The following is a 60,948-nucleotide window of genomic DNA, read 5'->3' on the forward strand; positions in this document are numbered from 1 at the left end:
TTCGTGTTCGTTACTTTGATAATTTGATACGTGGGTGGACCAGTGCTTGGGTGATGCCCTTCCTTGGACAAGCCTCCCACTTATGATTAACCCCTCTCGCAAGCATCCGTAACTATGAAAGAAGAATTAAGATAAATTTAACCATAGCATGAAACATATGGATCCAAATCAGCCCCTTACGAAGCAACACATAAACTAGGGTTTAAGTTTCTGTCACTCTAGCAACCCATCATCTACTTATTACCTTCCAATGCCTCCCCTAGGCCCAAACAATGATGAAGTGTCATGTAATCGACGTTCACATAACACCACTAGAGGAAAGACAACATACATCTCATCAAAATATCGAAAGAATATCAAATTCACATGATTACTTATAACAAGACTTCTCCCATGTCCTCAGGAACAACCGTAACTACTCACAAAGCATATTCATGTTCATAATCAGAGGAGTATTACTTATCATTAAGGATCTGAACATATAATCTTCCACTGAATAAACCAAATAGCATCAACTACAAGGAGTAATCAACACTACTAGCAACCCACAGGTAACAATCTAAGGTTTTGAGACAAAGATCAGATACAAGAGATGAACTAGGGTTTGAGAGGAGATGATACTGGTGAAGATGTTGATGGAGATTGACCCCCTCTCGATGAGAGTATCGTTGGTGATGATGATGGCTTCGATTTGCCCCTCCTGGAGGGGAGTTTCCCCGGAAGAATAGCTCCGCCGAAGCCCTAGATTGGTTCTGCCCAGGTTACGCCTCGAGACGGCGGCACTTCGTCCTGAAAGCTTCTTTCTGATTTTTTTCAGGTCAAAACACACCATATAGCAGAAGATGGGCGTCGAGGACCTGTCAGGGGGACCACAAGGACGGGGGGCGCCCATGGGGTAGGGCGCACCCTCCACCCTTGTGGCTGGCTGGTGGCCCCCCTCTGGTGCTTTCTTCGCCCAATATTTTTTATATATTTCAAAATATTCTCTGCGAAGTTTCATGACTTTTGGAGTTGTGCAGAATAGGTCTCTAATATTTGTTCCTTTTCCACTCAAGAATTCCAACTGTCGGCATTCTCCCTCTTCATGTAAACCTTATAAAATAAGAGAGAAAAGGCATAAATATTGTGATATAATGTGTAGTAAGAACCCATAATGCAATAAATATCAATATAAAAACATGATGCGAAATGGACGTATCATCCCCCAAACCTGCTAGCAACTCCAACTTCTGCATCACCCTTGACTTGAAAGACTCCATGGAGCCGAGTACGAACTCCGTCTGCGCGCTTGCCTTGGGGGGCACAGTGATCGTGGTCTACCGCCGCCTAGATCGGCGAGTACTGGAGCGCTGCTTCCCCGCCTCTGCTCGCGCTCTGTCCTCTGCAACTGATCTTCCTCACCGCCCTTGCAGTGTCGATCCGGTCACACACACGAAATTTTACACCCAGCGGAAGGACCCTAGGAAACCGTGTACGTACCTGGATCTGCCACTGAATGAACACCGCCGCCACCAGAAGTGCCGCCTGCATCGCAGATGAGACCCAACCACCCACCACCTCCACGAGCTCTGCCGGCGCGTCGGGATTTTACAGGAGAACCCAACCGCAGCGCTGACGAGCCCGATTCGCCTCCTTGCCCTCGATCCCCCGAATCTGATAGCAAATGTGATAACCTAACTTGATAAGGATCACTAATCACAGGATAATTCACTCTGAGTTGGGGAAAGGGGATAGAATGAGCGAGCTATCAATTACAACTTCGTTACCGAACTGGAGAACGAGTCGTGCTATAAGTATCAACTCCAATGAGATAGGCCAACGGCCCACTAGCCCTATTCCTATTACAAGGCCCACAACCCAATAACCTTTATTCGAATCTTGCACCCCTTTAAACTACCCACAATGGGTGTAACATAGATGGTAACATCGTATATCTTTAGGCAAAACAGATGATGTGACGAGTAATTAATGATGAAAGAGAGACATGTAGTAACATAGCTAGTTACTGTAACATCGCACATACCAAAATAATATGAGTCTACAACCTAATAATAAATAAAGTGTTGCATGATACCACACATATGTTACTCTCCACTATAAAGATAGTAACATAGACTAGTAACATATGCATATTACTACTCTAAGTTACTTCCCATCGTGACTAGTCTTACTTCCTTGCCTCGCCACCCGGATGATCTTGGTCGCTGACACGATGTTGTTTCGGCATGCACAACGAAGGTGCTAGAAGCCATGGTGAATTGAATCTTGAAACCAAAACCGGCGCCAGCTTGACAGCACCCAAAGAAAGTAGAAACACGGCGGACACGTAAGAGGTAGTACCAGGCACCTTTTGTCCATTGTTTTCCCCAAACATACCACGGGAATCTCTAATCGTTCGGAAGTAGTGCAAGTGATAAGATGCCGTCCACTCAACCATCGGCAAGTTCGGCCAGCAGAAAAGCACACTTTCCGCCGGCCATTAGCGCGCGCAGCTTAGTCCGGTGCGCAGAGAAACGCACGACGGCTTCCTTCCGCTTCCGAATCAAGCCGCTCGTGCTTTCTTTTTTCTTTCTCGCGACGAACACGCTACTCGTACGTACCTCCGTTGAGCTGCGCCGCTGCGCCAGCGGGCTCACGTGTGCCGCGCATGGACGCATCAGAAAAGCAGCTGCAGTTACTTGTCCACGTTTGACGTACACGCGACACGTTACACGTATATAAATAAATGCCGGCGAAAAAACAAACTAGAAGACATGCTGTGGGCGCATGAGCAGGATGAGCTGCTGGACTGCTTCTCCCAGCTCGCCGTCCCTGGCGGCGAGGAGCGACAGGCCGGCTTCCGGCGGCGGAGGGGGGCATTGCATAGGGGAACGCCGGCGGCCGAGGAGGAGAGTGCTCCGGTGCGGTGTCTGCCGCGCAACGAGCGGAGGAGTCCTTCTGCTGCCGGTGACAGCAGAGGAGGATGCAGGTGAGTGTACATGCACGCATGCTTGATTTGCTGCCTGCTCGACTCACAGGAGCTCTCCTCTCGCCGTCGAATTCGAATCGGACCTTTGCGATGTGTCCGACCGTGTGCTCTGCCGACTAGAGAAGAGAACATTCCCTTTTGGCCGTCGGAGGCCGTGTGTGGGTCCGAGTTGACGTGACACTCGCGCTCCGTCACGGCGATCGTTTGATCACACAAACAGAGAACATCGAAAAGTACTCCGGCGTTTAAGCGATTTGCAAGGCCTTTCAATAACTCGTTGCAGATGCACCGACAACCCGATGGACATAAAGAATTGCCCTCGCGGTCGCGGGGCATAGGTTGGTGAACACATGCATGCACATGTGTTGTGCGCAACCACCATGAGAAAATCTTGAATTATAATATAAAGAAGCGCGCGTTGGGCCTAACTACCAAGGATTCACATTCGGAGGGTGGAGGCAGTACAAACATTTCTTGCGACGCACGTTTTTAGTACTCTCCGATCCTTTTTACTCTGCATATTAGAATTTTCTGAAGTCAAACTTCACAAAGTTTGACCGTATTTATATAAAAAAATATCAATATCTGCCATGCTAAAGTTATACAATATGAAACTTTAAGTCATGACACATCTATTGATATTAATTTCAGATTGTGAATATTGGTATTTTTTTTCTATAAAGTTGGTCAAACGTTACGAGCCTTGACTTCAGTCAAATCTTATATGCGAACTAAAAAGGACCGGAGGGAGTATAACCAGAACCAAACTTCTCTTTTAGAATTTTAAACTTTTTTGGCACTCCTTCTGTAAAATACTTAAAGCCAGACTTTAAAAAGTTTGACCAAGTTCGTACAGAATATACCGACATCTGCAACACCAAATTAGCTCCATTTTACATTCACGATGTTGTAGATATTGGCGGCTTTCTTTATGAATTGGTCAAGCTTAGAGACGTATTTCTTCCAACAAACATAGAACCTCACGTATTTTGGGACGGGTTAGAAAATGTCTAACATGTTCATGTATGATTAGAAAATCACATCATTTTGTTTCTAACAATGTTTGACCTCATATAACAAATAAAAGATATTTAGTGATTAACAAATCGGAAAATTAAGTGGTATAGATTTGGAATGAAAACGGGGGAAACCGAAAAGCCTGGCACGTACATGCAGGGAAGTTCTGTAGAACCCTGTTGGGTGGCATTTTTTCTGTCTAAACCGTGTCCGGTCTGGGCGGACAAATGGGGAAGTTGTAGGGGATTTCCTTACCTCAGTGCCTTAGTGAAACACTAGATGTGCAATTGTGCAAATGTAGCATGTTAAATAAGTATACTGGTGGAAGTTAAAGGATTGTGTAAACTTGGGCATTCTCCAGGCCAAGCTTTGTAAAAGCCCAACCTCAAAATCTCAAGCCCGAGCCCGGACCGACCTGGCCTCAGACACATCAATAATGCCTTTTTTATTAACTAATGATTTTTAGGATATTTAAAATATATATTATGTCTGTATTTTAATAAAATAATGATTTATGTCTTGTTTGGGCTTATTTTTGGGATTTCAGGCCGGCTTTGGGCAGAAAAGTTGAGCCCGAGCCCGGCCCAGATGTCGGGCTTTCGCGCCGGACTGTCCATGCCCGGGTCTAGGGTTGTGAAATACTCCACTACGCATACAAGGTCTAAAAGAAAACTCAAGTTGTGTTCTCTCCCAACGCATACTTGGTTGAAACCTGTTAGTGCTTTAAACATGAATTTGCACCGCGAAAATGCACATGCCATAGAGATAGGGGTGTAGGCAGGCACCAAGCTGCCGGGGCATGGCCTGGGGCGTAGCGAGCAAACGCTTCGTTGCATGTAGCAACAGTGATGCACTCTAGCTACAATAGCCATTGCAGCTTTAAGAGTGGCCTAGGGCGTAGGCAGATCCTGACTATGACATTGGTGACGACGGCTTAACATTTGCAAACACATGTATAAGACATGAGCCCTTTAAAACAAGTTTTGTGAATATAATATTCTCAAGTTTTCTAAAAAATACCAAAATAATACTCCCTCTGTAAACTAATACTCCCTCCATTCCTAAATATAGGGTGTATAGTTTTTGGCACGGAAATTAAAGAACACACGTGGAGGTAAAAACTATACAAGTTTTGAGCGAGATTACACCTAACTAATTGGCATGAGAAAATAGAGGAGGTTGCCTAATATAAGAAAATGTAATCACATCCCTAAAAAAATTATCCAAACGAGTGGTGCAATGCAATACACCTTATATTTTGGGTTTTTTATCAAAAATCTATACACCTTATTATATCAAGAAACGGATGGAGTACTATAAGAATGTTTAGATAACTAAAATAGTAATCTAAACGCTCTTATATTAGTTTATGGAGGGAGTAATAATCAAATGCATATGTATGGAGGGAAAACTTTTGTTTGTTTGGTTGGTTGTGTGAAGGCCAACCAAGTTAACTTATGGCGGTGCCAATGGTATTGTTCGAAATTGAAAGAGCTGAGCCTAACCACACCGATTAGTTCGTTTTTTTTAGGAAAACCTCACTGGTTAGTTGCCGAAAGCGAGCAGTAATGAGAGCACGCCCGCCCGCACGCACCCGCAAGAAATGCCAGGCTGTCGCCCGTAACAAACCTCGCGGGCGCGCGCCGTCCCGTTCCCCGATCTCGACGCCCACGCTCTCCACCCTCTTTCCGTTAGCTGACTGCCGGCCCCCTCCGCGGGCGCCACGTGCCCCGACGCCGTCAGCGCAGAGGCACATTCCGTCGCGCATCCCGGCGATGCGGTGACGGAGACCGCGGCGCGACCCCTATAAGAAAACGGAGCCGCATCGCCTCACACCGCCACCTCTCCCTTCCAGTCATCTGACATCTGCTCCCGTCCTCTCCTCTTCTCTTCCCCCCGAAGCAGCAGCGTCCCTCCTCTCCGCCCGGATCGCGATGGCCGCCGCCGACTCCAAGATCGACAACCTCCGCGACGCCGTCGCCAAGCTCGGCGAGATCAGGTGCCCCGCCCGACCCCTTCCCTCGCCCGGATCTAGCAGTGGCCAGTAGGCGCCGACTCCGCTCCCGCTCAACTGTTTCTCTGTTCTGTTTTGTCGGTGTCGCAGCGAGAACGAGAAGGCCGGCTTCATCAGCCTCGTCTCGCGCTACCTCAGGTAATAATGCGAATCCCCCCCGCCTCCATGGTTACGCTTGCCTCCGACGATCTGCTACTTGCGTGCCTGCGTGGGGTGGTTTCTGACGGCTGTGCTGGGTGGTATGTCTGCAGCGGCGAGGCGGAGCAGATCGAGTGGAGCAAGATCCAGACCCCCACCGATGAGGTGGTGGTGCCCTACGACACCCTCGCGCCCCCTCCCGAAGGTACCATCTCATCTCAGATGCTTCTTCGCGTGCTCGATTCGGATTCGATTCGAATCTTCACTCACTGTGTGTCTCTGTTTGTGTGTGTGTGCTGCAGATCTCGACGCCATGAAGGCTCTGCTCGACAAGCTCGTGGTGCTCAAGCTCAACGGAGGCCTCGGCACCACCATGGGCTGCACCGGCCCCAAGTGAGCACCCCACCCCACCCATCCTCTTCGCAGCTCCCGATCAGTTGATTTAGCTTGCATACGTGTGGATCGTGCTACTTTCAGTTAGATTCGTTTGAACACTGTAGTCTCGCAGCAAACTACATGCCATGCTCGTATCTTCGTGTGTGCGATCCTGCTTGTGCTGGCCACGGGTTACTGTTGTTGTTAGTTTTCCGGCTGGGCCGTGGTTTTAGCACACCTTTTCTCACATTCAAATGTTTGCTCAATTGCGATGCCATGTCATGTTGGTTTCTTCATGTGTGCAATCCTGATTATGGCCGTGACGAGTCACTATTGTTTGTTAGTTTTCTGGTTTGGCCTCCAAATGTTTGGTCAAATGCAATGCTGTAACTTTATCATCAGTTACTATGGGCTTGTGGCCTGCTATGGTTACCCATATTTATGTTAATCTTGTTTCCACATGTCACTTTTAGATCCACCTGCTATTATACTTATTCCAGTTCTGTTTGTGGAGTTTTTCTCCAAAGTTCATGATCTGGAAGTGCATGACATGTATAATATTCTTCTTGTCGCTTTCAAGGCTCCGTATGTTTATGTTCCTTCTCTTGATTCGCTGTGGCTGTAATACATATAGGTCGACCTGTCTGCTTCCAAGTGCATTAATGAATTAGTCATAGAATTGCCATTGCCTACTCATTTCATTCTTGTTGTGATACCTTTATTACTCTAATGTAGTCCAGTTGTCATGTCATGTTGTGGTTGCCCTTATTTTGCTATTGCCTACTCCAAATGTTTGGGCAGTTAATATGGGCTTGTGGCGTAGTATGGTTGCCTGTATTTCTGTTAAGTTTATTTGCACCTGTCACTTTTAGATCCACTTGCTATTATACTTATTATAGTTCTGTCTGTGGAATCCTCCAAAGTTCATGATTTGGAAGGACATGAACAATATTAATACGGGCAACTTTCTATACTCCCTATTAATACTTGTTAATATTCTCCATGTCACCTTCTATACTCTGTACGTTCTGTTCTTTCTCTTGATTAGCTGTGGCTCCAGTACTTATATGTGAAGTCGGCTGCTTCCAAGCATATCAGTGAAATTAGTCATAAAATTGCTATTGACTGTACTCATTGTTCATTCTTGTTGTGACATCTTTATTACTCTGACGTAGTCCAGTTAAACCAGTACCAGTTTCATGGAGAAATGAAATTGTGAGTGGGAGCTCCTTTGATCCAAAAAAATAGTTCGATTAATCTGGTTCTCTGATCAATGTTATCAAACATTAAGGCTATCAGTTCTCTTTATCTTTCCATTTACGTATACTTGCAGCAATTTGACATATGTGACTGCTGCCAGCCTGCACTGCTGAATATGACCATCCACTTATTTTCTAGACTCTGTTGGCCAGTGAAACATTGATCATTTGAACATGGCGTTGTGGTAGACTATGAATAGAACATGATTTACTTAGGTATTTATTTAGGTGTATGTTTGATACAGCATGCCAATATTTATTTAGGTGTATGTTTGATACAGCATGCCAATATTGGAAATATATTGGAAATATTGGAAATATATTGGAAATATTGGAAATATAGGTGTATGTTCCACTTCATTTTAAATATAGGGACCTTCAGCACGTAATAACATAGCTCACTGCATGCAGGTCTGTCATTGAAGTTCGCAATGGGTTTACATTTCTTGACCTTATTGTGATTCAGATTGAGGTATTCTTAGTTTCTACTGATATTCTCTGTGCACCGACTTGATGTAATGTGTAATTGTTTGTGCCTTACAAGTTTCACCTGTATGCAGTCCCTGAACAAGAAGTATGGATGCAGTGTTCCTTTGCTTCTAATGAACTCTTTCAACACTCATGACGACACACAGAAGGTTGATATCCCACTTCCCCTATTTATTTCCTGTTGAAAAGATGACTTTCTAAATTTGGACCAACATACTTGCATAATGACCTGCTTGTAGATTGTTGAGAAGTACTCCAACTCCAACATTGAAATTCACACTTTCAACCAGGTATGAAATTAGTACTTTCATCTGTTTATTCAACTATATCAGATTTTACCCCACTACTTGCGGCGTCAATTAACAGACACATGTTTCTCTCAGAGCCAATACCCTCGCATTGTTACTGAAGACTTCTTGCCACTTCCAAGCAAAGGGCAGACAGGGAAGGATGGCTGGTTAGTTTTCTCTAACTATTCTTGTCTTATTCTTGGAATACCAATGGATGATCATTTCATTTTATGATATTTCAAATATTAGCTTTGCCTTTATGCTTTATTGATTCAACTTTGTCGGACTTGACTGTCCAAATAATTTTTTGAAGTCTAATATTGTGGTTTTTGAATGTGAAGGTACCCCCCAGGCCACGGTGATGTGTTCCCCTCTTTGAACAACAGTGGAAAACTCGATACCTTACTGTCACAGGTGAGCACAAATGGCTTAACCTTCTATGTAGGCGAACGGATTACTTTGACAGGTTGATTGGTTGCATACTACTCCCTCCGTCCCATAATGTAAGACATTTTTTGACACTTATATTATGGGACGGAGGGAGTACAACCTTATCCAGATTTTGTTTTTTGACATGGATTAGTTTGCCTTTGTGATCCACATCTTCATAGCGTGTTTTGTTTTGAAGTTTACAAAAAATCTATGTAGTGTATGTTTCTTATACAACAACAACAACAATAACATAGCCTTTAGTCCCAAACAAGTTGCATACTACAAACTTCTTATAATTTAAATAAATAAAAAACCACCTACAATTTGCACATCATCTGTAGGGACTTACTTAACTTTGCTTACAGAATCCAAACACCTTCATATATTATTGTGCTTACTATTTTGCCAATCTTCTCTCAGGGAAAGGAGTATGTCTTCGTGGCGAACTCAGACAACTTGGGTGCTATAGTTGACATCAGTATCCAAATATGATCAGATTTATTAATTTCCAATCTGATTCTTTTCACCTTTTTAGTGTTACTTTGTGCCATAAATGGAATCCTTAACCATCACAGAGATACTAAACCACCTGATCACTAACCAGAATGAGTACTGCATGGAAGTTACTCCAAAAACATTGGCTGATGTCAAAGGTGGTACCCTCATCTCATACGAAGGAAGAGTCCAGGTACACTAATACTTTCCTCCTGGCTTGCCTATTACTAGCTCTTAATTATCTTTGCTGATAAGCAAACATTGAAAGTAATGGCTGCAGTGTAATTTGCAAGTTGCAACATTAACTTTGAACCTACATGACATGAATGAATCACTCATAATTTCTCTCTATTACATGCAGCTCTTGGAGATTGCCCAAGTCCCTGATGAGCATGTAAGTACCATCTCCGTGAACTGTGTTGTTCCAAGTCATGAGAGTATTATGAGGCTAAATAGCTGATGAATACTTTCCCTTTGTGTATTTGTTCAGGTGAATGAATTCAAGTCGATTGAGAAGTTCAAGATATTTAACACCAACAACCTGTAAGAATCTAAGCCATGTCTTCATTTGATTAAGAACTCTCTGTTCCTTCCTAACAGCTTCTGGCATCAGGTGGGTGAACTTGAAGGCGATCAAGAGGCTTGTAGATGCTGAAGCACTTAAGATGGAAATCATTCCGAACCCTAAGGTACATCCGTCATCCTTAGCGTGAATCTCAGTTCCATTCTGTTCATTTGCTTTTTATCTAAGCAGCTAGTTCTTGCAGGAAGTTGATGGCGTGAAAGTCCTGCAGCTAGAAACCGCAGCTGGAGCAGCGATCAGGGTATAGGCAAACATATCTCAAAATGTTGTGTTGGGCTGCCCACTTTTTGTTCTTGATGTACTCAAATGCTTTTCTTTCCTTCTAGTTCTTTGAGAAAGCAATCGGCATCAACGTTCCCCGCTCAAGGTTTCTGCCCGTGAAGGCTACATCTGATTTGTTGCTTGTGCAGGTATATCTGAAATCCCTTCCATGTTTTCTGGTTTGGTGCCATGATGAGACAACTGCTGACCTCATTTTTTTTGTCCCAGTCTGATCTCTATACCTTGGTTGATGGCTACGTCATCCGCAACCCAGCCAGAGTGAAGCCATCGAACCCTTCAATTGAGCTTGGTCCTGAGTTCAAAAAGGTAAGCCATCTTAATCATAAGAATTTTGTCAATTAGTTGATAAAGAAATTGTGTTGAAGAAACACGTGAATGGTGAAAGAAGCTGAAATGTGGTTGTGACTTGCATTTTTTTTCCCGACAAATTGTAGGTTGCCAACTTCCTTGCCCGTTTCAAGTCGATCCCCAGCATCGTTGAGCTCGACAGCTTGAAGGTCTCTGGTGATGTCTCGTTTGGCTCTGGAGTCGTACTCAAGGTAAACTTCTAGGAGTAGTTAACATTCTCCTTTTTGCTGCAGTTAATTATTGTGTACGAATGGACCTAATGCTAATCAAATCTGCTCATCCCATCTGCAGGGCAACGTGACCATCGCTGCCAAGGCTGGAGTCAAGTTGGAGATCCCAGACGGAGCTGTGCTCGAGAACAAGGTAAGCCTTCATTTCACATCCCAACACCTACCCAATCTGAAACTGTGTGGGCTATGTCATGATTGTTATGCATGGTGTCTGACTGACACGTGGCCTTAACTGGCGTCTCCAGGACATCAACGGCCCTGAGGATCTTTGAGCGACGCCCGCCGCCATCGCCAGTCGCATTCCCAGAAACCTTCCGGTCCTCCTTCGCTGAGTTAACCGTCCTGTAATTTTCGTGTGCATTCTGCTGGGGTGTTGTCCTGGGATAGCCCCTTTACATAATAATTGTAATCCCCTCTGTGATGTTCATCTACACTTGTTCTTCCTGGGTGTGCCAGGGACGTAAAATTTCTTTTGGTTATATGATGCCCATAGTTTTCACATGCCTAAATTTGTTTCTTCTTTCGCCCTGCTGGGCTGTAAGAGTTGCTTTTTGCTAGAGTATTTTGTGTCTCCTTTGGCAGTTGTGCCATGCGTAATCCACACTTGGTTGTGGCCATTTTAGATCACAAAGATACCGTCTATTGACAATCTTTCTCGTGGAACCTGAATTGTTTGCTTCCATGCTCCCATTGTGCAAAAAATAAAAAATAAAAAAATAGTGGCAACTTTGTCATGAACTGAAAAGGGATCGTGCTTGGCAACTTTGCATGTGCTTATTCCTTTTCCCAGTTGCCTTGACAAGTATTTTCAGACTGATTGTTGGTTGGTATAGGTGTCGATCATGGTTGCAAAAGAACATGGGCATGAATAAGCCTGCACGGCAATCCAACACTTGCATTGTTCGCATGATATCATGATTCAAAAATCAAATTTAAGCGCCCAAAAAAATGGTAAATGTTCACAAGGCGTCTACAATCCTTAGTAAAGAGTACAAATCCAAATTTGAAACACATAGATAATCTGAAAGATACTCCCTCCTTTTCGGATCTCAAATTTGAAATCTCATCAACCAATGCAGACGATGAGTGGAGGAATGTACCTCATACTTTACAAAACTACCTCGAATAATTTGATGCATTAATCTGGATTAATTGCAGTGCATGCATGCTTGACCACTACTCCCTCCTTCAAATGGATTACAATATACGGATGTATGTAGACATATTTTAAAGTGTAGATTCACTCATTTTGCTCCGTATGTAGTCCATAGTAAAATCTCTATGAAGACTTATATTTAGGAACGGAGGGAGTAGATGAGTAGGAACACTACATGCATTGGTGAGTTCATTTTCAATTCTTTCATGAAAAGATTTAATGCACCTTGGAATCTCAAAAGAAGATGGAGATGAGCCCTTTAAATCTGAAAAACAAAAAAACTGAGATAAACCCTATAAATCGGAAAGGAGGGAGTAGTAGATATATGTCCTGTGAACATTCAGAATTTTCTGAAACATCCAAATTTGTTTTTTCATGGCATGGTACATGGTATCACAGTATATTTCCCACACATTGTAACTGAAGAGTTTGCAGGTACAGTCGGAAAAACAATTACAGAATTTAGTTTCAAATTGCCATGGCACTCACGACACAAATCTTTTGGGTAAGCTGACAAAAATCTAAATGCACCATCTATTGAATCACTCAAGACATCCTTTGGAAAGGAAAAGGAAAAAGGGCTGAAAAGGGACTTCGAGAAACACAAGCATTTACAATTCCAGCAGCAGCTTAAACAATCTACCACAACTGTGGCCAGATGCCATGCGATGACCCAAGGATCCCACCCATGCCCAGCTCTATCGACGACCAATGTGATTGCTGTGTCGATGTCTCGCGGCTGGTGTTTAACAAGAGCAATCTCATTATGTACCGCGACGGGTCTTGAACCTTCCCAAACTCACACGGCTAAATGGTTGTCGATATCAAAGCTACGGAGATCTGAAGGGCCGGCCCCGATCCTGCAAATTGAAGTAGGACAAGTTATGTAACTTATGTTACAACATGATTTTCAAAAGAAAGAAAAAGATACCATGTCATAGTAATTAAGTACAATAACTGCAAGAATCTATTAACAGTTCATTGTGCAAAAAGTGCTGCCCGCATGATATTATGGAAAGCTGGAAGGTGGATTATGCATTCAAGTTCAGAGATCATGACAGTGAGAATTAACAGGTCAAGGGGTATTGATCTTGATAACGACCACAGGCTGCAATTATGTGAGTTGTACCTCTTGTTTATAGTGCAATAATGGAATTTGATGTTCCCAGCCTTGACATCTTCAATATACTGCAAAAGTGTGTACAGATGTAAGAAGCTTATGATGTCAAAAGTGCATAACTGGATGTACAGATGTAAGAAGCTTATGATTTGCCAGAAAACACAATGCTTGAACTGGAGGAGAGGGGGCGTACCATTCTCAAAGTGACGATGATTGAAGAAAATGCTAGAGAATCGAATGGTATATCATCCAGAGCAAAAAGTGCACATTCTAGCGACTCGGATCCAGGTGAGAAACTGGGGGTCTTCATTCTTGCTCGGAAAATAATGTAACTCTACTGCATGCCATCATAATACACAAGAAGAATCCACTTAGTGTATGAAGTTAAGCATGAACTGTCCGATTAGGCTACTTTTCACTCACTTGGCCAATAAGCGGAATATCCAACTGAGCAAAAGGTGAAACTATCTCTACATCTGCACAAGCTTCTTCCAACGTTTCCCTTGAGGCTCCTTCTGCTGCAGACTCCCCGACTTCCAAATAACCAGCAGGAAGAGTCCTGTTGATGTAACCTTGATTAGAATGATAGACCAGCCCCAAAATGACAATGTCCTTAGAGAAAAAGGAAATGCTTTGCAAATGCAAATCAAAGAATGTGGCAGAAAGCAATTGGAAATAATAAGTACTAGTGCATTAGAGGGAGAAAATAAGAGGTCTGTTAAACAGGAAAGGAGCAATCCTGGACCGAGGAAAAAATAACAACAAAACAAACACCATTGCTGTACTCCCTCCGTTCACTATTATAAGATGTTTTTACTTTTTTTCTGAATCGGATGTATATAGACACATTTTAGTGTACTTGTTCACTCATTTCAGTCTGTATGTAGTCCATATTAAAATATCCAAAACATCTTATAATAGTGAACGGATATAAAGATCTATGCAGTTTCATACCACAAATAGTACGAAACAGTTGAGTACATACTTCCTATAGATGTAAAATTGATTTTGATACAACATATGCAGGAAGAAAAATATGCTTGATAATAACAGTATAACATAGTACACACATGCAACTCACCAGTACATTACAGACAACACCGAAAAGCCTGATTACAGCCAATAAAATGGATTCGTCATAAGCAGCTTACCAAAGGCCATAAGCCGGTTCAATCTTTCTTCTGCAAAGGAGGACCTTGTTATCGTGCTCCACAAGGCAACCGACAACCTATAAAGATGACCCAGATTAATGACAAAACAAATGGCCAAAAGCTAACACACCTACAAATGTTATTTGCCATATGAATTTTCATAGTTGAGCAATGACAGATATCAGGTCTGTGCAGTGGAACTCAGAAGCAGTTGGCATTCGAAGCAAGCAAATCACACTATCTCGGTTCAAAATGCATATGCACATATTGTCTGAACTCTGAAGATGATTCATACTCTGATCTTCAGTTCATACCATTTTGGGGTTTTCGTAGTGCACTCTCCCACAAGAAGAACAGACAGCCCTCATCTTCTCATCCCCGTCTGGTACGGCCAATTTCGTCGGACTTCCACAAGCTGGGCAGAAAGGGATCCTCGACTTGGGCACCTGCATAAGGGACGGTTAGCGGTGGTTAGGCGTGTATTCGGCCAGCAACATGCGTTTAGACCAGCTAGAGGGCTAGAGCAACGAGTATTATTATCTGATGAAATCAAAGCTATCATCCACTAATTTCGATCCTGAATCGACGCCACATCCGCCACACGCACGCTAGATAATTGTGCTAGGGAGACAGAGCACCCTGGTTGCAACCAGTAGAGGATGCCTCGTGGCTCACAGTTGCTAAGGCAAAGCATCCCTTCCCATCCACCAGTTGCTAAGTCAACGCACTAGGTGGTTCCATCCATCGACGGCAATTATTCTACGGCCCCAGAATCTCAGCTCGCGACGCCGGCAGCCGGGCGCCTAATCGGCGGCACGGTCAGATATCATACGGATGGACACGTGAGGAGGAGGAGGAGGGGAGGACGCAGGCTCACCGCGGGGGCCGGCGGTGGCGATGGGGCGGAGGGGGAGCTGGCGCCGGCGCCGGAGTGGTTGGAGGCCGACATCCGGAGCGGGCGGAGGCGGGCGGCGGCGGCGGTGCGGGGAAGGGGCTGCGCGCGGCGGGCGAGGAGGCGGGCGGCGTGGGGGAGGAGGAGGTGGTGGGATCTGAGGAGGAGCATGGCGGTCGGGGCGGGCGGGTTTAGTAGGGGGGGAGGTTGGTTGGTGGCGTGGGGTGCGGATGGGAGGAGGACGGCGACTCGGGGAAGGGGAGGCTGCGCGGTGAGGTCGGCCGCGGAACACGTCGGCTCGGTCGGCCGGGCGGTGGTGGTTCGGCTGGGTGGCCGGTGGCTATTGGGCGACGCGGCGGGACGGGGTGGGTCGCCACCGGTGAGCGGTGACGGGGCCGGCGCGCTCGATAAACAATTGGGAAAAATGGCGTGGCGGGTTTATCCTCGGTGTCTTTTTGTCCTCGTGAAAGACATTTTTCAAGGGGGGATGCATGCGTTTCTTCTTTTCTTGTTCCAACCGGATCGCCTCATTTTCCCATTATTACTTACTTTGCGCAGCAGCGAAGTTCATGATACAGAGTGATGAAAAGGAAGAAAGGAAAAAGGCAAAAGCGAGTCAATACAATCCTACTAGAATGTGACACGCGTCTTTGCCGTGAAGTTCTTCAGTTGTAAATCGACGAGTACATAGGAGCATCTCCAACGGCCGCATAAAAATTCCGCGCCCAATAAAAGTTTTAGTGCGTCACTTTAGCATTTTTAATGCGCTGGGACCAAAATCGCTTTAGCAGACGCCCAAAAACGCGTGTCCAAAAAGCAGACAGTGTAAATTATGAAGCGCGCGCAACCCGGAGACCAAAATATGCTGCGCACGATGATGTTTTTCTGGAGCTGTTCGGCGCCCCAAAAGAATAAAATTTTAGTGCGCGGAGCTTTTTTTGGACGCTTGTTGGAGATGCTCTAATTGACGAAGGTTTTTGCGCCCTCAACTTGCCCGCCCGTTTGCGGAAATTACACGAGCGGGCGGCGGGCTCGCGGGGCGAGCCAATTTTTTGGTAGCGATCCAAACAACCACCAAATTCTATGGGCTAGCCAATATTTTGGTACCATCGACATTGGCTTGTGTTGTTTCTTTTTATCGATATATGGTCATAGTTGGTGCAAACGGTATGGTCTTCGAGGTGAAGAGAGGTACTGGGTGGCAGGGGCGGAGCTAGGTTGGGGCCAAACCGAGTCTTGGCCCTCCCAGCCCAGAAAAAAACTAGGGAATTATGACAGAAAATGTGTGCCTGAAAAGACAAGTGTTGTGTATAATTTCTTAGTGTGGCCCATTCAGCAAGCAGCCTGGTTACTGTATACTGTAATTTTGTTGCACGCCGTAGCGTTGGTGTCTACTTTCACATGAGCTCTGCATGGACACCATTATTATCTACGAGTAGGCTTATTAACCCTCAGGCAACAAAGCACACTCTTAGGAATGACCACACAAACGAACCTCGAAAGCCCGGGCCACCACAACCCATCATTTTTAGAAAATTTAGCAACTTGGTATGTTCTCGAAGGCCCTTCCCTTATCTGTGCATCATTTATGATAGTCTCTTCACGGACCTACATCGGTTGTGATTAGAGATGAAAAAGGTAATTTTGTTGTGGCTCAGTGCAGTTTCATCCCTGTTGCTGCAGATGTAATGACCATTGAAGTGTTAGCAATACAGAATGGTTTGAATTTTGCTAATCTCATGGGCTCAGCCCCAGCTAATGCTTCGGTGCCTTAAAGCATCTATCTTTGTATCTATGACATGTGGGCCCAATAGATGACTGACCCATATGTCAATGATCCAAAGGCAGGTGCCTTTAAGGCACCGAAGCTGTGTCCTGCTACTGGATAGGTCATGTTTAAACAATGTTTTTGTTCTGCTAATAAAGCAACACATGTGCTAGCTAATTATAATTTTTGTAATAAGACTTTGCTTGATTGGGTAGATGAGCCCTCAGCTTGCTTAGCCAACAAGCTCGTGGACCTAGGGAAGGCCTTGATGCGGGGTGTCGAACATGAAGGTTCCGAGAGTGAAAAATGATGGTTTATGCAAATATTTTTTCTTCGAAGGAGGTGAAGTGTGCCATTAAACTCACAAGGATGGATTCCACTCTAGGGCTTGATGGATTTTCGGTTTTGTTCTGCAGTAAGTTATGAGGAGTTCTGAAACATTCAGGGCTCTTCGGTTACATAGGGAGACTCAGGGCATCTTCAAAGGCTTTCCTCCCGCATCCGTCTGCGGACACAGATGCGGGAGGTCTCTATCCAACGCTAGCCGAATACATTTTGACAACAACTCAAACTAACCAGACGAATTTTGATCAAACATGACCGAATTTCATATAAACACGACTAGATTTCATATAGACATGACATATTTTATTTAAACTTGACGAATTTCAACTATACATGACGGATTTAATTACATTTACATCAACTAAGCGGAGCTTGTCCGACTAGGTCTAAATGGTCGCCAGCGCCCGTTCCCCGTGTCCGACCATGAACCAAGAGAACTGAACCTTCGCCTTTTCCAGCTCCGCCTCGGCGCTCTCCAGCTCTACCTCCGTAACCTCCGCCTTCGGAGGCCCGGGAAGTGAAGTGTCCGCCTCCACATCGCCGCTAACCGACTAATCGGCCGAAGATGCTCAACCCACCAAGCTTGGCGTCGACGGGAGGGGAGGAGCGGTGGCCTTCCTGGGACCAGAGCGACGACAACCTGTCACACACTACTCTTCCTCGTTGTTGCCGGCACCCGTGGACGTGCCGGCTTCTTCGTGGTGGCGGCGAGGCGCGGCCTCGGCATTGTCCTCCTCCTCCTCGCCGGTCTCGCCGAACACCACCTTGCTCGCGTCGTCGTCGCACTCCTTGTCGGCGGCGGCCATCTCCGCCACCCGCTGCCGGTACTGCCAGCGGGTGAGGCGGGTCTCGCGTGCGGAGCAGTAGGACTCGAGCAGCACCTCCTGCTCCGCCATGTCCGCGTCCGGCGCGACTGCTTTGCCGGCGGAGATCTGCTCTTCCGCCTGTAAATGCTATTGGAGGAGGTGGTTGTTGTAGGCGGCGTTGGCCCGCGCGCTCCCAAAACTGCTCCTCTCGCACCATGTCCATGTAACGGGCACGTGCCTCGCCGATGGTCATGATGCAATTCACTGGCGAGGATGGCATGAAGGAGGAGGATGGTGGCGCGGAGGAGGAGGGTGGCGCCGGTTCGTCGTCGACAACGCCCTTCATTGGGACGTCGTCGTCCTCCGGCTGCTTGTCGGCAGCAATGGCGGCCATATCCTTCTTGTCTAACATCAGCTCGTCCCAAAGAGATTTGGCGAGGGAGGGATCCATGGTGGGAGTGGTGCGGACAGGGATCTGAGGTGCATGACTGCGGCTATGGCTGAGGCATCGGTTTTTATAGCAATGGTGGGCGGCAGAGGGACGGACGGGTGGCGCTAGAGGAGACGCCTCGGCAATCGTGTGCCATGTCTGCATTGATGGCACACGATTGTTCGTCTACGTTCGTGTGTCTTTGGTTTGGATCCTTCCGATCTACGTTATTTTTCATCGGCGGTGGTTGCTGTTCTGGGGTGCTGGTCCTATAGGGCCTTAGCACGACGACTTTCCGACTGTCTACTACAACAAAGTTTGCCCGACTCCGGTGATGGAGGGGCGATGACGGCGGCGCGCCTTCGACTCGCTTCGGTGCTTGTAGTCGTCGCTAGGTGGTCTACGGATCTGGATGTAAATTTTATTATTTCTATTGTTTGTTGTACTACCATGATTGAAGATGAATAGATTGGAAGTTTTTCCCGAAAAAAAAGAAGCTAGCAGGGATCGGTCCGGACTCGTGCAAACCTCCCCACGTTGGTCTTCGGTTTGCGAAAGAAAACGCGTCCGGACCGCGCCGCCAACCGAGACCGAGTTGGATGGCTTCCGCGGTTCGGACAGTTGTGGATGGTTTAAGGATCGGTGTTTGTCAAGTTTTGCCCGTGGCTATCAATGATCTTGTGGAGCATACGTAGACCCACAATAGAAACCAAAGAGCTAATGATTGAGTTGTGCACTTAAAATAAATTTTATGTAAATGCTATTTATGTTCGGTACCAACATTTGTTATTCACGTGCGACATTGGCTTGTATGATCGACGTGCATGGATTTGAGAGTCCAGACTTCAGATATGTGGATGCCGGGAGCAAAATATAAAGGCAGTCCGGGCGTGTCCGCAGACGTATATGTGGCCGGATTTGTCAAGTCGGATTGTAGATGCTCTGAAAAGATGGTGTTGTTAGGCATGGCGAGCAGACATATATCACATAATTTAAATCGAAAAGCTAGTCATCATTCATCCATGTCACGTAACTTAAATCAATAAGCTAGTCGCCATTCATCCATATCACATAACGTACACTGAACAAAATACATACATACATGGTCCTAAGAGGGCAGTTCACAATCTCAGATCAAGTGCCACGGCAGGGATCCCAAAAGATAGCCAGTTCACAGCCTCCTATTAGCGGCATTCATGTCAATGCCAAGCAATGTTGGTGACGATATGGATGAGTCAGCTCTAGTTTTTAAACTACTGGGATATGTCACCATGCTCAGCGTTTCCTCTTAAGGCCGCACCGCTGGAGGAGGTACCCGATGCCGTCCCCCAAGGTCGCTTTCCTATCCTCCTTGTTGTTCCACAGCACAGGCACGGTGGTTCGGCCGCTAGGGTTATACTCATTGATATCACGCAGAGCACCGACCACCAACGCGTACGCGTCTTCGCCACACTTTTCTTTCAGTTTTCCCAGCTTCTCATCGTCCTCGAGAAGAATTAGCTTACACCAATGCGTGCACGATTAGGTTAGATAAACGAGAAATACTAAGTCCATTCTGAAAATGGGAGATGTTAACAAACAACTTCAAAACTTACAAGGACCTTGTGGCTGGGCTGACAGGCAAATTATTCATACATATAGGAATTGCATATCGTGCAAGTGTTGTCTGAACCTTAAACTCTACTACGTACCACAGTACAACAAAACATGGCGAACAAAAACTGTTTATGCGTTCTCAAAAGAAAAGAAAAAACTGTTTATGCTTGTTACAAGACGAAGACACGTATGCTTACGACAAGTTCAGGAAAAAAAAAACTCTTGTCGAGCTTTGAGCTCAAACTACCGATGTATTATGCCAAATTTCAACAGCTAAGAGACGGAGAAGTGTCTAACTTAGCCAAGCAAGAAGGAACTGAGAATGAACACTTGATGAAACAAACTTGCCATAGCTGAGTCCGAGCAGAGCAGGGAATACCATTTGCTCTCGCTAATTTAGCTGACTTAAGGAATATCATAAACATTTTTTTATAAAAGGAATATCACAACCTTGCTATTACCATGCTACAAAGTGGCAAGTTTTTTATCAGTGAAAAGTTTGGTTGCATCACACACAGCCCCATGAGCAAATGCTAGATGTACTCTGTTCTAAGGGCTGACGAATTGCAGATAACTTAACTGGTATACAACTGACCTGACCGTCAGCTTCAGAGAAAAGTGACAAAAGGAAGAAAGCAAGTGGCGAGTAAATACAAACCGCCATTTATTAAATTAGATGCTATGCACCTCAATTGAGAGCAGCTAACATTAACATAAGGTTCTGCCCTGGGAACTTTACAGTGTTGCTTCCCGGCATTGAAGTAGCCAAAATCTATGCATATGCCTGGACTCTCGACGAGGTACTAAATGAAACTTAGCTAACCTGCTACTGTAAGCATAGAAACACATGGCTAAATTTTCAGATTCCTTCATCAAGCATCCACCGAATAATTGAAAGCTCAAGATTACAGGTTATTAGAGAACAATAAATGTGAAGATTATTACCTTCTGTTTGCCTTTGCCGTCATCAGGGACAACTTTAAAAGGGTGCCACTGTGGATTTTTAATCTCATCCTCCCACTCTGAACAAAGAATGGTAGCCTCAATTTCTGACATCTTATGTTTGCAAGCATTGGCAAATGAACGTGAATCAAGATCACCCATTCTTTTAATGCCGACATTTGTCCGGCAACTTGTAACATCCCCCAAGCCCTGCGGCGTATGCAACAGTTAGCTCTAAGATGCAATTCAAATAAAATACTGGGGAGGTGTAAGTGTTCAATCAATGAGGTAAGGTTACCTTTATTAGCTTCTTCCAAGCATCTTGCAACTCATCATTGCTCTTCAGGTCCTTCGTAACCAGAATCCCATGGATTGATTCCATGTATTCTATTTTATCATCCTTCTCTTGTAGCTCCTTATTAAGTTCATCTATTTTCCTCTTTGATTCAGAGTCTTTCTGCTTCATCACTTCCAACTGTCCCTTCAGCTGCTTTATTTCAAACTCAAGGTTCCCTGTGGCATCCGGTTTCTGCTGGAAATGCAGTATCGAGTAACAGATGTGACTTTATATTCACATATAATTTGCATCCCTAGCTGGAGTAGGAGTGATATGCTATCATTTATAAAGTCACAGCCTGACCTTATTCCTTTCTAGTTACTGACCATGTTGTTTGGTGTTTTATGAACACGCGCAGATTCGAAAACCTTTTGAACTGGTGATTTAAATGGTTTCACTAAGGGCTGACAGTTGGACTAAGTAAGCTAGCATGAATTCGCAGAACTCGAGGAATCTGAATTTAAAACTAGCCTAGTAGAACTCTATTACGAGTAGTAGTATAAATATACGAGGAACAGGGGATTCATGACAAAAATTGAAAGAGATTTCCAAGTTTTTTTTTAATGGGAGACATTAGGCACGTACCATTTTCTTCTCCTTGTCAAGATTCTTCCTTGTGCTAAGCAGCAGAGCAAGCTTCTGCATCTCAGATTGCATCTTGGACTCCAGTTGTGCAATAGTTTTCAGACCACCATGGCTTCGCAGGAACTCCCCAGTGAGCCCTGCAGTCCTCCAATCATCAGCCAGGGCAACCCATCCGAATATCTCCCCTGGCAGTGGTCGGAAGGTGTGCGCCTCCCAGCCCCGTTTGCCACGCCCTTGTGCCTCGAAGTGGTTCTCAAAGTCCAAGGCTTTGCCGAGACAAGCATAGTCTTGTCCAAACAACACAATGGCAATCCCAGTGTGGTGGCCGAATTGGTCGCCCAGAGGGATGACCATGTGCGGGCAGAAGCGCAAGAGCCGCTCCTTCAGGATCCCACCTCGCCGCATCCCCCCATCTTTCCACCCACCCATCCACTCAGTAGGCACATTGAGCAGCACGCCCATCCAGGGCCACACGAACTGCTCGTCTCCAACATTTGAGCCTGCTCCAGTTGCGTGAATCCTACCAAAATGGAAAAAGGAAAATTTACAGCCGCCGCATTCCTGTCCTATGGAGCGAAATTGAAAAGAAAGGGGCTGGCATCACACGTACCGTTCAGGTTCAGGTGCCTCGTCAGAATCCATGGGCAAGGCACAAGAGGCTGGTGTGATGATTTATTTATTTCGTAGCTTCAACAAAGTCAGTCGGTAGTGTATGCTCTGTGCTTCATTTTCAAGAATCTCAGTTAGTTGACTAGGCATGTATAAATAGATCAGAAACTAAAAATGGTGGTGCACACTTGGTAGAAATTCATTAACATTATTGTGCTCACTATGGAACAAAGTGCATAGTGGTGTGTCATGTATTGCACAAATACTGAGTGAGTGAGATGGGAGGTGTGATGGCCAAAAACCGAGAAAAAAAGTCACAGACAGGGCGAATACCAGTTCCAAGAAAACAGTTTACACAAAACCAATAGGCATAGTGGCAGATTAAATCATCCTCCAAATTCAGTTTGGCATTACTTTCTACTCCTCCATAACAAAACAAAAAGGGTACGAGACATGATGAGGGGACAAGGAGATGAGGGTATCAATACCAATTCAACAGGTCTGGGCAATATGTGCTTGGAGGTAAACTTTTCATCTCTAATAGTAAAAGAGAAGTTCTCCTGTAAAGTTTCAGCAGAGCAAATAGGCACAGAAAAAATCGACAAGGACGAAGAGATCAATATCTAATATTTTATATTTATTTGATACCTATGTGCAATCTGTACTTGGAGACATATTTTTCCTATTAATTTCGTGAACCAACCAGTCTCACCATGCAGATTCTAGTTCCAGAATGGACCAACTTATTTCATGCGGGATAAAGCCAAGAAAACGGGCCTTATCAGAACGTCGACACCAATACATTTGACACAAATAGAACCAAGTATTCCCTTGGAATCCTTCAATAGCAAGGTCAAATCCCTGGGACTCTGCTCTAGACTAGCGAGAGAGATTTTCACCAAAATTCCACAGGGTCGCGCTGTGTTTAGGGCCTGAATCCAACAAAAACAAATCAAAACAAGAAACTCTCCGCCCGAGCGGCAGAGAACCATAGGGATCCGAAATGCATTGCAGATGAAGGGACAAGGGGCCTAGGGAAAAGGAAAGATTTTTTTTAACAAAAAATGGGGAAAAGGAAAGATTAGGAAACCCTAGAAGGAAGTGGCAGATGGAATGCAGGATGTGGATGGGATTCGGGGGAGAAGGGTTGATTACCGGCGGCGGCGAGGCGATGCGATGCGCGGCGGGCCGCGTTCGATCGTCTTCACTTCCCCTGTGCTGCTGGCTGCTGCTCGTGGTTTCTTCTTCTTCCTTGAAGCAGAGGGAGAAGTAGAAGGGGAGGGCTTGCCTGGGTTGGGTCAAGGTCAACACATGGCTGTGGAAAAGAAAAGAATTCGCCGTCTACCTCAGGGCCCATCGAGTCAAAATTCCAGTGGCATTCACGACTCATACACCCCTAAGAAAAATCATGACTCGTACAAATTGCCCTAAAATGACTGATACAAATAATTTGAAATATCATTTTTCATGAAAACAATTCCTCTTTTTTTTGCGGGTGAAAAACAATTCCCCTTGAATCAGATATCACAAGTACTTTTATGTACATTGCATCAATCAATTATGTAACTCTTGTATACATGCACACTTTCCCATTGCATAGTGACCCAAACAATTGTTCAGGCTGGCCTCGGACACCGCAGTATAGGTAAAATATATGTCCATCTGAAATTTAAAATTTAAAAATTATATTATTACAGTACAATCTCTTTGGGACCTCTGTCGGAGTACTTTGTTCATTGAAGGCGTGGATCTTGAGTTGTAGAGTAGAGCAACGACGCGGAGGACGAGAGAAGGGGGAGTTCCATTCTTGGCTATGGCACACCATCCAGGGCTAGATGAATTAACCATCCATGCTGCGCGCCGCAACATGCTACACATTGTTGGTGCTTTGTGGTAGGTCTATATATAGGGTAACGATATTCTAAGCGTGAGTGTAGAATATCTTATTCTACACCCCCTAGTAATGCTATGTACAAAATCTAGTAAAACGGTGTATAAAATGTAGTAATTCGAATTTTTTTTATCATCTAAGTTTGTAAATTACTATATTGTTACGAAAATTACTATATTTTACATGGTGTGTTACTGTATTTTATATGTACCGTTACTGGGGTGTAGGATAAGCTATTCTACACTCACGCTTAGTTTAGAGTTACTATATATTCTGATCACAACCTGACATGCCCCGCTAGTAATACATTGAACTTCCCTGTGAACTAGGTTGAACTTCCGCCAACATTGCCCAAATGGGTCTTGCCATATACCGTTGGAAAGCTATGGACATCAGTATCATGACCCAACTTAATTTTTTGGCAAAATATAAGCGGTTTAAGAGCAGTTTTGAAAACCGTTTTTTCTTCGCACAAAAAACGTGAATCGTATTTTCGATCGCATTTCTAAACCGTTTATCGGAATGAGGCATATAATATGGCGTTGGAAAGCTGCTGCAAAACCACTCCTTCCACATGTTGAAATTTTTCTCTAATTTCCTATGGTTAAAGAGTAATTTGAAAAAACGTAAAATTTCGTAAACCGAACAGCTGAGTTCGTTTTTTCGATGTTATTTCTAAACGGCTAATCCAATGGAGGCATATGATACGGCGTTGGAAACCTTATGAAAATGCGCTACTTTTTCATCTTGAAAGTTTTTTTTTCTAATTTTGAATGGTTTAAGAGTAATTTAGAAAATGGTCTAAGTCCTTGTATTATATATATATATATATATATATATATATATTCTAATCACGGGATCAGAATAATATTCTGATCACAACATGACATGCCCCGCTAGTAATACGTTGAACTTCCCTGTGAACTAGGTTGAACTTCCGCCAACATTGCCCAAATGGGTCTTGCCATATACCGTTGGAAAGCTATGGACATCAGTATCATGACCCAACTTAATTTTTTGGCAAAATATAAGCGGTTTAAGAGCAGTTTTGAAAACCGTTTTTTCTTCGCACAAAAAACGTGAATCGTATTTTCGATCGCATTTCTAAACCGTTTATCGGAATGAGGCATATAATATGGCGTTGGAAAGCTGCTGCAAAACCGCTCCTTGCACATGTTGAAATTTTTCTCTAATTTCCTATGGTTAAAGAGTAATTTGAAAAAACGTAAAATTTCGTAAACCGAACAGCTGAGTTCGTTTTTTTGATGTTATTTCTAAACGGCTAATCCAATGGAGGCATATGATACGGCGTTGGAAACCTTATGAAAATGCGCTACTTTTTCATCTTGAAAGTTTTTTTTTCTAATTTTGAATGGTTTAAGAGTAATTTAGAAAATGGTCTAAGTCCTACCGAGTTCATATTTTCGAGCTAATTTTTTAATCGTTCTTCCAAATGTAGCAAATGATATGGCGTTGGAAAGCTTGAAAATGTGCGAAACTTTTTGGTATGTATTGTTTCACCCAATTCTTTACGGTTTTAAGTCAGTTTCGAAAATGGAGAAAAACGTATTTTCGCCGTAATTTCTACAAACTTTATCGGAATGGGGCAAATAATATACCGCTGAAAAGCTACAGAAAATGCGAAACTTTTTCGTGTTGATGGTTTTCTCTTATTCTTAGCCGTTTTCAAGTAATTTCAAAAACGGCGGGATCATGCGTTCTGCCTATATCGCAAAACAAATTCTTCGAAAATGCACCGCGTGAGGAACCTGAACTTCTCGGCGCGTGTACCTGAACTTCACTCTGTTTTTTCACGTGCTTTTCTTGCTCGTAGATCTTCATCCACTGCTCGTAGCTCTCCATCCACTCACTGGAATTGAGCAAGTGATATACCGATGGAAAGCTATTGTAAACACGCAACTTTCCCGTGTTGATCGTTTTTTCATAGTCGCTACAGTTTTAAAAGTTTTTCATCTCAAATTCATTCACTATAGTAGTTGAACTTCGTTCTGTTTTCACGTTGAACTTCTGTGACGTATTTTCCTTTGTAATTTTCTCATCCATTTCGTCAGTGCTGCACAAATGATATTTCTTTTGTTCAAACCTCTCTCACAATTTTTTTTAACTTTCTTTGATCGAGGACTTGAACTTACACAGATGATATTCCTGTGGTTTTGAAGTAAATTAAAGAAATGAAGAGATCATGATTTCTGCCCTTCATTGCAAATGGAAACGCACTACGTGAAGTTGTTGGACTTCACGGGCATGTCTGTTTGAACCTCACTCTGTTTTTGATATGCTGTTTTTTGCACAGTGTGAAGTAGTTGAACTTCTGGGGCATGTCTGTTTGAACTTCACTCTGTTTCACTTTATTGTTTTTTTCATATATGAAATACACACCATGTAGTACGTGAACTTCTGTTTATTATCACTTTGAACTTCTCTCTGGTTTGAGAGAATTATTTTAAAACACGAAAAACAACATATTTTTTTATGTATTTTGGACATCTAAATACACGGTGAACCTGTCTCACAAGAATTTTTTGAACTTTTCCTCACCGAGCACTTGAACTTTTAGCAACCATTTTTTTTGTTTATGAGTTGTTTTTAAAAGTGCAAAAAATGGCATTATGTTTTTTATTTTTTGAACATATAAATCCTAAGTTTTATTAAACTCCGAACTTCTCTGTTATTTCAGTTTGAACTTCACCTTTTTATATTTTTGAGTAAAGAATTGTATTCGATTTTTATACAGAAAAATCAAACATGGAAATACAAGACGAATCTCTCTCGCAAGAATTTTTGAACTTCCTCGGACAGAGCGTTTGAACTTCTTTCAACAAACCTTTTAAGCTTTTATTTTTTATACTTTTATTCTCACCTGAAATGCATTTCTCGCAGTACCTGAACTTCTTGTTGTTTTCACCATGAACTTCTGTCACATTTTTGTGCATACGTCGAATTACACCCAATAGAAGGTCGTACGTCATTTTTTGCCATTTTTCAAACATGTAATTGGAGGTCAGACGTCCCGCAATATAAATTCTAAACCGTGCACGAGGTGCACATGAACTTCTTGCAACAAATATGACTTTTTATATTCTTCGGACTTCTATGTTATTTGAAATTGAACTTCTTAGACTTATTCTTAGAAAAAAATATTTTTTCAAATAAGCATCAAACTTTTTTTTAAATTGAACCTCATACTTTTAATTTTCCTATAAATGGAAAGAATATGAGTTTTCTGTAAACATCAAACTACTCCTCTTTTTTAAATTGAACTTCGTCATTTTTATACTTTAGTAACAAGCAAAATCTGAGTTTTTATATATAAATAGCGAACTTCTCTATTTTTGTAATTTGGACTTCTAGGTTTGTTTCTTTTAGTTATAGGAATATCCTAGTTTTGTAATAAGTATTGAACCGGATCGTTATTTAAATATGAACTTGTAGAGTTTTTTTATTTAGAAATGGTGAAAATCCTTTTTAACGATTTTTGAACTTCTCTATTTTTAGAATTTGAACTTCTTGTTTTTTATGTAGAAAGGGTGAAATATCCACTTCAAAGTGCCATGTCATCTTTTGAAATTATGTGTTATTTTTTTGAACTTATTATGATGTTCCCGTCACCATATTTGGGTTTTCTATTTTTTATACATTGAACTACTGTGTGATTAATTTTGAATGTATTGTTTTCATTCTTTAATAATGACCAAAATTAGAGTTTTCTATAATCATCAAAATGCTCTATATTTTTAATAAACATCAAGCCGCTCCATTTTTTAAATTTGAACTTCTATGGTCTTTTAACGGTGAAAATCCCTTTTTCATATAAAATTGTTTGAGATGCTTTTGTTATTTTATTTTAACCTTATTTGGCTTGTTGAAACTGAAAAATATGATGTTTTTAATATACATCGACATGCTCTCTTTTCAAAATTTGAAGTTCCACAATTAGAGAAAGAAAATAAATAAATGTGGATAGCCATATAAACAAACAGCTAGTGAATACACAATTTCAAAAATTAGAACGCAATGCTTCTGTGCATCTTCATATTTACTCATACCAAATGGGAGGGGTCATACACAGAATGAGAAAACAATAGAAAAATATGTACATCTCATATTTTTATTCACAAAACTCAACTTGTTCAGGATAAGAAATCATCATAATTTCTCCAGCAACGTTGATTTATTTTTACAAAGTCTTAAAAGCACTAGCAAATCTCACCATACATTGTTAAGTTAAAAAGGAAACTCTCTTTAAAATACAAACTGACATGTGCTACTTTGTACAGAACTCTATCCCTTTCTACATAATGATTGAGTTAAGCATCATGAAAGGAGAAAATAAAAATCTTCAAGGCAACCAATCCCTTTCTTCACCAGACTTCTTTCCATTTTTAATTAGAACTTCAGCAATCGGTGACTCCATTTGCAATTTTTTGGGAGTACAATCTGATGAGGATTAGAGTCATTTATAGAGAGAAGCAACACCACATGATAGACAAACAAAATTGTGACAACATACGATTAATAGAATTTGTAGCAACAACAGAATGGGCGGAAGTAACTTTGTCAACATAATTCCTTCCATTGTGAGATCGATTGAACTGCTACGAATCTTTCAGCCATCTCTGCTTTTCTCTTCAAAAAACATAGTCAAATTGATGTGGCTGGATAAGGTTGACCTGAACTGAAGCAACCGGAGGTGGTGGCAGCGCGAGGATCATCAGTCATCACAGCGATTTGGTGGCCTTCCTCATCCACGAGGAACACCTGGACGACCCTGATCCAGATCCTCGTTGGGGAAGGGACGGAGGATGAGCGTCGGGGAGGACCGGTGCGGCATGGGGGTGGTGGAGCAGCACCGACCAACAGTGGTCGGTGGCATGGCGGGGCGGCGCTGCCGCTGGTCCATCTGGACAAACAGATTGAAGAAGGAAGCAGAAGATGAGCATGAGTACATGGGATTCAGAGGGGGTTGAGGCGCTGAACCTCCTGGTGCTACATCGTTGAACGGACGGATTTGGCAGCGGCGAACGACCTGAGTGCTGGGGGTGGGATGATGCAAGGGCTCCAGTGGAGATGACCGACCAAGGAAGGCACAGTTGCTCGCAGCCATCGTGTTGGCTGCTGCGGTGGTGGGCCCACACCGGGAGGAGGCTGCGTGGTGGCAGGGGAAGCCTCGCCACCGCCAAGAACAAATAGAGCGACGCATGACGGACCTCCGCCGTGCCGGATCCTGCCGCCAGCCTTCTTCCGTGTCACTGTGACGGACCTCCGCCGTGGAACCGCGCTCCGCCCTCCCCCACCCCCCATCTCCACCACTTCAGTAGATATCTCCGATCTCCCGTCAATGTCGCGGCGGCGGTTGGACGTGGGGTTGGTTGCGGCAGTGGGGGAAGAAGCATGAAGCAGAGGTGAGCTGCAGAGGCAGGAACTGATGGAGGGGATCCCGACTGCAGCAGCAGGATCTGGCGACTGGGGCCGTGGCCGGCGACCGCGCGGGTAGGATTGGAGCGCCTCGTGGCCGGCGACCGCGAGGGCGAGGCGGCGGCTCCGGTGCCCGCGAGCGCATGAGAGAGGAGGCGGTTTCTCCGGCGGCCAGCGGGCATGCGGGCGTGGTGGCGGCTCCGGTTGCTTGGTGGGGGTGGGGAGAAGTTCATGGCGTGGGGATGAAACCGGTCGGAGGGGTCTGATGGGCCGGCCAGGTTTCCCCTTTTGCGTTTTTGGAAGTTCGGGAACACCTCACCGGGCCCTATATAGATGCACCGTGACCCAAATAGTTATTCCAATCCCAGGATTAGAATAGTGTTGCCCTATATATATATACATAAACACTATTCTGATCATGGGATCAGAATAATATTCTGATCACAACCTGACCTGCCCCGCTAGTAGTACGTTGAACTTCCCTGTGAACTAGGTTGAACTTCCGCCAACATTGCCCAAATGGGTCTTGCGATATACCGTTGAAAAGCTATGGACACCAATATCATGACCCAACTTAAATTTTTGGCAAAATATAAGTGGTTTAAGAGCAGTTTTGAAAACCATTTTTTCTTCACACAAAAAACGTGAATCGTATTTTCGATCGCATTTCTAAACCGTTTATCGGAATGAGGCATATAATATGGCGTTGGAAAGCTGCTGCAAAACCGCTCCTTCCACATGTTCAAAGTTTTCTCTAATTCCCTATGGTTAAAGAGTAATTTGAAAAAACGTAAAGTTTCATAAACCGAACAGCTGAGTTTGTTTTTTCGATGTCATTTCTAAACGGCTAATCCAATGGAGGCATATGATACGGCGTTGGAAACCTTATGAAAATGCGCTACTTTTTCATCTTGAGAGTTTTTTTTTCTAATTTTGAATGGTTTAAGAGTAATTTAGAAAATGGTCCAAGTCCTACCGAGTTCGTATTTTCGAGCTAATTTTTTAACCGTACGTCCGAATGCAGCAAATGATATGGCGTTGGAAAGCTTGAACAAATGCGAAACTTTTTGGTATGTATTGTTTCTCCCAATTCTTTACGGTTTTAAGTGAGTTTCGAAAATGGTGAAAAACATATTTTCGCCATAATTTCTACAAACTTTATCGGAATGGGGCAAATAATATACCGCTGAAAAGCTACGGAAAATGCTAAACTTTTTCATTTTGATGGTTTTCTATGATTCCTAGCCGTTTTCAAGTAATTTCGAAAATGACGGGATCATGTGTTCTGCCTTTATCGTGAAACAGATTCTTTGAAAATGCACTGCGTGAAGAACCTGAACTTCTCGACGCGTGTACCTGAACTTCACTCTATTTTTCATGTTCTTTTCTTGCTCGTAGATCTCCATCCATTCACCGGAATTGAGCAGGTGATATACCGATGGAAAGCTGCTGTAAACACGCAAGTTTCTCGTGTTGATCATTTTTTCATACTTGCGACGGTTTTAAAAGATTTTTATGTGAAATTCATTCAGTGTAGTAGTTGAACTTCCTGCTGTTTTCACGTTGAACTTCTGTGACGTATTTTCGTTTGTAATTTACCTCATCCATTCGTTAGTGTTACACAAATGATTTTCCTTTTGTACAAACCGTTCTCATAATAATTTTTTTTAACTTCCTCTGACCGGGGACTTGAACTTACACAAATGATATTCCTGTCGTTTTGAAGTAAATTAGAAAATGACAAGATCATGATTTCTGTCTTCATCGCGAATGGAAATGCACTGCGTGAAGTAGTTGAACTTCGCGGGCATGTCTTTTTGAACCTCACTCTGTTTTGCTGTTTTTTTCACTGCGTGAAGTAGTTGAACTTCACCCTGTTTAATTTTATTTGTATTTTTCTTTATATGAAATACACACCATGTAGTACATGAACTTCCGGTTGTTTATCACTTTGAACTTCTCTCTAGTTTGAGAGAATTATTTTAAAACACAAAAAACAACATATTTTTTTTATGTATTTTGGACATCTAAATACACGGTGAACCTCTCTCACAAGAATTTTTTGAACTTTTCCTCGCTGAGCACTTGAATTTCTCAACCATTTTTTTCGTTTATGAGTTGTTTTAAAAAGTGCAAAAATGGTGTTGTGTTTTTTATTTTTTGAACAGGTAAATCCTAGGTTTTAATAAACTCCGAACTTCTCTGTTATTTCAATTTGAATTTCACCTTTTTATATTTTGAGTAAAGAATTATATTTGATTTTTATACAAATAAATCGAACATCGAAATACAAGGTGAACCTCTCTCGCAAGAATTTTTGAACTTCCCTGGAGAGAGCCCTTGAACTTCTTTCAACAAACCTTTTAAGCTTTTTATTTTCTATTCTTATATTCTTATCTGAAACGCATTCCGTGTAGTAGTTGAACTTACTGCTGTTTTCACCTTCAACTTCTGTCACGTATTTTTGTTCAACCTCTCTCATGAGAATTTTTGAACTGTCTCACGCCGAGCAGTTGAACTTCTAGCAACAAAACTTCCGGCCTTTGCTTTTTCATTCATTTTTTCATACATTGAAAATTCTTTCATACAAAAATTTCATGCACACCTCGTAGTACGTGAACTTCTGGCAGTTATCAAACTGAACTTCTCTCGGTTACGTGAAAATATCTGAGTTTTGTATAGACATTGAACCACTCTACCTTTTTTTATTTGAACTTTATTTTTGTATTTTTAGAAATGTGGAAATTATAGGGTTTCTTTTGAAACGTCAAACTTCTTCGTTGTTTTGAAATTAAACTTATTGGTTTTATTCTTTAGTAACTAGAAAAATCTAGTTTTTCAAATAAATATCAAAATGCTCCGCTTTTTCCAATTGAATTTCTTACTTTTATTCTCTAGTAACATGAAAAAAAATGAGTTTTCTAAATACATTGAACTACTCCATTTTTTGAAATTGAACTTCTTAATTTTAATCTTTAGCATTGGGGAAAATCTAAGTTTTTATAAACATCAAACAACTTCATATTTTTTAATTTTGGACATCTTGGTGTTATTCATTAGTAAGGGGAAAAGTCCTGGTTATGTAATAAATATTGAACCGCTCAATTACTTAAAGTTGAACTTCTATGTCTTATTTCTAAAAGAAGGAAAAAATCAGTTTTTCTAAACCTTTTGAATTGCTCGGGTTTTTTTTAATTTGACCTTCTTGATATTGTAGTAAACATTGAACTTCCCCATTATTTAAATTTGAACCTCTAGGTCTTTTTGTAGAACGGGGAAATTCCATTTTCTCTATAAATTTTGAGTTGCTCTATTTTTTTAATTTGGCCTTCTTGGGTTATTCTTTAGTAACGGAAAAAATCCTAATATAGTAATAAGCATTGAACCACTCTATTATATGTATTTGGACTTCTAGTTTTTTTAACGAGACAATCACCTTTTTAAGTTTTATTTTCCTTTTAGTAATGAAAAAATCTCAATAATTTGTAGTAAACATCAAACTTCCTTCTCTTTCTCGGTTGTTTTCTTCGTTCTACATGAGAAAATATATTTTTTCTCATTTTGTGTACTAAGCACACACACACACATCACATCCACACATTTTTTGGTAGTCAAATGAAAAAGGTTACAGCCCCACAGGCATAAACAATCGAAATCCCCTTAATTTTGAGCAGTAATAGATGAAGTTCTCATGTACAAAATTGTCTTGTCTCTTATACTAGTGGGTGGAGCCTCACAAGTGGACGGCGGCGCGCGTTGTTGGATAGGCGAGAAGGAAGAATGGTGATGCCTGGGAAGGTTGGATTCAATCGTCGCTTCAGTCGTACTTTTTAAATTTAGAAACGGTGATATATCCGCTTCAAAGTGCTCTGTTATTTTTGTAATGCTCTATATTTTTAATTTGAGCTTCTCGGTTTTTTTGTAACGGGAAAATCATAATTTTCTGGTAAACATAGAGACCTTTCCGTGATTTATACTCGAACTACTAGTTTTTCTTTAAAAATGGGCAATTCCATTTTTTATAAACTGTTTTTAAAATAAGAGCAGTCCAAAGATATTACATCGCATGTTTAGAATCAGAGCAATCCAATGATATTCCAAATAGTAACAAAATGACCACATTATATACAAAGAGAAATGCAATGTTCGGGTATCATTTTTCTACTACGCACACACCTTTGTTCTCATCCACCTCCCAAAGAAAATCAGAGCCACCACCACTGAAAGCTACTCATGTAAATAGAATAAAGATGAATACTTTTTGCAAAAGCAAGCGACTACAAGTTGAAGGGACTAGTTCTAACGCGTGTAGTATTAGCTCCTTCGTGTTGACCAATTCCACCAAGAACAATCCATGTGTGGAACAGGCCGAGCGGAATGAGGGAACGTGAGTAGGAGCTTCTCCAACATGACCTGCTGAAAGAAGTTAGGTGCATCCCTGGCGTGCAGCTTCTTGCGCCCCTTCTCCATCTCTGCCTAGGCCGTTTACCCATGTGGCTTCTCAGGCACTACAGAGTTGAGGCCTTGAGGGTGCACGTTCGCTCGGGGGAATAACATGGACTTCTGAACTGTTGTAGAACAAAAAAAATATACAAGCGATTCAGCCGCAAGCTCCTCAAAATTGTAACAAGTCCAGCACATCACAGTGGCGATTATACAGGTAAAAACAAGTTCACAGAGAGGATACTGGGAGCCGTGGTCGTGCTGTGCTACTCGCCGAAGTTGGACGTCGCCATTAGAATTCTGAACTTCTAGGGGGCGGCGGCTGCTGCTTGATGAGGAACCAAAAACTGCCTCGTTGTTGTCGGTGTGGCCAGCGTGGCAGGCGAAAGCAGAGTGCTTCTCGTGGCCCATGCACGCCACCAGGTCGTCGGCGCTGGCGAAGCTAATGGAGAAGACGTGGGTGAAGCCATGCGTGAGCGCCTCCTGGTTCAACACATCTTTTCCCCTACAACCCAACACAAGGAGCAATCAACCTAACTCTAGATAGAAACACTTATGAATGGCGATGCCTAATCCTGATCTGTTGTTGCTCAATTAAAATCTGACATAGTTTTTGTTCACTGGTGCAGTAAAGATGCAGCAGACATTTTGAAGTGTACCGTGCAGTAAAGATGGAATCCCTTTTTTGGAACAAAACAAATGAAATGCAAATGCATACCACCTGAAGAATTTGACGGTGTCGAGCTCCCCGGCAAGCTTGGTGAGCTCCTCAATGATGTCGTCCACCACCACGCCCTCCTTGAACCTTACCAGGCACAGGTGCTTGAACTCCATGGCTCAACAAGTCACAAGTGCAAAGCTGCGCCAAGCTTTCTCCTCCGGTGGCTTTGCACTTTGCAGCGGATGCGTATCATCACGCCACGGCGCTGGCCGTTTTATGGACGGGATGAGAGCTCTGCTTTTTAGTTGTCGGTGTGGACTTCTGAACTGTTGTAGAACAAAAAAATATACAGGCGATTCAGTCGCAAGCTCCTCAAAATTGTAACAAGTCCAGCACATCGCAGTGGCGATTATACAGGTAAAAACAGGTTCACAGAGAGGATACCGGGGAGCCGTGGTCGTGCTGCGCTACTCGCCGGAGTTGGACGTCGCCATCAGAATTGAACTTCTAGGGGGCGACGGCTGCTGCTTGATGAGGAACCAAAAATTGCCTCGCTGTTGCGGTGTGGCCAGCATGGCACGCGAGGTGGTCCGCGTCTACCTGCACGCGACGGGGGAAGTGGTGCCTGAGCTCTGCCGGCGGCATCCTCGGGGAGGCGGAGGGTGCAGATCGTAGGTGGGATCTCTGCGACACGTAACAAATACGAGACGCAGGCAGCGGCGCGGCGCAGGTCGCGTAGGAAGGGAGGGAAGGTCGAGACGGAGGGAGAGGGGAGGCCGTGTCGGAGTGGCAGAGGTGGTCGGGGTGGAGGGCGGCGCAGGAGGTGGTCGGGGTGGAGGGCGGCGCAGGAGGTGGTCGGGGCGGTGCCTGCGGTGGTCGTAGGCGGCGGCGGAGGTCGTCGGGACTGGCGGGTTGTGCGGTGGTGGCGTCCGATTCAGGCGGAGGTCCAGCGGCGATGGGATCGGGGGAAGGCGGGGATCGGGATTGGTAAGTGGTGGGTCGATCTGTTCGGGTCGTGGGGGGTGAGGGTTTCTTTTTTCTTGTCCGCGGGTTCCGCAGTTCGGGAACATATCCACCGGGCTCTATATAGAGCACCGTGATCCAAATAACTATTATGATCCCAGGATCAGAATAGTGCTACTATATATATATATTATATATATATAGGGAAAATCCATCCTACCACCCAGTGGTAGTTACCCCACATATCTCGTATACTACCATGTGGTAATATATATACTATTTTATTATTTTAAATATGTTCATATACTATATCTAAGATATTTCAAGGCAAGCTACATGAAAAAATTGCATATGAGCCCATAGTTTTTGTTATATTTGTGAAATACGTACATATTTGTTCGTAGAAAAGAACTTACTCAAAATATGGTACATACTATCTAAAAATTAGTATATATACTACCTAATCATTGTTATATACTACATACTACACGTACATATTTTCGGTTTTGATAGATACTACATACAACATACAAATTGCAAGTGGTGATAACTACCACTGCTTATAGGAAACATTTGTCCTATATATATATATATAGACACACACACACAACAATTGCGTGCAAAATTTTGAGTGCTTGATTGGTTGTTTGTTAAGTTGCCATCTTCCTTTTAATTTTCTAGGAATTGTCTATTTGTATGTGGCGCGGATGAACATGTTAGTTATTGTTATTGTGTGTAAGATGGCAAAAAATTTGAACGGCACATCTTATATTACAATCAAACCAGGGGAGACGGTAAGGTATTGGCGTATTGCAAAACATAGGCCTTTGTTATACTCCCTTCGGTCCTTTTTAGTTTGCATATAAGATTTGACCGAAGTCAAAGTTTCTTTACTTTGACCAAACTTATAGAAAAGAGTATTAACATTCACAATACCAAATTAATATTTTTAGAATCATTATGAAATGTAGTTTCATAGTATATATAGTTATTATTGTGAATGCTTATATATTTTTAATATAAATTTGGTCAAACTTGGTTGAGTTTGACTTGATAGAAATTTAATACGCGAAGTAAAAAGGATCGGAGGGAGTATGAGATAGTTTTTTTAGTGAATTCCGTTTTTTACCCTCTATTTTGACATTTTTTACACTAATTACCCCATTTAGCAAGATTTCATCCATTTTACCTCATTTAGCAAAATTTCTACCACGATTTACCCTATTTAAAATTTTGCGATTGTTTAGACCGTCAGGTCCCAATTGCCAGGTCCAGCTGGCATGCCACATCAACGTTTTTCTTCTACCTATTTTTCTCTCTTCTGAACCAGTCCTCACAGCATATCCCGACCGGGACGGCCTGATGGAGATCCCTCGCGTCGTGTCCAACGCACAAAGCCTGAGTCGGCCATGCTCCAAACTCACACCCAATTGATTGCATAGCCCGTCTAGGCTTCCGACCACACGTACCCATCAGGCTCGCTCGAACCTAGGGTCAGGGATTGTGACGCAGCGGCGACGATGGCGATGGCGTGACTTCATACCTCCTCGAGCAACGTTGTATGGCCGCGACATCAAGGCAAGAAACGTCCCTGTGGAATCCGGCTCTCTCCAGCTCACCGACGTCGGCGTGGGCGCGTCCATGTAAATCACCCCATCAGGCTGTGCTCAGTTTATGGCGGGTCTATGGCGCCCGCCGGTCTAACAAATCAGAGAGGTTGGTGAACAAACAAGCCCTCTCAGTGGTACCCCATTCCACATGATTTTAACCATCTCTATCATAGCAATTTGTGTATTCTAAATTTTTCATAAATCATGCATTGGCCCGTGAGGCGTTTGATTACGACAGAATTAAGATGCTTATTAGAAGACCACGTGTATACATCTTACTCTTCTACAACTGACGTACATTACTTTAAAGTTTTTTTCAACATTTTTAATATTATCAAAGTTCTTTTACTTGGTTTGTGGCGGGATGGTGCGTGTGATTCGAAGGAAGGCGAGCGATGCGTGCCGTGAATATTGAAGGCCAGAGTGGTGTGGCCCAAGTCAGGCGTTGTGCATTGGATGCAAGCGGGCTGCTCTGGTGTGATCATATTGAGCCGGCCCGGTCGGGAGATGCTGCGAGGACCGGTTCAATATGAAGAAAAGTAGGCAGGTAAAAACCGTCAATGAGCATGCTAGATGGACCTGACAATTGGGACCTACTAATCGGAATGCTCATAAAATTTTAAACAGGGTAAATCATGGCAGAACTTTTGCTAAATGGGGTAAAATGGATGAAATCTCACTAAACGGGGTAATTAGTGTCAAAAATGTCAAAATAGGGGGTAAAAATGGGAATTCACTCTTTTTTTTGCGGGAATGTTATATGAGATAGTTGATACATTACATACATGGAAGGTTACATTTTTGTGCTTCGTGGCAAGCTTTCTCATGACGTGGCTTCTTCTTGCTCATATCATTCTTGTGCGGCCTATTGTCGGATAGGTACAAGTGCCCAAAGGTCCTCTGAGCCAGGCAATCACTATGCCAAAAGAAAACATACACACACAAAATTATATGTAGATGTATCAGCAAACCACATCGTGTACATATTTTAGTTCGACAATAGAAGACATCACTCCCTTATTTAACTTTTGCGACAATGATGGCAGCGACGATGCTTAGATTTCTTATCTTTTCTCTCCTTTCTACAATTTCCTCTCCATTTTCTTTTCCTTTTTCCTATGTGGTCCAGACTTGTATGGCTTCTCATCCAATGCTTTCATATACCAGCAATCATGAGGAAACTTGGATCTCAAAAATAGCGACCCCCCGACCTTGTACTCAGTGTTCCCATTTTCCTTCCAAACTTATATCAGCTAGGTTTGTTGTCTCAACAATGCGATAAATCCTTAAGGTATGGGCCAAGTTCATCCATCCTAGAGCCAGTGGCCCCTCTTCCTCGCTTCACCTTAACACATCATCAAATTACATATACTTTTTCAATAAAATTGTGAATGTGTAACAGATGCCAACATGCATAACAACATGGGTTAAACATATACACCCCCCCTCGGAGAAAACATTGCCTAATAAGATATGCCAATCTCAACGGATTAATGTGATACTATGACTTACATGTAGATAATCTGCATCATTAGTTTGGCATAGGCTGAGAATTCTTAGTTATCTGTCATGTGTCAATCAATATACTATTCGCTTGTTCTATCAAGAAAAACTAATGGACATCGAAACTAACCTTGAATGCATGAAATTTTTAGTTCCATCATTCCCAAGAGGCCAAGACCATCCTTCTAGTTGCAATAAGAACTATTATAAGTTGTGCCTTCCTCAATCTTTGTTACGAACACTCTAATTTCTCGAGTCACATCTATGTTTTCTCGCATCTAGTCACCATTCTCTCTATTTCTTCTTTTTAGGTTGAACTCTTCTCCCTGGCATGCATCACTTCAACAACCTCCACAACACTGGTTGTGCAGGGGAACAATCAATTGCCATTTTAATAATAAATGCATGAGAGCTAAATGGTTCATTTTCGTGATATAATGAGTAATGTCAGTTCAACAATATTTATAAATACTAGATGATACTCCGCGCGTTGCTGCGAGGACTGCCTGCTATATATTTTACTCATATTAGATGATACTCTGTGCGTTGCTGCGAGAACTTCCTGCAATATATTTTAGTAATATTTCATTATATGAACATGAATATTTGGATTAATAATATAAAAGTAAAACTTAAAATACATGCAACTATAAAATATTTATTGAATATAAATCAAATAATATAATTAAGTCACTTAATTCTTTTTGCATGCATGTTGCATGATGAAGTGGGCCTTTGTTTATTCATAATTGTTTGATGAGGTGGCATAGTTGCATGTTGAGATAAATATATTAGTGGGGATGAATTTCTTATGTATATAGGATTCACTAATTAATACTACCTCTCTCTCAGTTTACAGGGTGTGCACGTGCTCCTAGGTCGTCAATTTGACCAACCTAATACAAGTCATATATTACAAAAAATATACCAATATAAACTTCAAATGTTCTATTTTCAAACCATATAATTTTTATGTTATATAGTTTATATTAAGGTGATAAAATTGGCAACCTAGGTATACGCGTAGGACTTGTAAACTGAAACGGAGGTAGTATGTGGGTGAGGTTTCCCATAAAAAAATCAATATCTCTCATCAGTAGGATCATGAAAATGTGAAGGTGGTTATGAATTCACAAAGGGTGGAAGCTCATGTAGGATAACCGGCCATAGCAAGAAAGTCGATATATTGTTAGTTGTAGTAGGTATAGAGAAACATGATATTAAATAAATCTTGAAAGAATGAAGCCTGTAATCAATCTAGAGAAGTCACTAAGAAACATCAGCATGATGTCCACATCTTGTGTCCTGGCCCTGACATAGATTGATTGAAAGTGGGAACAATAATACACTTCAATACTGATTTTTTCCCTCAAGGAAACATGAACATCATGTGCACAACTTAGCTATTAGCCCTTACACAAACAAATTGAAACTGGGCTTAGTGAGGCATTTGGGTGCTGGAACAAATTTTCATACAACAACAGTCATTAAGGACAAAGATGAACCTCCTATGCATAGGTTAGCTATTGCCCTTGCGCAAAGTGGTTGAAAGTGGGAAGAGCTGAACTACTGAATTGTGAAATGGAACTCCCACGTTCTTTATCTCTATCTGATTTAATATTTTTGTGCTTGCTCATGGGTGCTCTGCTTCGGAGTTGTGAAATGGAACTCGCATGTTTGTTCGAAGACCAACAACCTCTGAAAAGCTACAGGCCATAGCCTTCTTCCAGCACTTGCTAGTTACATATTCGACCTAACATTTTCAGCATGTGTGACGATACCAGGTGGAAGAAAAAGGAAGATAGTTTTTTGAATAAAATAAGGAGAAATCAAACATCTTGATTTTGACTGCTCAAAGTACACCTACATGTTTGTTTTTATCAAGGAACTACATTTTTAGGGAAGTACATGTTCGTGTTTGTTCTGTTTTGAAAGTCAAATCAAAAGGAGCGAAATCACTAAATAAGGGGTACCATTGCAAAGGCCACCCTACCTTCTTAGGCACTGACAAAGTCGCAACCTGGGTATTTTCCTTTTTGTTCTTCGTAAATTCATTTATTCAAAACATCTTATACCTTGAACCGCGCGTCCAAATTCCGAACCGTTTTGAGCGTTGGATTTCTTATGTTGAGATCTTTAAAATTAGATCCATGTTAATACATTTCAACGGTTTTTTAGAAAAAAAAGAACAAAAAAGTGCGGTGAATAAAGGAAAACCCAAAAAGGGTAAAAAGATGAATAAAAAGAGGGAAAACTAGAGTCCGAAAGCACGACTGCTGTTTTTCATGTTTTTTTGCTTCGAGAAGCATATTTTTTTTCTGAGAAGCACAACTCACTAGAGCAAATCTGTGCTTCCATGTGCTTCTCGTGAAAGTATAGTTTTTTCTTTCTTTCGAGAAGCACAAGCAAATCTCAACTTTTTTTAGAAGTACTAGCAAAAGAGCCCGTGCGTTGCAACGAGAGAGAAAACATAACACACGCTCTTAACTCAACAATCATCACTCAAGACCACAATAGGTCCATCTCTTCTATTTTTTCGAGGCATCATATTTTGTGTTGCCGCTTATCCTCCTTTTCACCCTCGCCGACGATGGCCTCGGTGTTCACACAAAACAACAAAAAACATGTGTTGAATATGGTTAATCCTAAGGCGTCTCTCTCTCCCTCTCTCCTCCCTCTCCCCCTCTCTCTCCCTCCCTCTCTCTCTCTCTCGCTTTCTCTCACTCTTGTGATGAGAAATCTGTTGTTTTCGCCTGTGACATTTTTCAGAGGTATGCATGTGTAGTTATTGATGTTTCCTTTTCCGTATATGGTTATAGTGGGGTGTTTATTTGCAATCCGGATCGCCGCCGGTATGAAAAAAACGAATCTTACGCTATAAATTATAAGTTTGCTTCCATAACAATATTTTAAAAATATTTAACAGGTAAAATTAACATCATATTTAGATTCCACACATTTTTCTAATAAAATTTCATATATAATATGTTAAAATCAAAGTTACGGTTTAAAAGATACAGATAATTTAGAAAATCATTTGGTTTGACTCAAATATATTCCAAAATAATATTTAAAAATACTTAATAGGTAAAAATAATCTCATATTCATATTCTACATATTTTTCTAATCAAATTTTATATATAACATGTTCAAATCGGAGTTACGATTTAAAAGATATGGATGATTTTAAAAAGCATTTGTTTGACTTAAATATGATTCACGGATGAATTATCTAAAACATCAGGTTTTCAAAAAATGTAAAATAGCGGTTCGGGTGTGACTTAAAACCAAACGACGGGTTGATTTCAAGAAAAGACAGGTACTTTTGTGTAAAATACAAAAATAACGATTCGTTTTAACTTAAAACAAGATTGCGGGTTGAATTCTTTGAAATAGAAGGATTTTTCTGAAAAATGCCATGACGGACGAAAGAAACCTAATTTGCTTTGTTATTAGGTAAAGATAAAGATAAAGATTGTTTCCGTGCTCCTTGTGGAAGCATTTTTTTTCTTTTCTGAGAAACAGAACTGATCTTCGCAATTTTGTTTTTGCTCAAAATGTAAAGAAAACATGGCAGAAACAGAAAGGGCAAAAAGGTCCATCTAAAACCCAAATACGTGCATAAAAAAATCAGAAGAAATGTCCGGGACGGGGATCGCACGCCCAGCTCCATTGCGGCAGACGGCGCCACGAGGGCTAGGAGGAGGACGACGACGAGGTCCAGGTCACGTGCAGCGTCTTCGTCGATTGCGCCGGTGACGCGTGCGCGGCGGAGCGGGTGAGGCGCCGGCCGGCTGCCGATCACTCGGGTAAGAGCTACAACTACCACCTACTGCTACTAGTGTGTGTGTCAGAGCTGAAGTATCTTCAGTCCCGCATCCCCTACGCACTTTGGGGGCAAGGCTGGTTTATAGATCCCGGCGTCAATTGGCAGGGTTAGCCACCAAGCGAAGGTAGCAGCAAGCAAGCTAGGGACGGTAACACTATTGATCTCTCATGTGCATCTATAATAGATTTCTGAGCACAGCATGTTCGTTTTTAAGCAGCATATTTAGCACTGTAGCTTGTATCGCTATATACTATTGATTTGTATGCTGTAGATCTCAAATGGATGTTATTGGTCAGAGAATTCTGCGGCTGATTTTCATATTATTATTCAGCCCACACCCCGCAATGGCACTGCTTCTTAATCCAAATCCAGGACAACAAACCTCTGAAAGCCATCACATCTATCAAATCAGTATGTGAACATAGCATGTTTTGCATCAGCATGTTGTTAGAGCTAACATTGATGATTTGGTTGCTTTGGTCATGCCTACAACCACTGCAATCAGCAGCATCACACATCTTGTTAGAAGTTTTGGAATCATGTGCCATGCATAAGTATCCAATGTGTGCGCAGGGACGAAGCTAGAAAAAATTGGCACTCGTGTCAGCCAGTACCCACTACATACTAAACTACATGAGGGAGATATAAATAAAACATACAAATCCGAAGATAATACAAAGAATGAAAATATGCAATCAGCAAACAATATGAGAAAAGCTTGCCATAGCCAGTAAACTCAAGAAATCACGTACATACAAATTAAGAAGAAAAAAATCTAAGAAAAAAATGGCTACTTTGGAGTTAGATTCGTAATTTCGAGAAACAGATGAACAAACAAAACATATCAGACTACCAAAAATGAATATCGTCAAGCGAAAATATAAAGTGACTCCAGACTCACATTTCCCTTCACGCCCTTTCACCTCTTTCTTTTACGAGAACATGAACTTTCACCTTCTTAAAGAGATCAGTCATGCCATCATTTGTAATGGAAGAAAATATATTTGTCCCCACATACGGAGTAGCAAATTAGTCAATCACTCATAATCTGCTCACCCATTTTGTTATGCAAAATATGGTTGCCAATATTAATTTTTTAAAAATCATCGACAATCAACAAAATTAGCACCAAATTTAGAAGTAGATGCACCAAATTTTGCGTATCTGCGTACGATCATGGTGTACCTTGCAGGAAACCTAGACTAGGGGACTTCCGTCAGCGACTATATTAGATTAAAATTGTGTCGTTGCCGCTGCGGCCGCCCGCCCGCCATCAAAACAAACTGTTGTTGATTCGCACTTGTGTTGTTCCACTGAGAGGTGAGAGAGATTGGAGATTTCTACGATTTTTTTTGGGTGCGAGAATTCAGGACCGAGGCGGCGAAGAGACGAATAGGCACATGGGACGTGCGACCTGCACGTACGGCCGCGTATATCGGAGGCCAAGCAGCGATCAGATCAATGTTTTGTGGGCTTTGTGTTGGCTACTTATTACCTTTTTGTTTGCACGACTGTAAATCAGGCTGACACTTTGGGCCTATGCTGCTTTTTAGCATCTGGGCTGGGTCAATCGATTTTTCTGGCTGGGGTCAAATGTAAAACTTGTTAAGCGTGTTAGAAGTAACGTCGAACCGCACTGGTGTCAGTTGACACCAGTGCTTGTACGGGGAACTCCGTCCCTGTGTGTGCGGGCCTGCTACTGCTAGTACGCTGCATGCGACGGGTTTAGCTATAAACATTTGGTCGTTTGAGTCACTTAAGTTTGTATATGTGTGAACGGTGTTCTTCAATGGCAGTATCTGAATAGTGAGTCGTTTTGTGTATTGCGCTGTGCATGCTTTATAGCTAAAGAAATGTCCAATTCCTAGACCAGATTTAATTTGTGTGTGAATATTCCGACGATTCTCTTGTGATGGGTTTACTTCTGTAAACTGTTTGCACTCCAGGCTCATTTAAATGACTACTCTCTGTTCTTGAATGAAAGATTCCAAGTTGAGGCGGAGAAAATGCTTGTCTTCTACTTGTGCTCTTCTTCAACAAATGTGTTCTTGATCTTTTATAGATTTATTTTGGCAGCAGTGGCCATGGACGATGTAGTGGGTTCCTTATCCAAGAAGTGGAGGCTGGACGAGCTGGAATCGCAAGAGCCCCCGATGAGCAGAGATGGAGGCAGCATTGACGATAATGCGAACCCCGACCTCATCAGCCGCCTTCCCGAAGAGATCGTCGGCAGCATCCTCTCCCTCCTCCCTACCACCAAGGGCGCCATGCAGACATCTGTTCTATCCTCCGGGTGGCGCCACCTTTGGCGTACTGCCCCGCTCAACCTTGTCATCGACCAGGCCCCATCAGCCAGGAGAGCAAGCGCATCACCGTCGTCTCCAAGATCCTTGCCGCACACTCTGGTCCTGCCCGCTGTCTCTTCTTCAACCAACCCGGTGGCATCTGCCTCCGCCGTGAGTTCTATGCCAAGTTCGACAGCTGGTTCCGGTCCTCTTCCCTCAATGGCCTTGAGGAGCTCTACTTGTATGGAGGTGATATGTTGCCGTGCCTGCTGCCATCGTCCGCCCTCCGCTTCGCATCCACGCTATGCATCGCCAGCATCGGCCACTGCGATTTTGCCTTGATTAATGATGCCCTTGCGCTTAGCTTCCCTCAGCTGAAGCAGCTCAAGCTCTATCGTGTCTCCATCTCGGAGGTGACCCTCCACCACCTGCTTGCCGGCTGCACTATGCTACAGAGCCTTGATCTTCGATGGATCCGTGGGCCCAGCAGCATCCGGATCATCTCGCCGACTGTCCGAAGTATTGGCATATCTGTTTGTGACTACTACGATGAAAAGCTTGTGTTCCCGGAACTTGTTATTGAGGATGCACCTTGCCTTGAAAGATTGATCCCACATGGTTTAAGGGGTGGTCCAAGGACAATCAGGGTCATCGCAGCGCCAAAACTGGCAGTGTTGGGCTACCTGTCTAGGCTAATCTCCGAACTTGTTATTGGAACCATAAGGGTTAAGGTAGACCAAGTCTTGTTCTTCTAGAAACTTGCATGATGAATTTGTCTATTTCCTATTTGCATCGCAGTCTTTGTTTTCTCGATGTCCCATGTGTATCTTTTTTTCCAGGAAATGATCCCTATCATGTTCACCACGACGGTACGCACAGTAAAGGTCTTGGTTCTACAATCTGTCGGCCCTAATCTGGATGCAATTGTTGCATTCCTTAAATGCTTTCCCTGCATGGAGAAGCTGTACATTCAGGTGAAATATCTTTCTTGTTAAATGTTAGCCACTCCAGCAGAAAGTGTAAAATTACATGGATTTAAACCTAGTTTCAACTTCATCAGTCATACATCTCTTTAGATACCTAGCTTGGACATATAGTACATTTCTGGTAAAAGATTTTATTGTCAATTTCCCCAGATTTTACTATGACAAATCTAGTGGTCAAAACTGCCTAGACTAGAGGAGACCTTGAACTTAGAAGCAATCTGTGTTTTAAAGTTAAAGGGGGTAGGGGGGTGGGGGGGGGGGGGGGACTATATTGTTCAATAATCCTCACTTACACATCATGCAACTAATCGGATGTGGTTAATTGCCAGCTATCATAAACTTACTCTTTTATTTCCTACAAAAACAATACTGTTTCTACTTCTATCAAGTACTTCCACCGTTCCTAAATATAGGTCTTTCTAAAGATTTCAATACGGATAAGTGAATCTACACTTTAAACTACGTCTATATACATCCGTAGGTAGTCCATGTTGAAATCTCTAGAAAGACTTACATTTAGGAATGGAGGGAGTAGTATCTAAACTTAAATTTTCTTTTTGCAGTCACTTCCTAGAAGAGTAATTGACAAAAAACTACCACATTTCATGTATCCGTCCCACAGAACTACCACATTTTGAAAATTGACCAAAAACTCTAGATTAGTGCTAATTTCGTGACAAAAAACTACCAAGTTGAGTTGATGACCGTTTTTATGATTTAAACCTGTTTATGACATGTAGGACCAGCAGCAAAGTCAACTCTGTTTATTTTGACCGTGAAGTTAACCGTTATGACAAATGGGACCAACACGTCATCATCAACCTTCTTTTTCCTCCCCTCCTTCTCTATTTGACATTTCAACAAGCACCTTATGTGCATCGGGCAGCACCACCGTGCCGACGCGTCGACGCCTGTGAGCAGCGGCAGCCCGTGGCACCGGCGACCTTCCTCCTCCTCCTCCTGCTCCCTGCTCCCTGTTAAGTGACAGCGCCCCTGCCTACTGATGCACTGCTGCTGCCCCGCTCCGCTAGCTCCGCCCACTGCCGCGCTCGCCTGCCGACAGCGCCCAGCCCCGCCCCGCTAGCTCCGCCCACTGCCGCGCTCTCCTGCCGACAGCGCCCAGCCACGCCCTGCTAGCTCCACCCATTGCCGCGCTCCCGCCGTCGTTGATGCTCACCATGGCCGGAGCACCACTGCCGCCCGCGCTCGCCTTCTTTTGGCCGTGCCCGCGCCGCACCCCTGCGCCTCGCCTTGCCCCCACCGGCGCGTGCTTCGGCCGCCGCCACCCGTCCGAGGAGCGGTGACGCATGGGATGCTGCTCCAGATGGTGGTGTAGGGGAGCACATGAAGTGTTTGTTAAAATGTCAGACGGAGAAAGAGGAGGAAGAAGAAGAATGACATGTGGGCCTGACCTGTCATCACGGTCAACATGACAGTCAAAATAAATGGAGTTGACGATTTCCGCCATGTCAGCCCTGACAAACGGGCCCCTCCTGTCATAAATGTGTTTAAATCGTCTAAACTGGCCATTTTGTGAAAGTGGTAGTTTTTTGTCACAGAATTAGTACTAATCTGAAGTTTTTGGTCAGTTTTCAAAATGTGGTAGTTCTGTGGGACGGATACGTGAAATGTGGTAGTTTTTTGTCAATTACTCCTTCCTAGAAAGGACATGACAAAAGTTCAGCAACATGACACACTTGTTGATCCTATCGAATGCCTTGACCTTCATCTCAGAGCAATCGTAGTGAACATGTATCAAGGCTTGGGACCAGATGTTAACTTTGCAAAGTTCTTTGTTCTGAACGCAAAGGTGCTCAAGGTAATGAAATTTGTTGTCTATGGTAGTAACTGCAATGAGCAATGGATGGCTGATCAGCATAGAGAGCTACAACTGGATAGCAGGGCTTCTGGAGATGCTCGGTTTGATTTTGTGAGATATAATGGTGAGTGCACGTTTTCCAATATGAAGCACACACATGATATGTGGATAGATGATCCCTTTGATAGCTCACTGTGTAAATGTTGTTCACCGGTTTGATGCCTTTCGAAGAGATGCCTGTTTATCTTGTCATCTCTTTGGTTCCAGACATTCTGATGTGTTTTATATAATGAGCTTCTGCTTAGACAACTTTCTACTACCTTCTGGCATATGCCAACATGTTTGTTTGGAATTGCAAATGAAATAGCCATGTCTTGGTTTGCTCAAGTGTTGGGGAAAATCTGGGAATTACTAGACATTTCAATGTGGAATGCAGTGTTTTGTTTTGCTTAAGTCTTGGGCAAGATCTGGGATTTTATGGTCTATTAAAGTGTATCTAAAACAGCTACTCCATCCGTATAGTGTCAAAAAGGTTCTTGTATTATGGGATGGAGGGAGTATGTTTTATTTTGCCAAAGTTCTGGGGAAAATCTTGGAATTATTTTACCTTGCCCTGTATATCTAAAACAGCCGAAGTGGTTTGATGCTGTGTAGTATCTTTTCATTATGACAGTTCAACGAGTTGTCCTTTTTATATAATTGTGACGACACACTTTGCTAATTGTGTTAGGTTGAAAGCCTGCTAAAATACAATTCTGAAGGTAAGTAAGCTAAGCATGCATGCATGCTTTCTGTCTGCGATCTGACCCGGGACAGCCCTTCCAGCCACAGGCACATGTTTAAATTTTGAGGCGCCGCTCTGGCCACTAATTCAAATCCTACTTTTGCCTGTCCCCCATAGTGTTTCTGACGTGCAATTGTGTACTTGACCTCTCTTCTTCACCCCGACGTGCATTTGTGTACCTTTTTTTTGAAATAGAAACAAAAGATTTGCCTCATCAATTAATTAAGAAGAAAATTGCCCAGTTAATTAACGGAAAACCGATACAAATAGACCACATGTGGACTACTTGCTAAGAAAAAAACTCGATAACTCCACGGTCGACCCGGCAAACATACATAATGCGCAGCAACCACAATCTCTCACACTTCTACGTCACAAAGAAACCCCCAACCTAACCAAACCATGGTTGAAGACAACAGACAACACCAAATCCACGAAGACGAGCCAATCCGAGATGGTGGTCGAAAAGACTGAGAATCATCCATTAAGCAGTTGTGGACGCCTTATTAAGGGTGTCACTCTTCTTGCCTATGCTTGCGAGAGCCTTTTTCACCTTTTTTATTTAGCCCGTAGAAAACTCCTCCGCTAAAAGGCAAGCAATCGCCTTGCCAGACCCAAGGCTAGCTACCTCCAAGGAGGCGAGCAAGCCGCAAATCTTTTTCTTGAAGACCACCTCATCAATACGTGCCAACATACCTTCATGGTCAAGAACGGGCGACCGGATGGACTTTAACGCCTCAGAATGAGGTGCCAAAGCACCTACCTCATCAACCTCGGCACCCACAGACGTCACCTTGTCCCTCACAGACACCGCCACAAGAACATAATCAGCCACGGGTACCACCGACACGAAGGACTCTCGCGCCTCCAGTTGCCCACATGCAGAGGTGAACCCTATAGTTGCGCCTCAAAATTAGGTGCACCTACCTCATCAACCTCGTCACCCACATACATCACATGCCCGATCTCCTTCAGAAGCAGCATTGAAAGAGGTGAAGTGGGCTCGCCACAACGCTCCTGCAGCTCGGGCATAATCTGCAGCACTGGAGTCACGACTGCGTCGATGACTTCATTCCCAGAGGCAGACAGCAGCACAGGCCTTGATTCCAAAATGTTCGTGACCTCATTTCTTTGTGATTTTAAATTTTTTGTGAATTCAAGAAAATGTTTGAGAATTCAAAAATTGCTCACAAAATTTCCAGAATGTTGAAAAAAACAATACAAACATGAAATCAATTTTTTTCACGAATTAAAGAAAATGTACATGATTTAAAAAAAACTTGCAAATTTATTCATGAAATTCAGAAAATGTTTCTGGATTCGATGTTTTTTTCAATATTTTTTGTGAAATCAAAACATCTGTGGATTCAAAAAATATTCATGAATTTTCAAAATGTCTGCAAATTTTAAAAACTATTCATCAATTTCAACAAACGGCCGTGGGCACCGAGATTCTCTAGGAGCTTTGCGTGCAGGCTTATTGTGTGCCCTCCATCATCCGCGTAGGTTATCTTCGTGACTAGCCGCAATGTTTGTTGGTGCAAAATTTGTTCTTGTAGTAGGGCTTGCATCCTCGTCCTCTCCTATTGGTCCTTCAGGTCTGGGGAGATCATCCTTACTATCGTCTCCATATTTTGCACGGTGATCTCTTGTAGAACCACATTTATCTCGCACCCACTAGTTAGCACCGCGAGATTTGTCTCCCATCCACTAATTAGGGCATGTACAATGGTGACATATGGACACATATGCCCCATGACAAAAAGTAATTTGAGGCATCTATATTTATTTTTTCTCCCTAATGCAAGCTACTATTAGTGGGCCTCATTAAGAAATAGAAAATAAAGACTCTAGTAAACATGCATCTCTACTTTCACTCTAATCTTTTCAGCTTTTGTCACCGGACCACACTTTTTCTCTTCAAGCACCCGCCTCCTGGAGAGAATCCCGTTTTCCTATCTGAACCTACTTTATGTCATATCCGATCCTACATGGCATACGAGGCATCACCTTGAGACTATGCATTATACATGCCCTTAGCACAACTAGTGCTTCGGTGGCTGCCTCCGAGAGGTTCAATTGTTCCGCGAAAGTAGATCATCTAGATCAAGATCTTGCATGACTACGACCTGCACCCATGACGGCAGAACCTGATCCTAGGTCAAGTGCTTTTATCAAGGTCCTTGTCGGTACAGAGAACTGAGGGAAGCTTGGATCTTCCAATAGAATATTCTTCTTCTTGATAGACGACTTAATCTGCTCCAGCTTCTTGCTGGTGGTGTACCTTTTTTAGGGGATGCTGGTGGTGTACCTGAGAAGCAATAACTTTTTGGCTTTTTAGATGGTTTTTTCAGGTTTTTTTTGGCTTCTCAGTTTTCCACCGAATTTTCTTAACTTTTCGACATTTTCTTTTAGGAAAAATATGGGAAAACGTGTTTTTTTTGCTTCAGCGAGAGACACGACAGTGCCTCTCGAAAAAAAATACATTTTCTTCTTTTTTTCCTTCCGCGAGAGGCACAGCCGTGTCTCTCAGGAACGAAAAATGTGTTTTCTTTCTTTTTTCCCTTTTGGAAACGAAAAAAATGCGTTATTTTTTTCTTTCGCGAGAGGCATGGATTTGGTTCCGTGAGAGCCACGGGTTTGCTTCCGCGAGAGGCACGGGGGTGCCTCTTTCAGAAAAAAGAAAAAAAGTGCGCTCCCGGTTTAATTTTTTTGTGAAAAAACTTCGTCAAAATCTACCAACATGAGATCTAGTTTTAAAGATCTCGATGCGAGGAATCCAACAATGAAAATGGTTCGAGATTTGGACGCATGGTTTAAGAGAGAAAATATTTTGAATAAACGGATCACGAAAAAAGAAAAAACTATCAGGTTGCGACAAGTGAAGCACACATGTTCAGTTCGCACTTGTGCCATAACTTTGAGGGCTCATTTGGTTGCTGAGGATGGAAAACCCAGGGTAGCAATCACCGGGAGAGATTTTTCCTGTGCTCATGGCATCCCCTCTGGGCATCACGGGGAAGGGCAGGGAAGTTTGACAAAGATCGTGGGCATGAGGGAGCAGACGAGGTCGTAGGCTTTGCTGCTTGAGAGAGGAAGGTGTTGGAGGACGCGAGGGGATCCGCGAGACGAAGGAAGTTTGCTTTCGCACGAGAGAGATGGGGTTTCGTCCCCGATGTCCGCAGTCGTGGATTCTCCCCCCGTGGATATGTCGTGGATTGGGCCAGGATATCCCCGTCCGATGAACTTCCAAACTGACTGCCGAATAATCCGGGGTTCGATTGGCCGGTGCTTTCTCCGCCCAGGGATAAGGCCGGGATCCCGGGGGGAATCGGGGGAACCAAACTAGCCCTGAGAGTTGGGAGTGACCTTTGTAAATAGTGCTCCTTAATTAGTGATTTCGTCATGTTCGGTTCGCTGTGTCTCAAAAGGTAAAACAAATTAAAGAAACATTCTGACTTGGGCCAGCAACAGCAAGAGGCCTAATACCCAAGCACCTGGGCAGGCCCATGACCAGTCAATCGTCGCGGCTTGGGCTCAAACCGGACGAGAAACCCTCACCGCCGGGACGGGGGCGGGGATCGCACGTCCAGCTCCATCACGGCGGACGGCGACGCAAGGGCTAGGAGGAGGACGACGACGAGGTCCAGGTCACGCACAGCGTCTTCGTCGACTTCGCCGGCCGGCTGCCGACCGCTAGGGTAAGAGCTGAAGTGTCTCTAGTACATTACTCCCTCCGTTTTTATTTAGTCCGCATATTAGCTTTGGTCAAAGTCAAGCTTTGTAAGTTTTGACTAAGTTTATATACAAAAATATTAATATATACAATAAAAAAATCAATACCACTAGATTCATTATTGAATGTACTTTCACATCATATAGATTTGTTATGGTAAATGTTTATATATTTTTCTATAAACTTGGTCAAACTTTGCAAAGTTTGACTTCGGTCAAACCTAATATGCAGACTAAATAAAAACAGAGGGAGTACTTACTTTGGGGCAAGGCTGGTTTATAGATCCCGGCCTTACTAATTAGCAGGGTTATCCACCAAGCGAAAGTAGCAGTAGAGCAAGGTAGAGCCGTAGAGACAGTATCCTAGTGATCGCTCATATGCATCCAAATCCAATGTAGATTTCTCAGCTCCTGTAGTTTGATAACAGCTATCGGTCAAAGAAGTCTGCGTCTGTTTTTTTTTTCAATTCTGTTCCCAACACTACTCCAATCTGTTAGAACTCTTTTCGTATGAAGTGAAATGTGCCATTTGCATGGGACCCATCGCTAAATGATGTATGAATTGCATAGAATCGATGGGATTTGAACACGGCTACTGAATCCAATTAACCAGTGAGCTACATTGGCTCTTTTGGTCGTATACTTACCCTGTCTAAAATCGTATGTTGTTCCCGAATTCCAGATGCCTTAATTTGAATATGACCAAAAATAAAATAAAAACTTCATCCGACATTTCTGAAATATGCCTTTATTCGGAATTTCGTGAAATTTCAGTCAAAAAAGCAAAATGGGCAAAATCTGAAGTGGTAAAAACAACATTTTGTTTCTTTTATTGAAAGGCTTCCACAAAACAGTGAATTCATAAAAAATTACAATTTTGAAAAACTAAATAAAGAAGCTGCTCACCAATTGTTCATGCCAATAGACTTGCACCGACCAAAAACCACAACCACACTTAGACATGAGCTGAAGTTCAATAAACAAATACATTAAGATACTCTTGCTTGAAATACAAATCACAACCATAGACACACAGTCGACATGCTTCATGCCAAAAGCAACGAAACGATATGAGTTAGGCGACCAAAACAGTTATGGTGTCTGCACGTGCTCCGTAGTAGTGTGATCTGCAAAGGACATGCAACGAAATCATCTTAGACGTCATCGCAGCTATCTTGGCAACTGCAGCTCATCATACTGCTAGAGCAAAAATAGTACTGAAATATCATAAATGTTAATCAACAATTTTGTAATGGGGAAAAAGAGAAATAGTACCTTTGTTCGAAATGGGGGCAGAGCTCAAGCTGTTTCTTTAATTCACTCACAAGAGAAGGGATGCATGATATGTCCTTACCACCAACCCCAACACCGCAGAGGAACAGCTCAAATCTCTCAGCTCTTCCAGCAGTGTTTGCCACTTCTTTCAGCTGCTCATACACTCCACATTGTAGGAATATTTCTCTGTAGTTGCTGTTCTTTTGTACCATCCAGGTCATGAGTTCAAGTGTAGATCGCCTTATGCTAGGAAAATCGGTAGTTGTATACTTGTACAATTCGAGTATTTTGTTAAGCTTCATGACCAATGTGTCCAGAGTAAGATTGGTACCCTCTAGTGTTTTGGCAAAACCACATGCATTCAGGCCTTTGCAAATCTGGAAAGTGAGGCCTATAAAACTCTCAAGCACCTTTCCCGATTCAACCCAAGGGCCATCATTCTTTATGGACATACATAATATATTCAACAAAAGAAGAAGAAGTTATTTTGAAGGAAAAAAAATCAGTAATTCAAGCCAGCTACAGGTGAAGTACAAAAGATGTGCTTTCTTACACGAGATAAGTTTTCACTGGTACATGCTGAACGCTCCAACTTGGCCACCTCATCAACTATGGCATTTAGCACCTGATCATTTTACAAACAAAAAGAAAAATATCATTTTTGCCGAATCACTGCTCTGAAATACTCCATATATGCAAATTTGCAGTCCAAGGAAAACAAAGGTGGTCGGGGCACGAAAATGAGGCAGAACATGTAGATTACAGGCTGTGCGTAAAGAAATAGAAAAAAAGAGTTAATTAAACAAAGTTACCTCTGGCAGTGCTCCGTCTATTACTGGTATGTGATGAGTAGAATTTGCTGTCACTCCATGGGCACGCAGATTCTGTAGGAGCTTTGCATGCAGGCTTCTTGTGCGCCCTCCACCCTCAGCACAGATTATCTTCTTGACTACCCGCGACGTTTCAGGGTGAAGATTGCGTTCCTGTAAGCGGGCCTGCATCCTCCTCCTTTTCTCCTCTCGGTCCTCCTGGAAGAGCATCCCCACTATTGTCTTCATCTCATCCTCAGCGATCTCTTGTAGGACGGCCGCGGCATTTTTCTCACATCCACTAGTTAGCACAATTAGTGCTTTGGCAGCCGCCTCACAGCGGTTCTCCTGCTCCGCTGAAAGTAGATCATCCAGATCAAGATCTTGCACGGCGATCTGCTGCTTCTGCATCCATGATGGCAAAATTTGATCCAGGCCAAGTGCTCCTATGAAGGCCGTGGTCGGTACAGAGAAGCTTGGATCTTGCAGAACATTCTTCTCCTCGATGGACGACTTAATCTGGTTCAGCTGATCCCTGGTAGTGTACTCAAGAAGCAGTAACTTGGCAGCCACTTTGGTGATATCTACGTGTGGCTCCTTGGAGAGAAGACACTCCTTGAGCTTCCTTATGATCTGAGGTGATCCCCCAATCTCTTGCTTTTGATCTTCATTCAGTGCTAAGCATGCTATGACTCTTGCTGCTCCCACGTGCTCCAAGATTGTCCCGCTGTCGGTCAGGAGGTTCATATATTTTGCGGCCTTTTCCCTGAGGCCCTTCCCAACATCACCAGGCTTGGCAACCAGCTTGCTCAAGATTTTGAGCGACATGCCAACAATAATCTGTTGGTCAATCATCTGTATGGCAGTGGGAGGGATGTCCTCTTCTCTTTCAAGCAGAGGAATAATCTCTTGTTCAATCCAAGAGTCGGAGATGCTGCTGCCACGCCCACGCTGGTTGAGGTTGGTGAGGTCTATGATCTTGGGCAGTAGATCACTGAGGTCGCCCTTGGCCTGCCGACAGTTCTGTTGGTTATCTGTGAGCTTGTCTAGGATGCGCAAGCCAAACCAGACGAGATCCACATCCATGTTGCTTGCCGTCTCCACCAGGGAAGAAGAGATGAGAGACATGGCTTGAGGACAAGTGTCGACCGGAATGTCTGGAGCTAGTTTGAGAACTACTCTTGCAGCATGGCCTCTCATTTCCTTCTCGTCTGGTGTCCTAACCAAGCCTAGCACCCCGACCAGCCTCCCCAAAGAGTCAGCGTCGAGAGATGCTCGAAGCCTCGTGAGGGCCAGGCTGTTGTACTCCACTGATCTGAGGATGCGGTCCATGGCTCGGATCCCAACCAACTGGTCATCCACAGTGGAGTCAGACACCACCAACTTCATGGCGAAGGTGATGAGGTTCATCTTGAGGGTGGTGCGCACATTCCCAGTGATGAACTCTAGGTAGTTATCACTCAGGTAGCGGTACATTATTTCTCGGCCGGACGACCCAAATAATCTATACTTGACTCTGATGTGGAACCCTAACAGCGAATCCGGGCTCAGCCGCATGATGATGAAGATGATGCTCTGGGCGAGCACCAGCCCGTAGAAGATGTTCAGGGACAGCCTGATGTTCTGGTGGTCCGCCGCGTCTCTGTCCTTGGGGTCCACGTAGTCCTGCTTCTTGAGACGCCCAAAGGACACGGCAATGCATATGGCAACAGCGGCGATCTCGACCAGCCGCATGACCACAAGGATGACCACCCCGAGGCATCTTTTGGACATGGTCAGCTCCTCAAAATGTTTATGTTTTCTAACCTGCAGCCTGTTTCTTCTCGTGCCTCTAGACTGGTTTTGTTGTTGTTGTTGATAATGCTGGATTCTTCTTCTCCACAAACTGGGTTGTTGCTCCTTCTTATCTGCCGACTTCAAAGCGTCTATCAGCAATCCTGGTGTGCGTATGAAAATTTGGTATGTGGGATCCTCGTAACCACCCAGGACCCTGTCAATCCATTGTGAGTTGAGTCGCCACTCTTACAAATACATCTATATATAATTACTAGAGAAACCCTCGTCGCTAACAGCATATCACATCAGCTTGACCTGACGCTGATAGGGCTAATGTCGCCGGGTTTTGAGCTTACCATCACCATTGGGTCCAGCTAAAATCTCACGGCAATCATGGTTTACCGATATCAGTAGCTATTCTGAAACAATGGCTATAGTTAAGCCATTGATCTCAGCTTGGCTCGGTAGCGATAATAATAGTGCAATCAGTTTTTTTTTTTGAGACAACCGCGCGAAACTTTATTAACCCGTCACAATGTTTACAGGGATGAAGGGAAGATCTCCTGGATGGCCTAACCAAACATGGCGGCCTAAACCAAGAGTAAGAGAATGTTTCGCTAGGCTGTGAGCTTCAAAATTTGAGCTCCTAAATTCATGAACTATATCACATGAAATATAAGATGAAGATCTAACTGACACTTCCTTCAAAACCGCTCCATAAGAAGCACGGCTGTCACCTTTCAAATCATCGATCACCACCTTGCAATCCGAAGCAATATGGACACGTCGAATGTACAGATCATCAGCAAGTGCCAACGCTTCCCTTATAGCCAACGCTTCAAGTGTGGGTGGATCATCAATGTGATGATAACTTGATCACCCACTATCTAAGGGCATCGTTACTCCTATTACCCAACCTACGCACGAGCTTTGGGCCGGCCCATATGCAGGGCATGGCCCCCTTGTTTTTTGTGTTTTCTTTTCTGTTTTTGTTCTGCTACTTAAAAGAATGTTTGGGATTTAAAAAAATTGAATTTTAAAAACTGTTACACAATAAAAAAATCTTCATGAATTTGACAGATGTTCCTAGACGTTAAAAAATGAAATTAAAATTTTCATTAATTTGATTATTTTTTCTGAATTTCAGTTTTTTTGCGAATTTGAAAAATGTGTTCCGAATTTCAAGAAAATGTTCGCAAATTTGAAATATGTGCCTGGATTAAAAAATTATTCATGACTGATAAAAATAGTTTTGAATTCAAAAAATATTCGTAGATTTCATAAATTGTTTGTGAATTTGAAAATATGTCCCTGGATTTAAAAAATAGTTCATTATTCTGAAAAAGTTCCAAATTCAAGAAACGTGCATTCTTTTATGAAATTTTTTCGGATTTGAATTTTTTTCATGAATTTGAAAAAATGTAATTCCAAAAATTATTTATGCATTTGATTTTTTTCTATTAAAAAACTAGAAAAAACTTAAAGAAAAAGTAAAAACAATTTGAGAAGATTCTAAAACCTTCCCAAAACTAGAATGGGAGTGTTCCTAAAACATCTACTGCACTTCTATTTCACCCCGTTCAACACAGAGTAAATAAGTGGGCCGACCCAGAAAAGAGGGGACACGGCTAGGGGATTTAAGTTTGGTGGTTATCCACCGACCTATGCGACAAATAGGATTCGCCGTCCAGCTAGCCCAAGTCATCCCTTCTTATTCTTCTGTAATTATCTTACGGTGTTGAGATCATCACCCTCTCTTCCCCTTTCTTTATTTTATTTTCACTTAGCCGAGCCCAACGGCTGGGTGTTGGCTTGATGTACATATGTGATCCTGGGGCATCACTAGTTGGTAGATGCCCCTTGGATGGGCCTCCTAGATGGGGCGCGCAAGGGCTAGCCGCATGTGAAAAGCACAATTTGTGCTTCATGCAGTGAGACGCTAGTTATAGGGAATCACATGTGTCCTCCATGGTGGAGCATAAGTGTGTCCGCGCAGAAGCACAACTGTACTCCTCGTGAAGCACAAGTGCGGGAGCATAAGTCCATTATGCTGGAGCATGTAATGCACTACACGGGAGCACACAAGTGCAGTACATGAGGAACACGCAATCACTACACAGAGGGAGTGCAATTACACTATCACTGGGAGTACAAGTTCACTACAGTAGAGCACAAGTTACATAAAGAAAGAGTTTGTTGAAACCTATCAATGTATGATCTAGCTTTGAAGATCACAACGAGTAAAACAATGATGAAAAGGTTCGTAATTTGGATGGCAAGTTGAAGAGATGTTTCATTTAAAGAAACGGATCTAGCAAAAAAAAGACAGTACCAACCCTCTTCATCACCCTCGCATGGCAAACAAATCCACCACCAGAGGGGTTGGGGGTACCCTTTGCAAGAGTTTCTTTCCTTTTTTGTGAAAGAAAGTTACTCTTTAACTAGTGATTTCGTACGCGGAAACATATGAAATCTGGCACATGACATACGTTAATATGAAAATTCCTTCCAATCTATTTAAAATTTGAATTCCCATGGAGAGTTGACTTCCTAGGTGTGAGGCCCAAATTAAGTTTTTGTACGAATTAAGATGATTTTCAAATTATCAAATTATGAGAAGAGCAAATGACCTCTCAAGAATGCGTCATCGAGTCATAAATGTTGAATCATAGATGGGCTTTGGCCCATATAAGACAACAATTCTTGATTAATCTTCAAGGCCTATGTAGGTGAGTGGTGAGAAATTTAGTACCACCTTACTAGTTGAGACCCTTAATAAGGGTTGATCTACCACATGCCATTCAGAGTGTGAGAAGATGAGTGGTACACGCGCACTCCTCCACCTGCCTCGCGCGAGTCGTGTTTCGTGAATGAACCGAGCTCATATTTATGCGCTTTATTTTTGCCGGTCAAGAATGGTTAATTAATTCCAGATTAATTAACGAGTCGCTAAGGGAAGTGCCACTTTCCAAGACGAGCTCATGCCCATCTACCCGACGACCTATATACGAAGGCATTGACCAATGCAGCCAACACACTCACTCCCTCCTCGCGCAACCCTAGCCGTCCTCTACTATTCCTCTCACTATGCTGTATCCGGCGATCCCATCCTGATGACTGTGTGCACGGTTGGTCAGGAGAGTAGGTGTCTCCGAAACCCTGTCCTTCGAGATCTTGCTCGGGAGAGGGACAGTAAGGTTTTTGAGGAACGTTTCGGCGTGGCTGCTCCCGATTTTTTCCCATCTCCATCATCTGCTTGGACTACTTCCCCTGCATTGGCTTCATGGTCAATGACAACAATGACAAGAAGAAGGCTGCAGGAGAGGCTGAAGCCGCTGCTTCTGCTGCAGCCTTAGCCTGGCCTACTGGAGGGTATGATTTGTTCATCCCCTACTTGCTCGTTCATGTGCTAGCCGTATATATTATGTTCATAGATGATCCGGTTCTATGCTACATACGTGCTCACATATTTACTATCGATATTTACTCATGGATTAGATTACCGACAATGTGCTAATATTTTCAGCAATAAACACCCTACGAAAAACACCTCCAATCGACATGTTCTATCACTAAACTAAGCATGGATAGCTAAGCGTGCTGCCACCCGCCAGCCTAAATATTTGGTGATTTTGTGACGTATAAAATTTAAAATAGAGAGGACGAGACGATATTTTGTATACGTACCCGATTGATTCGACGAAAGCGATGATGGTGACGTACCAAAAGTCCTGCTTTTTAATGAGGACCGCGAATCCACCGAGCAGGACAACAGTCGCCCAGATGGTCGCCAGCGTGCCCAGGCCGTTCATGGCCTTGGAAACGAATGCCTTGCAGAGAATGGCGAGGTTGAGCCATTCTTCTGGCAGCAAGGTCGCCTCCTCCTCCTTCTCACGAGCAGCGGGGGAATCCACCATGGTTTCTAGCTTGGGTGACCAGCAGCTTGCAACCGCGCACAACACTAATGTTCACGTACATACATATATAAGGGTGCAGGTTTTGCATCTACGACGAGCTGTCAAGGTGGGTCTTTTTCTTTTGTAGCTTACAAGCTATTTTGGATCAATACGAGAGACGAAAACGCAAGCAAAGATTAAAGGGGACTTCATGTGCGACAAAGAGCACCGCCCTCCTCTGGTCCCTAATCTAACAGGACGAATGGAAATGATCACAGTCATTTAGGCCTGTCCTGTACCGTGATATGTACAGATGCCTCGACATGGCTTTCGGAAAATCACCAGGACACGGAAATCAAGGGTTCCACCCAACAAAAGAGGAGGCAGCTTGTTCTCCACTTATTATTGTTGTAATGATCCTTCACTCACGGTGCCACATCGAGTAGTTCTAGATCCAGGATTTGGTGACAAGCGGAGGAAACTTGGCGGAGAAGAAGAACCAGCATGAAATAGGTTGAGTTCAACTCCGTTTCAGATTAATGTCTAATGTCTCTCACACTGCTTAATACTTTTTTTAGAGGGAGAGGGT

General features: G+C 43.1%; 5 protein-coding genes and 1 pseudogene across 9 annotated transcripts; 2 read left to right on the forward strand and 4 right to left on the reverse strand.

Annotated features, from left to right (window-relative positions):
• The first annotated feature begins 5,793 nt into the window (after window positions 1-5,793).
• LOC125510368 (UTP--glucose-1-phosphate uridylyltransferase) lies at window positions 5,794-11,429 on the forward strand. Its single transcript, XM_048675516.2, has 20 exons — window positions 5,794-5,984; window positions 6,090-6,137; window positions 6,251-6,342; window positions 6,440-6,530; window positions 8,183-8,243; window positions 8,332-8,409; window positions 8,500-8,550; window positions 8,644-8,717; window positions 8,892-8,964; window positions 9,403-9,460; window positions 9,558-9,670; window positions 9,839-9,871; window positions 9,968-10,020; window positions 10,091-10,166; window positions 10,245-10,301; window positions 10,387-10,470; window positions 10,550-10,648; window positions 10,777-10,881; window positions 10,982-11,053; window positions 11,166-11,429. Exons 1-20 carry the CDS (start codon window positions 5,920-5,922, stop codon window positions 11,190-11,192), a joined length of 1,410 nt encoding a protein of 469 aa, XP_048531473.1. The 5' UTR covers window positions 5,794-5,919; the 3' UTR covers window positions 11,193-11,429.
• Window positions 11,430-12,512: 1,083 nt separating this feature from the next.
• LOC125510369 (nudix hydrolase 23, chloroplastic) lies at window positions 12,513-15,648 on the reverse strand. The gene is made up of 7 exons (XM_048675517.2): window positions 15,225-15,648; window positions 14,662-14,793; window positions 14,348-14,424; window positions 13,620-13,755; window positions 13,390-13,530; window positions 13,206-13,264; window positions 12,513-12,936 (listed from the first exon to the last, which is right to left on the reverse strand). Exons 1-7 carry the CDS (start codon window positions 15,408-15,410, stop codon window positions 12,876-12,878), a joined length of 792 nt encoding a protein of 263 aa, XP_048531474.1. The 5' UTR covers window positions 15,411-15,648; the 3' UTR covers window positions 12,513-12,875.
• A 3,674-nt stretch (window positions 15,649-19,322) lies between these two features.
• On the reverse strand, window positions 19,323-23,970 carry LOC125510371 (factor of DNA methylation 4-like). Of its 5 annotated transcripts, XM_087521556.1 has the most exons (7): window positions 23,813-23,959; window positions 23,370-23,589; window positions 22,659-22,765; window positions 22,049-22,568; window positions 21,425-21,658; window positions 21,130-21,336; window positions 19,568-20,088 (listed from the first exon to the last, which is right to left on the reverse strand). In XM_087521556.1, exons 3-7 carry the CDS (start codon window positions 22,688-22,690, stop codon window positions 19,864-19,866), a joined length of 1,218 nt encoding a protein of 405 aa, XP_087377682.1. In that variant the 5' UTR covers window positions 22,691-22,765; window positions 23,370-23,589; window positions 23,813-23,959; the 3' UTR covers window positions 19,568-19,863. The 5 variants fall into 5 exon arrangements, with proteins under 5 accessions (XP_087377683.1, XP_087377682.1, XP_048531477.1 ...); XM_087521557.1 differs by lacking the exons at window positions 19,568-20,088; window positions 23,370-23,589 and adding an exon at window positions 19,323-19,530 and having other exon boundaries at window positions 23,813-23,970; XM_048675520.2 differs by lacking the exon at window positions 23,370-23,589 and having other exon boundaries at window positions 21,425-21,655; window positions 23,813-23,969.
• A 10,499-nt stretch (window positions 23,971-34,469) lies between these two features.
• On the reverse strand, window positions 34,470-35,261 carry LOC125507301 (uncharacterized). Its single transcript, XM_048671925.1, has 3 exons — window positions 35,146-35,261; window positions 34,643-34,932; window positions 34,470-34,552 (listed from the first exon to the last, which is right to left on the reverse strand). The coding sequence occupies exons 1-3, from the start codon at window positions 35,259-35,261 to the stop codon at window positions 34,470-34,472; spliced, it is 489 nt and encodes a 162-aa protein (XP_048527882.1).
• Window positions 35,262-45,078: 9,817 nt separating this feature from the next.
• On the forward strand, window positions 45,079-48,819 carry LOC125507302 (F-box/FBD/LRR-repeat protein At3g26920-like; annotated as a pseudogene).
• A 4,616-nt stretch (window positions 48,820-53,435) lies between these two features.
• Window positions 53,436-60,410, reverse strand: LOC125556581 (uncharacterized). Its single transcript, XM_048719282.2, has 5 exons — window positions 60,151-60,410; window positions 54,691-56,677; window positions 54,432-54,503; window positions 53,879-54,318; window positions 53,436-53,730 (listed from the first exon to the last, which is right to left on the reverse strand). Exons 1-5 carry the CDS (start codon window positions 60,378-60,380, stop codon window positions 53,679-53,681), a joined length of 2,781 nt encoding a protein of 926 aa, XP_048575239.1. The 5' UTR covers window positions 60,381-60,410; the 3' UTR covers window positions 53,436-53,678.
• Between the last annotated feature and the right edge of the window lie 538 nt (window positions 60,411-60,948).

This window comes from Triticum urartu, chromosome 5A (assembly GCF_056163025.1).
Source record: "Triticum urartu cultivar PI428250 chromosome 5A, HENAU_Tu73, whole genome shotgun sequence".
In the NCBI taxonomy this organism is placed as follows: domain Eukaryota; kingdom Viridiplantae; phylum Streptophyta; class Magnoliopsida; order Poales; family Poaceae; genus Triticum; species Triticum urartu.

Bases quoted from the DNA above. Each gene is read 5' to 3' on its own strand.
- LOC125510368 (XM_048675516.2), top strand. From the start codon at position 5,920: ATGGCCGCCGCCGACTCCAAGATCGACAACCTCCGCGACGCCGTCGCC. The intron at 10,021-10,090 runs GTAAGAATCTAA...TTCTGGCATCAG, and splicing joins ATATTTAACACCAACAACCT to GTGGGTGAACTTGAAGGCGA. The intron at 10,302-10,386 runs GTATAGGCAAAC...CTTTCCTTCTAG, and splicing joins CAGCTGGAGCAGCGATCAGG to TTCTTTGAGAAAGCAATCGG.
- LOC125510371 (XM_048675518.2), bottom strand. From the start codon at position 22,690: ATGGATTCTGACGAGGCACCTGAACCTGAACG. The intron at 22,569-22,658 runs GTACGTGTGATG...CCATTTTGGTAG, and splicing joins GAGGCACCTGAACCTGAACG to GATTCACGCAACTGGAGCAG. The intron at 20,089-21,129 runs GTAATAATCTTC...CATTGGTGTAAG, and splicing joins ACGGCAAAGGCAAACAGAAG to CTAATTCTTCTCGAGGACGA.
- LOC125510369 (XM_048675517.2), bottom strand. From the start codon at position 15,410: ATGCTCCTCCTCAGATCCCACCACCTCCTCCTCCCCCACGCCGCCCGC. The intron at 14,425-14,661 runs GTATGAACTGAA...TCATCTTTATAG, and splicing joins ACTACGAAAACCCCAAAATG to GTTGTCGGTTGCCTTGTGGA. The intron at 13,756-14,347 runs GTAAGCTGCTTA...TTACATCAACAG, and splicing joins GAACCGGCTTATGGCCTTTG to GACTCTTCCTGCTGGTTATT.
- LOC125507301 (XM_048671925.1), bottom strand. From the start codon at position 35,261: ATGGAGTTCAAGCACCTGTGCCTGGTAAGGTTCAAGGAGGGCGTGGTG. The intron at 34,933-35,145 runs GTATGCATTTGC...GTTGGGTTGTAG, and splicing joins ACCGTCAAATTCTTCAGGTG to GGGAAAAGATGTGTTGAACC. The intron at 34,553-34,642 runs GTATAATCGCCA...GTTCTACAACAG, and splicing joins CTGTGAACTTGTTTTTACCT to TTCAGAAGTCCATGTTATTC.
- LOC125556581 (XM_048719282.2), bottom strand. From the start codon at position 60,380: ATGGTGGATTCCCCCGCTGCTCGTGAGAAGGAGGAGGAGGCGACCTTG. The intron at 54,319-54,431 runs GTAAGAAAGCAC...ATGTCCATAAAG, and splicing joins CCAGTGAAAACTTATCTCGT to AATGATGGCCCTTGGGTTGA. The intron at 53,731-53,878 runs GTACTATTTCTC...TGTCCTTTGCAG, and splicing joins TGCCCCCATTTCGAACAAAG to ATCACACTACTACGGAGCAC.